Genomic DNA, 71615 nt, shown 5'->3' with positions numbered 1-71615 from the left:
ATAGATTAAATAATTATGCTTTCTTACAATATGGATTTAAGTTAGAAATCTAAGCATTAAACTATTATTTTTTCAAAAACTTTGTAAATTGTGTTTACAGTAATTAGTTCTTTCATGTTTTTAATTGTGCATTTAGGTTGTTTTTTTTTAGACCTGTATTGTAATTAATCCCCCCTTTTTTTTTTAAATTAAAAAAATCCACCCTTTTTGGTTTATTGCTTTTTAATTAGTTCATTGTGAAAAGCATTTTCAACTTGTCTTTGCTCTAACGGTCTGTAGTTCATTCTTATGTGAGAACAAAACTGTTAAGAGTTAAAAACTGTTATCACTAAAAGTCTCAAATGTTTTGCCATTGAGACCCTGGGTAGTAAATTCCATGACCTTGTTTTGGTTACAGTTCTAAAATACCCAGTATACATAACCAGATTATGAAAGGCACATTTTACGATGTTGATCTGTTGTCAATATATATTTATAGCACTTTTAGTACAAACTGTGGTCCAATGCATAATCAAACACCTAGCATGCACAATACATAGCCTGCTGTTAGAGTTAGACACTAAGTTAATTATTGTACAATCTTTGTTTTAAGTTGATATTCTTGTATTGGTAATTAATACCATCTGCCGTTTTTGTATGTTGTAATCATATATTTGACTAAAAAACATTGAACATTTTAACTTTTAAATTGAATGTTATTCTATAGCTAGCAAATAATGAGGATGTGTAGTGACAGAACTTAGTTTTTTGTCAGATAGCTAGCTTACCTATGGATGCAAGGGGGTCATCCATTTGTGATCTCCTGAAAGGGGGAAGGGGGGATGTTATATCTTCACCCCTATTAACATGTAAGTGGATGAAAAACCACCACAAACACACAAACAACCCTAGGAGAAAGACCACAAAAATTTAATAGATCTCAAGACTTAACACTAATATACTAATTGAATAACATATCTTGAATATGAGTAGCTTGCTATTCTATTAATAATAAAGTTATTCTTTTTGTTATTAAATATTAAAAGTGGAATCTAGAATTTGTTGATGAAAAAAATGTTTTAAAAGCTTAAATATATGTTGAGAACTTGATTTATTTTAATGATTTTTTCCCAACCATAACCACCAAAAACAATTGCAGATTTTAAAGATCTGGTTTTTGTGTTGAAACAGTTTTTTTTTTTAAATTATTATTTTGTATAGTTTCATGTAGGTTCATGAGATTTGTTTCTGTTGCCCTAAAGATTTGCTAACTGCATAAGTGCTTTTTTTATGACGATATTCAAAAATATTAAAAAATAAATGATCAGTGTCTTATTTTAAATGGGGCCATCATGATCATTTTAAATGAATTAAATGGAAATATAACTGTTGAAATTTAGGAGTTTACAAAATATATGATCATTTTATTTTATCACTATCAAAATATGAAATATTCTGCTTCAATAATTTCATTTAGTTACAATCGAGCTTTCTACATAAGAATAACTTTCAACAAAAATTTTAACTTAAAATTGCTTTTCTCATAGGTGCTGAAGATAATGTTGAGCTATGTAAAAATATGCCACATTTTTCATTTACCAAGCATTGTATTGTCTCCAAGTTTTGTTACAATCTGTTATATTCATGAGTAAACCCTCCCTGGTGAACCACCCCAGAGTTTTCCCTATCACTTGGATCTTCTAGTTTTGCCTCACATTCCACCCCAAAACAAGTTTAACCACTATAGTATAATGGATTGTTAGAGAAACTTACCACAATGGATAAAATATTAATAGGCCACTTTTTGCCCTGGCTATGCAAACTGATGGTGGAAAATATTGACAGAAGCCGGACCCAATGTTCCAGAGCTGCATGCAAAGTGAGTCTAGCTCTGAAAAAGTAGGGGAAAACAGAACAATACTCAGCTCAGAAAATGGATATCATCAACTGGTTTGGAAAAGTCACTTGGGAAATAATCATTCAGATGAAATAGCAGTGTTTTTTTTTATGGGGAATGGGGGTAGGCTTTATTGTAGGGGGTTAAAGGGTCCCACCGAGGCAAGCCAACAAGTTTAGAGCTCTTCTCTCTCCCAATTTTTTTGTTTCAGCCTAAATTTTGTGTTAAATTTTAATGATTATCTTATGTAGTCTCTTTTGTTTAAGTTAAGTATAGACTGCAATCAAAATAGATCAAAGCACTTAAAAATGCCATTGTTTAACATCTTTTTTTAAAATGCTGGTTTTGTCAAAATATTCGCTAAAAAGTGGTTTTGGGTGTATTTCAAATTGCCTCATGATTTATTTATTTCGTTTTTTAAGGAGGAACTATTGTTGTGATTGTTGTGGAATAATTTTGTTGTGATCTCATGCTTTAGTTCAGGGCTGTCCAACTTTTCAACACCCCTGGGCTATATTGAAAGAATAAACTGAGTGAGCAATAACATAGCCCATCTCAAAAGAAATGAAAATTGGACTTTTAGAAAACCTAATGAAAGCCAGGTTTATTCGATGTACCTTCTCAATAGGATTAGTGTTTAATTGAAAATAGCTGCTCTAAATGTACAATGTTCAAGGATAGATTGATTGTTTACTGTAGAGGTAAAGCATCTTTAATTTAAGAAGACCAATGGGTGGACAGTAATACTTGGAATGCTGCCAAGCAAGTCTTTGATATTAGGAGCTTAGTAGTACCAACTATATAGCATCATCTTTAGTAAACTCATCCTTCACTTTGATTACTTGAATTCTATTTTTGTTGTCTTTGCTAACTGGGATCTAACAAAATGTTACTAGTATAGCTGGACAGCCCTAATTTAGACAATAGCAAGCTGTAGATTTCTTTCTAAAATTATTACATTTTTATCAGTTATTACCATAAGTTAGAGTTAAAGTGAAATTATAAGAGTATTTGTTAGGTTGTAAAATATAACTTGAGTTAAGAATGTACTACTGTAATGCCTTTCTTAGTTTAGGTATAACCAGAACAAAGGTTTAGTTTTTCTTCTCTATCAGATGTTGACAAAGTTGTGTGGAAAGTTTAGGGCTGAGTATCCAAGCCATCCTGTTGTATTCGCTATAGCATTGTTTTAACTGGATCCCCTTATTTTCATACCCATGCAGATGGCTGAATGAGAGGCTACTTGTGTAAAACCCTGGGACAATGGGGCTATAAAGTGTATGCCTTTTCACTTGTTTCCCTTTTTTTTATTTAAAATTTCCACCTGCATATTTATTTTTATATATATTTTTCAAATTGTAATTTTTAATTGTAAAATTTTCTTAATATCATCTTGACCTTGGCATCTGTATTGTTAACACAAGATTTTTTTTTTGCCATTTTTAGTCTTTTTTGAAAAATAATTGGCTTAGGTTTGAAAAATTATCTGCTTTTTTTTTAATACAAGAAATGAGGTATTTTTCTCCATTTATTTTTATCAGTAGAAAAAGAGGCATGCTCAACAGCTGATCACAATAGAAATGCTCAAAATATTTCAATATTTCTGAAAAATTCTTTGATATAATTGCATGATTGTGAAAACACTACCAAAAAATTCTGATCCAGTATATGCAATACAAAACATTTTATTTTAGAACTCTTGGGAGCTCAATGTTTTACAGTAATTTCATTGAGCATTCTACGCTTCTATACTACAGACACATAATACTAACACTTTTGTTCACAACCCTTGAAATAAATTTGTGGTGACATTTTATTTCATGAAGTATGTGTGATTGTTTTATTTTCTTTCTTTTTTTCTAACTACAATTATATCTAGCTACTAGTCATCAAAGGCCCTGTACTTTGGATTTGCCTTATGCCAAACAAAAGTCCTGTTGACAAACTACATTTTGAATTTATTAAGAAAAGATAGTTTCTTAATTCAAATTTTAGACAATTTTGAAAACTGAAACATTGGAACAATAAAATATTTTTGTTTGGCATAAGTTGGCTACTGTTATCCATTTCTCTTGATCTTATCCTATTTTTAGAAAATTTCTATACAGTTTTGCTTGTAATTATTCCCATTTGGAAGTGCCAATATGTATATAGTGTTACAGATACATTTTATTTTTCAGCATATCTATATATTTGTTACATTACATTGATATTATACTTTAACATTTTTTATTTCAAATTCTGTTTTGTCTTCTGACAACCTTGGTTCAATTCCTAAAAAGTAGTTGCACTTCTTTGTTTTTTATCCTAAAAGTATTAGGTAGCTCTTTATTTGGGAACTAAATTCTGCTGACTATTTCATTCAATTTTTATAGTTCTCAATTCTTTGTATACTTAAAAAGTTTTATTTAAAATCTTTTTTTACTTTAATTTTTTTTTAAACTTTCATTGTTTTGGTTGTTTTTTTTTTAATTTTGTTTTTTTTTCCCCCTTCCTCAACAAAGTAGTTCAGGATAAAACACCAGTCACAAAATAAATACACCCTTATTATTAGATTTTGCATCACCGATAATTTTGATGTGAGCTCGTTTTGCTTTGACACTTTGTACCCTGGAACGGTCATAATACAACATGATATCAAAAAAATGAACATTATCAAACATGGAAATATTTTTAAAATAATGCTAATGCAAAAGTTGTTTTTACTAAGGCAACAAAATTCTGATAAACTTTTCATTTGATAATAAGTTTAAATTTCTATATTCTATTTCCTTCCTCACAGAGACTGTAAAATTATCCGTGACCCAGCCACAATGAAATCCAGAGGCTATGGATTTGTCTCTTATGTAAATAAACAGGTACAGAGAAGAAATAATTTTATTATAAATGTGTTTTTAAAAAATTAGTGCGGAAATGATAAACGAGTTCAATAATTGTTATAATTTGTATTTTTAATATTTATGAAGTTCCACTAAAAAACTCTTGTAAACAGCCATTTTTGTCACAGCAGACATTATCTTATTGTATCAGTTTTTAAAAAAAGTGAGTATCTGTTACAGGATGCTGAAGCTGCCATAAACCAGATGAACAATCAGTGGCTTGGTACACGGCCTATAAGAACTAACTGGGCAACAAGAAAGCCACCGGCACCAGTAGTCAAAGAAAGTAAATACTATTATACTCTTTTTTTTTTAAATCACTGAAAATAAAGCTGGGTTACCTCAATTTTTAAACTGTATCTTAAGAGAGTTGTCATTTGTTTCAACCTGTCTTCTCAGATGCCAAACCACTGGTGTATGATGAAGTGTTCAATCAGTCTAGCCAAACTAATTGCACAGTCTACTGTGGTGGTGTAACCACTGGCCTCACAGGTACGTTTCTTGCAGAATTGCTAGAATACTCGACCAATAAAATATTAATGTTGTAATTTAGATGCTTAAATTAGTAAACGCACTGTTATTTAAAAGACATTAAAGTATGCTCGCACTTGTTTCTTAAAAGAAATGATTCTATCTTCAAATAAACAATGTGCATGAGTAATTTTTAAGGCAGGGTTTGAAAAAAAAAAGCTCTTGCATATTTGAGCTATGTAAATGAGAAGTTTAGCTTTTATTTCTCTTGATCTTGAATTGTTTGATTTTTCACTATCTTAGTTTGCTCCGATAAATTATTCTTTTTCTGTAAGTGAAAACAGACGAGAATCAATTGAGTAATTTTACAATCCTGGTGAAAAGAGTGAAATTTTAATGGGGGAGACTGAGAAAGCCAGCTGTATTTAAAAAATGAGATGGAAAAAAGGCAGGACACAGAAAAAAATCAATGATTCTGGAGCTGTGTGTCTTTAGGGATTTGAATACAATTTGATTATATGGCTAAGATGTAGTAGGGAGAGAAGTTAGAAGCCACTATTATTGCTGCTGTGTTTAAAGTATTGTTGAGAGCGCTCACTTATGTTTAGATCAAGATTTTAAAAGTTGTTTGGGGGTTTAATAGAAATTAGGGGGCTGCTGAAGTAAAGAAATGGTATTAAATTTCAACAAAAATTGTTTGTGAAAACTGATGAAAAAAAATTTGGATTTTAAAGATTTTCACATTTGTCTTGCAAATTAGCTTTCCTTAATCAGCTTATTTAATTGAAGGTTTTGTTTTTTCTTCTATTTTCTTCATATATTTTTCAAATTTTGTTTTGTGTAGATTAAACAAATTTCACTTGTTTTTCTTTTTCCAATTTCCTGCATATTTTAGAGGAACTTATGCGAAAAACATTTGCACAGTATGGCACAATTCAGGAAGTGAGAGTTTTCAAAGATAAAGGCTATGCTTTTATAAGGTAAAAAATAGTACAATTTCAGTTTTTGACAGTACTTCGAATAATATTTTTTAAATTATGGTTTGAAAATCCTTTTTAAGTAAGTGCTAAGGCCTGCCATGAAGTTTCATTTCTGTTTTATGATACCACAAAATGTTGACTGTATAAAACCTATTCTCATCTAGATTTAGCACAAAAGAGTCCGCCACACAAGCCATCTGTGGTGTCCATGGTACTATGGTCAGTGACCAACCTGTCAAATGTTCATGGGGGAAAGAGTCGAATGAGTCCAATCCTTCCAGTCAACAGTCCTCTTCTAGCAGTGTAAGCATCAACTTCCCTTCAGTAGGCTTGCTGCTAACTGCTGCACACATAGATTTTCTTGTTTACCGGTGTCCCATGCGTAGCTTGTATTTGTAGCTGTTATTATTGCTTTACAAAATGTTTCAGCCTCCTGTAGTAATGTTACCATCTCAACAGCAGCAGCCCCTCGCAGCCACACCTGCGGCAACCCCGTATGGCCAATTCTACAATATGGGTTATTACCAGGGAGCTCCTTATGCAGCTACTGCACCAACATACCAGGGAACAGTACCTGCTCAGGCCACCCAATACATTCCTGCTGCTCATGGACAATGGCCAGGTTATTCCAGTTATCAGGCTTATGGGTATGTTTACTTGATCTGTTTTATAGTAGCATTTTACTTTTGAATTTGATGATCCATGGAGCTGAGGAAGAAGGGTTTATTAGTTTCCATGACCTCCTCATATGTTGGGTTAGATACTCTAGTTAGATACATCTATCATAGCTGGGTTTACTGCTGGAAGTCCTATGGGCTCTATACCCAGGAGCAAAATGTGGTGTGCTTGACTGTGCCGTCACATTTCAGGGTTAAGTCTCTCTAAAATTTGCTTGAAAATGTTTATTTTTTACTAGTTGTCTATTGTATTTGCTGTTGTTTGTTTTGTTCCAGAAGTATGAACATCCCCATGAGTCAGTATGCTGGGATACAGGTGCAGCCAGGCCAACAGCAACAGTTTAATGGACAAGGCCAGGGAATGGTGGGCTACCCCATGCCGCAGGGTGAGATTGACAGTTTTCCTATACCAGGCTCATAGATCAGTGAAATGGCCACATGTGGTTGTTTGAATCCCATTCACTTTTTTCATGTTATACAAATCCACTGCATAAAACCTTTAGCTATTTCAATTTTTTGCTTTATTCATAGAAACTTTTTTTAAATGTACAAATTACAATTAGTCCAGTTTCTGCTTGTTATAATATTTTTTTCTTATAATTTAATATAAGCCTTAATACAGTTTTACAACAAAAAAAAACTTGAAGTTGTTACAAATTCAAATGAGATTTCCTCCCTTTTATTAATTTAAAAGAAACCTTGAATTTATATAATGTTATCTTATCCCCAATGGATGAAATGTGTGAAGATTGAAGTTTTATTCTACCATTCCATTAAAATTGTACAAGCAGAAACATAAGCCATGGCACCGTTTTAAAAAGTTGATCACATATGTTAATTGTAACTGACATTCAACCACTGATAATGTGGAATTTCAAGCATCTCTGCATTACCTAATGTTATAAGGCTTTCCTTGCCAAATAACCATTTGCATTTAAATAACCTATTTTAAACACGAGGTGATGGCCATCGAATTTAATTATTATTTTTTTTATGTTGTGAAAATCGTCATGAATAGTCTTTCTACTCATTAATTTTCTTACAAAATCTATAATGCATGTTGTAGTTGTTTTTTTTTAAATTAACTGTAAATAAAAATTCTTTGTTAGCTTTTTTATTGTCTAGAATACATTGGGCTTTTAAACATCATTTAGGTGTTTATAAAGATAAACTGCTATATAGCAGTGTTATATATTTTATGCGCTTTATCGAATTAAATTAGGAGGAAAATATTTTATAAATAACCATTTAAAATTTTACAATTATTTATTTCCCCTTTTAATTTTTTAAAATAAAGCTTCAAAGTAATTTTTAACGCTTGTTATTGTAGAAGCTGAGCCATCACTTATTTGTTTCCTTGAGCTATTTTTAAAGTGCACAGACCTCAAATTGTAACATAAGTATTGTATTTTTCTCATCTTGCCCATGGTAAAAGAAAGTATTTCTTGCAGTTGTAGGGTATTAGCCTGGTTTATAGGTCATCATCCACACACTTGTGATCACTTTACATGACAAAACATTCATGTGTCCATAGGCTGGAGGCTGTAAAGTAGTCCATTTTTCACTGAAAAACATCCAGAATTTTGATAGTTTTATAATGTGTATTTGTCTGTATGTAGATGATTCAGAATCCTATGTAGAGGGATGATGACGGACAGTATTTTTTCTGCCATAGGTATGTAAGCTGACTGTGAATTATTTTGTGACACTTGTGGTGAAAGTAAAATAAATTTGGCTTTAAACTCTTACATTAAACAGTTTTATTTGACTCACCAACAATGTGCTCAAAATATCACAAAGTCTGCATGACAATTATCTTGCAGTTTGTGAAAACATGACCCATCCAAGTAACTGCTTGATATCACATTGGCCTGTGTTCTATGGGTGCTGTGTCACTTGTGGTCTCTATGCTTGTCAATCATTATATCAATACCTAGTATTCAATTGCATCTGTGTGAAAGATTTCTTCAATGAAAACAACATTAGTACCGTAGAGTTTTAAAGGCATGGGGTGTAAAAGAAATAGCTTATTCCCCTCAATACATTATCTTACTAATTACTCCTATTACTCTGTGTATATAGATCTCAGCATGTGTTACATATTGGATAGATATTGACTCAGATCACTACCATATATTTACATGCGCTGTCATCTCTTATAACAGTGTTTCCTCTAAGTTTTTCTGAGTTTAACACAATGACTAATCATCTTTATGAGAATTTATTTGTTCTAACTACATCAGCTCAAAGAGATAGTGAGTGTTGTATCTATTCCAGTGGTGTTCTGTAATCTAATGTTGTACTTACGCTCAATATACCTACCTATGTTACTGCACCTCATATTTAACTAACTAAGCAGTTGGTCAAGGTCAAGTTTTATTTCAATGTTTTGAGTATAAAACTTACTGGGTTTTATGTTGTAAAACGAAATTAAAGCTTCCATGTAAGACTCAATTATAGGTAAATATTTGTTAGAACAAGTGCAGCAATCAAACAGACAAGTAGATAACCTTGTTTAAAAGACTGTAAAAGATGATGAGTTGGTGCAATACATTTTGGCCGTTAATTGAATGTACTATGGGTTGACGTGCCCTAATATTGTACCAGTTGATTTATGCTATAACATGAGCAAAGTTTGAACCTATATTAAAAAATTGCTGCCTCACAAAATCAGACACTGATGTCATTTGTTTTTATTCTGAATTTGTTTTACAATTCTGGTCACTTTTTACTAGTACGGCTTTAATGTTCCTTTTTCTTTTACATTTTAAAGTTGCATTTTTTTTTAATTAGAAATTTTTCATTAATTGAATTATTTTTTAAAATGTTAGGTTGCTTTACCTTTTAAAGTTAATATTTCTTTTGTTTAGATGTTTGATAATTTATTTGAATTATTGTTAGCTTCATTTTCAAATGGTTAATTGGCTCTATTACAGTAAGTAGGGTGAGATAGTAATGCAGAGGTGATGTTTTCCAGAGTCCATTTTAAAAAATTGTTTTTGAAGCAAGGCCAAATCACTGATCTAAGCCTGGTATAGGGCTTTTATTTTTTTACTAGATCTATCTTTAAAACTAATGTATTCATAGTTTTCTGCTTTGACTATAATCTGCATGCACGCTTTGTATTATTTAAATGTAGATTCTATTAACTGTTTCAACAACAGTTTCATCAAAGGTGAATCAGTCACTCTTGAATTTTATGGAGTTTTATATTTAAATATATCAGATCTTCTGGTCAATTTGATTTTACAAAAAATTAACATGGGCTACCATCAAGAATTTTATATTTTAAAATTTACAATTACACTTAAAGTTAGGGTAAAATGAAACAAATAAAAAGTAAAAGATCTAATAAAACCATGATGTATTGTCCTTGTTTCTACAGGTTTGCTAGATAACAATGTCAAAGATGATAGTACATATGAGTATCTTTGAAGTACGTCATTTTTCATCCATAAACTCCTTTACCTTTAAATCTTTTAAATGATGAAAAGATGGAAATAAGCCTTTATTGAACAGTGCATCCGAAATATAATAAGAAAACTAATTTTTAAAATTTTACAGTTTGTTATCTAGTTCTTTAACAACAACCCAAAACTTAAAACCGAGAACCATGTTCCTAAGAGCTTTTGTATTTCATTTTCAACTTTTAATATCCCTACTAATACGGATCTTCTTAATTTCCAGATTATCTCCCTATTATTGTCCAGTGGTGTGAGTTAATTTCTCAGCATGTTGAGTTGGACCTAATCCCACCATTAATTCCTTCTTTATTTTCAGCATGAAGTCACCTGAAACCATTAAATTTAACTTGTGCTTTCACAATCTGCCTTTCGTTCTTTTATAAATATTTTTAATACAAAATTTTACTTAATGACGATTTTTTTTTTTTAAATTTTGAAATAATTCATTTAAATAAATATAGAATACAAAATGTAATCTGTTAAGTATTGCAATCCATAAAGAGTTGAACTTAAGAAATGGTTCTCTGATAATTAAATCAATGATTTTTTTTTTTTACTATTTGCATTCATTGTTTAGTTCAGATTTTTAAAAAAGTCTGAAGAAGATTGCATTTCTCAAGAGTTTAATTTTGTTCCTTTATTTATAACCGTAACATTGTTGGAGAAAGTTTTTTCCATAATAGTTTTAATATAATATTTCAGTGTATATGCATACAGATTTCGGATGTTTATTTGACTTTTTATTTTCTTCTGTTTGTTTTATTAACCATAGTAGTGAATAGAGTATTTATTACATAGAATTTACAAAACAAAATTCTTGAAATAAAAGTTTTTTAAAGCTGACAATTACAAATCATTCAAAATAGTCAAATGTTCAGAGAAGGCTTGTTTTTGTTTTTTTTTAAGTTTGTTTTTAGTTCAGTTTATTTATTTATTTATTTTTTTTAAATTTTGTTTACCATGTACATAATTTATTCTATAACTGCATGCTATGAGAGGCTAAAAAAAATGTCTTTGCTCTCTCCACAGGCTTTCAGCCGGCCCAGTGACCTTCATCTAAAGTTGTAGACTGATCTAACTAAAGAAGCAAATGAGACATTTCCAAAACATCAACATGTTGCAGATCATTGATGTACATTTTTACATTTTTTTAACTCTGGATCAACAAGCAGTGACCAAGGGATGACATGTTAAGATGCAGGACTGATACACTTGAAACTGCTGCCACCACCATCACCACATCTTGACACATTCAGGTTAACTTTGCCAAGTCTTTGGGGCAGGTTGATCATCTTCCTAGGTTTTTTTTTTCCTCCTCAGAAAAGGCTGCTCATTTATGTTGTTTTTCTTTTTTTTTTTTTTTTTTTTTTTTTTTTTGTATGTATGTGAATGGAACCTAACCTGGACATAGTCAATTTGACCCAGTTAAATGTTGACGATTAGGGGTCAGTTTATGAATGTATGGTCAGCTGTCACGACACTGTTTCTTTCTATGATTATTGTTTCTATCAAGGATGTTTAAATGTGTATTGATGTATATTAATAATAAAAAAAAAGAAAAGACTGATGTAAATGAGGTTGAGTACTGAGAAGGAAAAAAGTACAATTAGAAAACTGAAAGAGTTTGTGCCTACTGATTTGCTTTAGAGGTTCATTCATTGTACTATCCCATGTATGTTCTCTTTTAATGCCAAGTTTTTTTTTTGTACATGAACAGTAAGTTAATGCTCTGTGTATGATTTCAACCATGGTCTAAGACAGAATTTGTTTCATTAATGTGTTTGTCAAGCTGTTAGTCAGTGAGATTGTAACCCTCCCTCCCCTCCAAAAAAAAAGTTTTTTTTTTGTCATTAGTTGAATGTATGCTTTGATGTGGATCTCCTAAAAATAAAGTTAAATAATGTATAATAGGATTTTTTTAGGAGGATTTTGTATAGTATCTTTGTCATGAATATGATTTCCATGTAATTGTTTGATAATAAGATTGTTAGAATTTTCTGTAAAAAGTGACTTTCTACACTGTTATCAGTATTGATGGTGATAAAAGAATTTTATAATGCATTTTTTTTTCTTTAAAAAAAAAATTAGATAAAAATTATCATGTTCAGAATCTAAAAATTTTTAAATTTAATTTAGGATACATAAATTATTTTTAATATGAATGCTTTCTTCTAGTAGAAAAAAAAACATGTTATTTTATTGAGCTGGTCTATTTTCACATTCTCGTGAATGAAAGTCACCTTTGATATGAAAATTCTCAAACTCTGAGCACACTGTCTGTACAAAGTTGTTGGTTTGGGGTGTTGATTCTAATGCAGAGAATTTTTTTTTGTTGGACATTGTGTGTCTTGGATAAAGGGTGTGAGAAATTTGATATGAACATTAATCTGGTTTGTATTTTGATGGTGGAGATTTAAAAAACAAAAAAAAGCAGTTTCATTGATTGTTCTGAGGCAAGGAGATAGAGATGTGCTTACTGGTACTATATGATAGTCATTTCATCTTCTCTTTAGGAAACATTTCATTACAGGGTTGTTCTGTAATCAGCTATTGAATAAAGATAACATAATTTTTATAAATTTTGACACTTGTTTGTTTATACAGTAGGAGCAGTTTGGAAATTTTGTAAAACTTGGGTCTATACAGTAGCAAGAATATTGAAAATATAAGGAGAAAAACTTCTTGATGATGTGAGCCAAATTTTGAAAGAAAAGATAGGATGAGCTCTAATAAACTGGTTTCCAAGTCTCTATCAGAAATATCTTCAGATATTGAGTATTTAAGCATCATTTTTTAAATATAAATTATATTGATTTGCACAATAGAACAAATATATTGCCCTAGAAGATGGTTATGTATAAATCAAACGGCATGCAAACAACCTGTGTTTATTTATTACTACACTTTCAAAATGTGAAGTGGCAGTCATTTTAATGGCTTTTCATAATCACTAGATAAATTACTACCCAATTTTATTTCAGTGAGTGCCTCATTTCTATCCTGAAACCACTTTGGAATGAGTTAAATTAATAAAATCAGTTGTTTTGTATAACTAAGTTAACAATTCACTCCTATCCCATCCATTACACATTGTTGTGAAGTTCCCTGCTTTGCAAATAAATCATCTCTAAACTTTTTTCAATAAATTATTAATGCAAGTTTATTATTTTAAAAGAAAACCTTTATATAAGTTTGCTAAAAGTATTAATTGCTTATAGTTTTAATTTTTAAAATGTGAAGCTCAATGTATTATACGCCATTTATAGTTAATGCATATCTATAGGAAAAGTTTAAAACCGATTTTTTTTCAAGAGGGAAAAAGTAACTTTGCTTATAGGAAAATAAAGGCAGTGTAGTTTTCATAAGCATGTAGTTGTTGAGCTGAAATAGAAAAAAAAAATGTGCAAGGTAGTCAGATAAATTGTTCTTTACTAGTGTTTGGCCCATGCATATTTTGTTGAACTCTGTAAATAGATTTGATGCTACTGAAATGATTTAACTATAATATATGATACTTGTGTGATACTTTATCACAATGCACATTTTCTATCATGATTGGAGCCATCATTTCATTCGTTGTGTACCCATTGTATGACTCATTCAGGCACCAGCTTGATCATGGTGTACCTTCCACCTCATTTAAGTACATGTACTATTACTGGACAGGAGGAATCCACAAAATATGCAGTATATGTCCTATAGTCTGTTGGTCTTGTTCTTCTTTTAGGGACCCTTGTGGCATCGGGGAAAAAATGTATTTCGGGTTAGCTTTAAACAAATATTTTTTTTTAAACTCCAAAGATGTTTACACTTTTGGTGTAGTAATCTGAGTTTTGAAATTTGGAGGAAAAAAAATTGATTCTTTTGCACTTTGGATGCAACTTTGGAGACTTGGTTTTCTAGTATGAGCAAGGGCCCTGTTATGTGAATGTGTGAAATGTCTCTTTTCAACTTTGCATTGAAATGGGATGTCATGTAATTGTAAATAAAAAAGATCATTTTTCAAGACCAGTCGATGTTTACTCTTTTTTTTAAATTATTATTATTCAGTTCCTTTTTTTTTTGTTTGCTTGAGACTAGAGGTCATAGCGTGTTTACATTCTGTGTAGTCTTTTTGCTTAGCCGTGTTCTGGTAGTGTACACTCCACCCCCGTCCCTCCCCAACACCAGTGTGAAGATGGTACCTACTGTGTTGTAGACAGTGAGCGGTCCTGATTCTCAAATCTATGATTACCCAAGTGAGTGGTAATGTTCGATAGACTATTCCTTAGAAAATGGAAGTGTTAAAGTCATGGACACTACCGGCGCTAGTCAATATAGCACTGGTTCTCCCCGCACACAAATGTACTGAATTATTAATGCTGTAGCATTTCGGCTTCTCTAGACAGACACGGTGAACTTGGTGTTTGGAGTTAAATATATTTTCATCGGCCTTCACAATAGTCAACACTATCATCGGCTTTCCCAATATTCAACCCTATTCCGGCCTTCAACATTATCACCGGCCTTCACAAAACTCAACCCTGTCACCAACCTTCACGTCTATCAATAACCTCCAATCCACATATATTATCGCCAACCTTCACATCCATCTGAATGCCCATAATCCACTTATATTATCGCCAACCTTCACATCCATAAGTAGCTCCTAATCCACTTATATCATCGCCAACCTTCACATCCATCAGTAGCCCCTAATCCACTTATCACCAACCTTCACATCCATCAATAGCCTCCAATCCACATATATTATCGCCAACCTTCGCATCCATCAGTAGCCCCTAATCCACATATCACCAACCTTCACATCTATCAATAGCCTCCATTCCACAGACACTTTCACCGGCATCACATCTAGCAATAGCCTCTAATCCACAGATATCACCGGCCTTTACATCTAGCAATAGCCTCCAATCCACAAACAAGACGCCTTATGCTCATTAATAACTTAAAGCTTCGCCGCCCCCGCCTCATGTGCTTGTGGCTAGCTCACTGTTAAGTCTTTGGGACGCCCCGGTGTTTGGCTAAACAAAAACAACAAAAAACACGAGCCTTTAATAAAATTCTACCATAGGCCTAGTGATGTCAAATTCTTGTTTTAGTTAAACAAAAACCACGTGAGTCATAATTTATCGACCGAGAAACTGGTCGCAATAATAAATGTGATTTATTTATTATTTTTTAATTAAAACGTCATTTTCCTAATGAAAATAATAATATAATTAATTATTTTCTGTTTGCGCCTGCTGACTAGTCGGTGACGACCAGGATAAATCAATAAATAAAGAAATAGGGGCCTAATTATATGACCTAGGCTACATAAACTTATTGATCACTGACCCCCTCATGGAAAAAGCCAAGTTGGCGCAGAACGACCGAATTTGATAGTTTGATATTGTGTGCGTTGTGTGAACGAAAATTGTTGAGGGTGCTACAGTTATGGCAGGGGTCGTTTTGCTTAAAAAACGCACAGAAACTATCAGCGCTAATGAAGGCTGGTTTTTTTTGAAAACGTCTTTGAGGGATAAAAACATTATATTAGTTGTTTTTTTTTTTTTGTTTCGAAATAGGTCAATCGAACTTTGTTTTAATTTTGCTTTTATAATAATCAAAAAAAAAAAAAAAAAAGGAAAGAAGCGGTACTAATAACATGCCCTCTGTAATCCTCTTTGTGTGTTCCTCAACGGACTTAGGAAATCTAATTAAATGTTGTCTCCCTTTGTTAAAATTAAGATTAATAAATGGGAAGTAATAAATATCCAGCGATTCATTGCAAAAAATAATAATACAATATCTCCACATGCAATATATAATTAAATCAACCAAATTCACACAAACAAGTATCGTAATAATTATACTTCGGAATGTTAGGTTAGGGTTAGGGATTGTGATTGAGTACATTATTGATATTGATACTGATGGGTTTATACAGAGGCGTAGCGAGGGGGGGGGGGGGGTGCGGACCGCACCGGGTGACACCATTTAGGGGGGTGACACCAAGGCAAAAAATAGTAAAATATATAGAGAAAAATTTGAGGGGGGGGGGGGTGCAAATCGAAATTTGAAATTTTGTCCCCGGGAAGAGTCGCTACGCCTGGGGGGGGGGGGTGACACCATTAAGTGCCGCACCGGGTGACACCCGACCTCGCTACGCCACTGGGTTTATATGTTTGTAATATTCATTAACTGAAATGTATGTGTAGGCTATATCCACTTTAGGGTTTGATCTATCGAACATATCAGAGATTGCCTCAAATTGTAACTTAATTTGAATGATAAAAAATGTGTTAGTGAAAACTGTCCTTTAATATCAGGTCGTGTGGACACTGGATAACCAGTTTCTTTCAGGCATTTCTTCGGGAAAAGGTGGGGGGGGGGCGCACTACTGCCCCCACCCACCCTACGAAACAAAATGTATATAGAAAATATATACTTTTACCAGTGTCCGCCCCCCTCCCCCCCCCTCACCCCGCAGGAAAAAGTCTGAATGAAACATTGTGGATAACACCTGTGTGAAGTGTAGCAAAAGATAGCATATTTAACAGAAACTATTCAATCCCCGAAGTGTACAAGCGTTAGAAAATCAACGTTTTTAGTTTTTAACAACTTTATTAATGGCGTATGTTGGAATGTGTGTGTGTGTGTGTGTGTGTGTGTAAGGAAATCTAATTAAATGTTGTCTCCCTTTGTTAAAATTAAGATTAATAAATGGGAAGTAATAAATATCCAGCGATTCATTGCAAAAAATAATAATACAATATCTCCACATGCAATATATAATTAAATCAACCAAATTCACACAAACAAGTATCGTAATAATTATACTTCGGAATGTTAGGTTAGGGTTAGGGATTGTGATTGAGTACATTATTGATATTGATACTGATGGGTTTATACAGAGGCGTAGCGAGGGGGGGGGGGGGGTGCGGACCGCACCGGGTGACACCATTTAGGGGGGTGACACCAAGGCAAAAAATAGTAAAATATATAGAGAAAAATTTGAGGGGGGGGGGGGTGCAAATCGAAATTTGAAATTTTGTCCCCGGGACATATTAATGGCGTATGTTGGAATGTGTGTGTGTGTGTGTGTGTGTGTGTAAGGAAATCTAATTAAATGTTGTCTCCCTTTGTTAAAATTAAGATTAATAAATGGGAAGTAATAAATATCCAGCGATTCATTGCAAAAAATAATAATACAATATCTCCACATGCAATATATAATTAAATCAACCAAATTCACACAAACAAGTATCGTAATAATTATACTTCGGAATGTTAGGTTAGGGTTAGGGATTGTGATTGAGTACATTATTGATATTGATACTGATGGGTTTATACAGAGGCATAGCGAGGGGGGGGGGGGGGGTGCGGACCGCACCGGGTGACACCATTTAGGGGGGTGACACCAAGGCAAAAAATAGTAAAATATATAGAGAAAAATTTGAGGGGGGGGGGGGTGCAAATCGAAATTTGAAATTTTGTCCCCGGGAAGAGTCGCTACGCCTGGGGGGGGGGTGACACCATTAAGTGCCGCACCGGGTGACACCCGACCTCGCTACGCCACTGGGTTTATATGTTTGTAATATTCATTAACTGAAATGTATGTGTAGGCTATATCCACTTTAGGGTTTGATCTATCGAACATATCAGAGATTGCCTCAAATTGTAACTTAATTTGAATGATAAAAAATGTGTTAGTGAAAACTGTCCTTTAATATCAGGTCGTGTGGACACTGGATACGCTACGCTACTGGTCCAGTCGTTATAGTTATAGCACTAAATATTCCGGGGAAGGGGGGGGGGGTGTGGAGAACTGGACGCCGACGACACTTGTAAAAGTATATATTTTCTATATACATTTTTTTTCGTTGGGGAGGGGTATACATTCTTTAGGCACTGCACCCCCCCCCCCAATGTACTGTTATATGAACGATTTCTTCATTGCACATAACGTAACCGTAGCCACAAAAAACATGACGTATCGAATCGTAAAAACAAACTGATCGTGTAACACGTGTTCAGCCACTCCACTGCTAATTTCAAACTATTTGAATCGATCATTTCTGTTTTTGTGGTGTCATGTTGGCCACTACTCAACCTAGATACGCCCCGAATGGAACACGTAGGCTAGAGATTTCTGGAGCTGAACTCTGTCAGGCCCCATAGGATAAAACTATTTGCTGCAATAGTGTCGTTGACTTCAAGTAATGGAAGGTTCGCTATTCTACGTTTATTTTAGGAAGATTTTCATGCAACAATGCGATGGACCTTTAGATGTTTAATACAGGTTTAACATGCTTGTTATGTAGATACTTTTTTGTCTTGTATCACTATGTCACCATTCATGTAACAGCCCGTCAACTTCAAATGGACATTACTACAAACACATTCAGATTTTAAGCCTGGAGACCAACAACAAAAAAAACAAGAAGAAAAAAACACCAACGTTTTATGAGTTAATAGAAATTGTTTATTTACAAAAGCAGAAACTGTGTCCATCCTTCAGTTTGTAAAACAGTAAATAGAAACTGCTTTTCTTAGAACCCTGTAATTCATACACCCCTACCCAATCTATGTATCAAATATGAACAATATGTCTGAATATAAGGCTGACATGACATCTGAACGTTTTAACCTGACTTGGTTACTGATGAGTTGAAAATATTTGTATTTTATAACAAGTTATGTTATGTCATGTCTTTTCTAAAAGTAACAAGATTCAGTTGATGGTTTACAGAGGAATACTGCAAACCTGTTTGACTCATACAGTTTTTTGCTTTTTATTCTTTGCTTTCAACAGGCTACCCCACTGGATTATGTGTGAATCTAGCCACAAGTTATAAAACTCAACTTACATTTAGAATTAACAACTTTTAGAATTAAACATCAAAATTGTTGAGTGTATAATTTCTGAACAGAACTGGGGTAAAAATATGAACAATTTTATCCACACTATGTGAACAAGGTGGGCATCAAGTATTACACACAGACTGCAAGGACAGTTCATAACTATGATAGTTTTTATTTCACATATCTCATCTAAATCTAACAATGACCTAAACATTGTGCAAGAAGGCAAGATATTTGTTTATGAGCTTCATGATAACAACAACTACGCCTCAAGCAATACATTTGAGTATCCTTTATTTCTTATATATAATGTACATTGTAATAAATATCTTGACAGACTGGATTTAACTAGCTTATTCACAAAGATAATGCCTCAGATTGCTGGAGAATGTGAGAGATGAACAAGTATTTTGTGTACATTATGATGTGTTCAGATATCACATTATCAATGAGATTCCATGTAAACCTCCTCAATTTGACATGAAACCAAAACAATTTTTGGGTTATCCCCCCCAAACCCCCTCCCTGGCAACCTGACAAAAAACTGCCAATATTAATCATACATTTTAAAATAATCATGCTAGCAGTAATTAGCACTTCCACATTTACCTAAAAACTTTAATTAGACTACATAAATTATGGCTGGAACAAAGTTGCTTTTTTTTCCCTCCAGATTTCGTTAAGTTATTTCTATCCATTTCACCATATTAATCAAAAGATTGTCTGCTTATCAAAGATTTTTTTTTTTAAAGATAAAAAAAATCAAATTTACAATAACTTGTAAACGTTCTCTGTTTGACAAGTTTGAATATTAAAAGGATACAAAACGAGAGCTACAGCTAAATATAAGAGCTCATTTTCCAGTTAGGTGGGAGAGTAAGTCAGAGTTTGTACAATCATTTGTAGGCTTTTGTAACCTGACAAATCTTTATAGCATAGACAAAACAGAAAAAAGCCATAATTGAAGCATGGATTATAAAATCATCACCAACAAAAATCAACATGCAAAATGACATGTGCGTAACCTAAAGGTGTCTCCACTGACATCTGACAAATGTCATCCGACCAATGACACCTGACCAATGTCATCCCTTTACACTAGGCTTTTAGGACAAAGTATATCAGGACTAGAGGACTTGGACAAGCCAAGGAGTGGAGGACTGTAAAATCTTTAGCAGACCTATAGGTTACACAAATGTCAAGTAAAATAATTCTGGAGTCATTCTATCTAAATTGTTCTGCTTATAACCAACTGACCTACAATGTACAAATGCTTGTAGATTTTCAAATCTGACAAGGTTTCTATAAATTTGAAAGAAAAAAATACCTTAGTAGCTTTATGAGGTGAGACATGTTTTAAGTCAATTAAAAAATAGTTTTTCTCAACAAGTTTAAACAATAGCTTTGCTCAAGTTATCAAGATTCTAACCTTATAATGACATGCCTAAACTTGTATCATTTCTGAAAGATGCAGAATGATACAAATTTTTGGACAAAATGAACCTATATGTAACAATATTGATTTTGACACATTTTTTATACTTTGAGAAAGCCCAATATGGTAAGTAGGAGGAAAATAGTTTCACTCTTCTTTAACAACGTCAAATAAGTTGTCATTACATATTTGGGTGAATGATGCACTTTAAAAAAATTGTATTCCAAAACTCAACATTTTAAAAACTAAAAATAATCTAATAAAGAACAGTCATGTCCACCATATAAAGATACAAAAAAAAAAAAACAACCAATGTACAGAAACTTGTAAATGTTCTTCATTTGACAAGTAAAAAAAAAAAAAAGCAAGCCACATGGATGTTTCTCTATCACTGGGATTTCAGCTGATGGTAAAATAAAGACACTTTAGATTGCATACATTTAGTAACAAAACTGTAATCCCAGGATGTGGCCAAACACTGCTCTTACATTTGTCAGTTAACTATTTCTCTTATTAGGCTTACATTTGTCAGTTAACTATATCTCCCTTATTAGTCTATGACTGAGACCGCTGGCATGTTGACAGGTCAGTTAACTAAATCTCCCTTATTAGTTGTCTATGACTGAGACCGCTGGCATGTTGACAGGTCAGTTAACTAAATCTCCCTTATTAGTTGTCTATGACTGAGACCACTGGCATGTTGACAGGTCAGTTAACTATATCTCCCTTAAAAGTCTATGACTGAGACCAACAGGCATGTTGACAGATATTGATGATTAACAACAACTTGCTCTTCTTTTGATGGTTGTACACAATTTTTTTGGTACTTTGTTTACTCACTTAAAAATTAATTTGCTTTTTCATTATTATACAGCTATTGGTACACATTACTTTCTCAATGGCTTAAAAAAACTGGTACATTAGTGTTAATTTCTAAATGTTGCTTGATCTTTTGTTTTGCAACTAACTTAAAAAAAATATTCTATTACTCCCTTTGATGAAGAGGTAGGACCTGAACTCAGGTTTCTGATAATACATGTGCAACATTGCAAGAAAGAAAATTTCCTGCAAGACATTGAACATCTGATACAGCCATAACAAACCAAATACCCTCTAGCAATCCAACATGAATCATGCTTTTGGCAAATACCCTCTAGCAATGCAACATGACTCATGCTTTTAACAAGATGTTTACTTCACAGAAGTAAAATCCATGACATGTGACGCACATGTTTAAAAGTGGACATTTTCACCTTTCTTACTTTTGATCAGATCAATTTCATCAAACATTAACAGCGCTGAAAAAAGAATAACAAATTTTAGAGAACTAAATCTTAATGAATGTATGAAACTGAAACCTTGGGACCTGAATATCCACCAACTTTATACATGTACATTTCCATTGCGAACATCACTTGTATTTTTAAAAATAGTTTTCAGCCTCACATTATTTGTTGTAATATTTTTTTAAAAAGTATCGCTATGTATTTTAATTACCATATCAACAAAATTTTGACAAATTCTTAACTAAATTTAACCAAAAAATTTATGTTATATTAAAAATGTTTGAGAGTTTTCATATCAATGTACAAATTTACATACCAGATATATACACTTTTTAAAAAATGTAGGCCTTATAAATCTAGAACTATTGTTTTTAACAGCATTGGACAAGCAGCCAAAGACTGGTCATTGGTTGGAGCCAGCTTAGGTTTCTTTTCAATCAACATGATCTCTCATCACAACCTGCTTTAGAAAGATTCAAATCCTACCCACTCTTCAAAACTAACACAATGATAGCCACATCCACCTAAAATTCAACACTCTTCAGTAATAAAATTATGATAGTCATATGTATTAAGAAAACAATAATGATAGTCATATGCACCTACCCATTCTTTAACATAATAATCATATACGCCTAAAGTTCTACCCACTTATCAATAATAACATGATTATTCAGTCATATGCACTCAATTCAACCTATTTTTCAATAAGAACACTATTTATTATGATAATGATAGTCATATTTGCCTAAAATTCTACCCATTCATCAATAATAAGACAATTATATTAATATGCACTAAATTCAACTGATCCTTCAATACTTACAATAACAATGATAACCATATGCACCTAAAATTTATACCAATTTTTCAAGATTGAAAATAACAATGATAGACATATGCACTATAATATTACACATATTGCAATACTAAAATATGCATCTAAATATTTGATAAAACACAACAGAATGCAAATGATTAATGTTAAACAGATAATCAATACATGCCATCAGTATAAATGTTGAGACACATTAAATTTGTATCAAACAGATTCCCTAACCAATGATACATTTCCTTGGAACAATTATCACAGGTTGTTTGATTTAGAGAAAATATCCTAATTAGAAAAATATATTGAACCAAAACTGAACTATTCTTTTTTGTTGTTATATTTATAAGAATCTCTACCTGACACAAGTAACTATTTGATAGTAATGATTAAAATGCTTCAAATGAATGTTGATATCAGATCACAGCACAAACACACAGGAAGATGACTATTTCCTTCACAGCAGACCATTCACTGCCCCCTCCATTCACGCTTAGTTATCTGCGAGGTGTGCTGGAATAAAAAAAGAATAAACAGTTTGGATAACTTAACGCAATTTTGTGTTTTTTAAATACTAGGAGACAAACAAGTAATGTAACTGTTACAAATGTTTATAAACCTGGAGCCTTAATTATAAGCAAAAACACAAATCATTTAATAAAATCGGATTCAAATCAAAGAAAAATTTTATATGTAGGGTAGCTAATAAACAATTTAAAAAAAAGAATTTTAACTAATTTAATCATTGTAATTGGTCGTTTTAATACTTAAACAAAAACCTTTCTGGCTGCGGTGACTGTTTTCATTAAATTATAAGTTAAAATGAAAACAACACTTAATACATTTAATAGATTTTCAAACAGACAATACAGAATGTACAGAGAATACAGAATGTACAGACAATACAGAATGTACAGAGAATACAGAATGTACAGAGAATAGAGAATGTATAAAGAATACAGAATGTACAGAGAATACAGAATGTACAGAGAATACAGAATGTACAGAGAATACAGAATGTACAGAGAATACAGAATGTACAGAGAATAGAGAATGTACAGAGAATACAGAATGTACAGAGAATACAGAATGTACAGAGAATACAGAATGTACAGAGAATACAGAATGTACAGAGAATACAGAATGTACAGAGAATACAGAATGTACAGAGAATACAGAATGTACAGAGAATAGAGAATGTACAGAGAATACAGAATGTACAGAGAATAGAGAATGTACAGACAATACAGAATGTACAGAGAATAGAGAATGTACAGACAATAGAGAATGTACAGAGAATAGAGAATGTACAGACAATACAGAATGTACAGAGAATACAGAATGTACAGAGAATACAGAATGTACAGAGAATAGAGAATGTACAGACAATACAGAATGTACAGAGAATAGAGAATGTTAAGCAAGTTATAGATGAAGAGGTCAGGGAGGTAAGTAGGGAGATTTGACCTAAATACATTTTTGCTGCAGGCTATAAAAAAGATCAACTTTAATCCTTTCAAATCATGAATTTTTAATTTGCACTGAGAAATTCATTGTTCATTACAGCTGACCAGAACAGAGTGTTGCAAAGTGTTTCAAGCAGAGAAGTAAATGTTATAAATTAAGCATTAACATTAACAAATTTCTCAAGCAACAATAACCTACTTAAAAATTATTCTAATTTTGATTTTAAAGTTGCCCATGTCCAAACTCCAGTCTAAATCTGTAATATTTCAGTAGGCTACTTTATGTTAAAATTTCTATTCAGTTAAACTCCCTAAAAGCTCAGAGCTAATGCTTCCCTACTTCAACTTCACAAGATTGTAATTATATAACAAAACATTCAAACAAAAAATGATGTGAAATGAACATATCAAAACTATCAACTTGTATAAGAATAAAGTAAAATTTTTTAGAGGCAGTACCAGGAAACAAGAGGGAACTATTTGTATAATTTAAGAATTTTTAATCAGCTGAAACAATGAGAAAACACACTCCACAGTTGGTGATTCTAATACTACTATGTAGAAGAGAATTTGTCTAATGTTCTATATATTACAAAAGTCAGAAATAAATTAAACTTTATAAGTCTTAAATCATAAATAAAGCTATCAAACCTGATAAACTCCTAATTATTGGTCAATTCACCTTGAAGTAGCTGCTGCAATACGAACAGCAGGCCCAATGTACCTATCTTCAGATGACTGTTGCTTTCTTTTGTGAATAATATACTTGAAGAACTCGTACACTGACCATGATATTGCAGTTGAAGGCATTTGGTAAATGACTCGTGCCTGAAGTCCTCTAAAGAACCCAGATATACCACAAAATTCATATATAGTCCGAAAGGCAGATGCCATGCCATTTATGTAAGTCAAGTGATTTCTGGCACAGTGTTCTTGTGTGTTTAGGAGAGTTTTGCACACATCTAATGGCATTGTTGTGGCAGCAGCCACCGCGCCAGCCAGCGCCCCTGCAGCTATGTGAGAGCCTGGATCATAGGCTCGCTCTTTGTTTAAATAATCTTGAACAACTTCGTAGGTAATGAACTGAATAGCTTGGAAAGGGATGTTCATTGTCAGTTGTGTTGTGTAACTTCTGTAGAAGGCTCCAATTCCCTCTGTCCTCAAGATCTCACGGAAACATATCAAGGTTGACTGGTAGGGACTTCCATAAATCTGCATCCTCTGTTTCACCACTGGAAATTTAATAAAAATGTTTAGCTTATAAAAACAAATACAATATAAGTGGTTTAGTTAAACTTAGTGTGGATTAAGCATTTCATTTTGTTTAAACTGTACAAATTCAAAAGATCTAAATAATTTAAATAACACTAAGAAAAAAATCAAGTTTCATAGCTGAATCTTTGATTGTATATTGTCAAACTTTTCTTTTAGAAGACTGCATAAACTTCGACAGATTCGTTTTCGTCCAACCTGTGGCTCTGCTTATCTTCGTTATATCTAATAAGCTAATCAACATAAAGTTTCATTTTTTCACTATTAAAAAATCGTTAAACTCAGCTGATTTGTTAAGTATAAATAGTTAACCAGTCAGAATGGAGAATATAATTCTATGTGTATTCTATATGTAACCCCACTATTTCTGTTTGGTTTTAACTGGTCTAACTTCGACCAGCACAATACTCTAACTTTCAGGGATGTGACCAGATCAGGAAAAAAAATTAGGAAATTTTCTTCGGAAATAACTCAATATGTTTATCTACTTTTTATGGCAGTTAAGCAGCTTTATACCGCAGTTAAGCAGCTTCATACTGTTACTGTACTAATTAATTGTTTAATGAAGTTAATATTTTAAATACAAGAAGTTTATGTTACTCTAAAACAGGGGTCTCCAAACTTTTCAGTCCAGGGGCCGCATTAACTATAAAATTTCAGTTCGGGGGCCAGTTTCTTAAAGGCATATCTTTGATTTTTCTGCGCAAAGTTCCTCATCATCACCAACAAACAATTTTTCCTTGGACAAAAAGATCTCCGCGGGCCGTAGTTTGGAGACCCCTGCTCTAAAATTACATTGAAAGTCTTGTCTAATTGCAATTTAATGTTTACCTTATAAACAAGTTTTTAAAAATTACAATGTAACAAAAGTAGCAATCAAGTTTTATTTTACCACTAAGCTAATTTAAACTGCACTAATCTAGTGTAGATTCTAGATGTACTCCTGTTTTCAATTTTAAATAGGGACCTAATGCCGTATATTCTTTTAAAGATTGGATTGGTAAAAATATTTGCCTTCAACTGTAAAGACCCTAGATTAAGATTAGTTACAATTTGAAAGTTTTAGGTTCATGTGATGGAAAAATGAAATGGACCAGGTTAGCTAAAATTAGAAAGGGTCTGACGTGTGAACCAAAGTTAATCATTTTGATAGCCAAGCCACATCGATATTTGATTTTTTGGAATTGTTAGGGGTCATCCGCGTTTTTTTTGACGATATTTACCTCCCCTCTCTCCTACAAAAGCCAGACTCCCCCACCCCTATAATGACGTCACACCTCAGCCAACAAATGCCCCCCCCCCCCCCACCCCCCTCGAACTGAATTTTTTTTAACATCGATTTTTTTCTAAAATATTGACTGAGGTCGACCAACATAGGGTATTTTATTCAATTTCTATTACAATGTTTTACAAGTTTTCCAAAACGCGTAATAGCGGCTAAAATGCAGTTGTTTCTAACATTACTTTTTTTTAAAATACAAAAATATGACGTTACACTATCTTACGAGTGTGACGTTATTAATGGAAGACCCCTTATTAAAAATTTAAAAACAGCCTGTATGTATTTTTTCTTCCACAAACAAGACACGGTCGAAGTCACATTGAGTTTAGTATTTTTTTTAATCTGTAAGCCCACGAAACATACGTATTGCAGGAACAGCTATTTGAAATTGACTGTGACGTCATTTTTTTTCAACAAGCGGTACCGAACACGTACTTGGGGTCAAGGTGAGGTCACAAGAGCCACCATTGCTAGGAGGTGGGGCGGGTTAGTCTAGTCCTCGTAGTCACCTTTTGCAAGGATATTAATTTGAGATTGCGAAATAAAATAGAATCAGAGAGAAACTGTAGATTTAGGCGGGTTAAAATACCGTTAGATATATTAGGCTATATCGATATCTAGATTATCAGGCTTAAGAGATGTAAGTTTCATTTGAATAACTGCATTATTTTAGATTACCTTTTCCCGTGTTTTTGATAAATAGTTAACTGAAAATATCAGCGGGAAATTTGGACTAAAAAATTGTGCTTTGAAAATTTCGTAAGGCCGCCGAAATTTCGAATCTTAATCTACATTTAATCTTGATCTAGCACCGTCAGACCTAGCGCAATCGACCAATCGAAAAGAAATGCGCATATTCGAGTGTCCGTTTGACCTAAGTACAGTAGTTGTCGATTTAAATTTAAATACGAATAAGTGGAATGAGCATGTCGGCCCTTTCCGTAGAAGACATTTCCGTTTTTTTCCTAATTTTTAAAACTTCGTAAAAAAATCGACAAAAATCGAAAGTCGGCGGAAAAATTCGGCGAAAATTAAATCAGCGGAGGAAAATCGCAACTGAAACGGAAAAATCAGATTTCCGCTAAAATTCGGAAACGTCACATCCCTGAACTTTGACCACTATTAGCTTATATTTAAATTATTGTTTTATTCAATAGGTCTATGGCTTAACATTGTTATAACAAATATAAAAAACCTTTATAGCAACAAGCTTTTAAATTCACTGAAAATATTAAAATAAAACAAATTAACTCTCTTCAATAAAAAGCTTTGGTCACTCGTGGGATCTTTAACAGTTTAGCCACAAAGAAAACAAACAAATGTTGCAAACTAAATAAAAGCTTGTAAAAAGGTTAGGGCATTACAATAAAAGTGTGCTGACCTATGTAGAAATGATATTTAAGTACAAAAAATAGTGCCGCAACAATAATAATTAGGTCATCTCGTATTGTTTTCAGTTTAGGTCTATTGAAAAAAATGCAAGTTGTGCCTTATATTTGCCAACCAAAAGCGCATGAACAATTAAAATTTATATGGCCTTAAAAAAGGTATAACCACACACACCCCCCCCCCCCCCCCACAATTCAAACGATTAAATACATAACCTATATAATTAATTTCGGCCAATGACAATTATATACTTTTGTTTATAATTTCTTTTGACAAATACTTTTTTTTTACAAAAAATAAATAAAATACCCACACATTAACAAAATGTAAAAACAACATACCATCAGCTGGATTCATTATGGCATCATGGAGAAGTGTTGCAGTGCATCCAGCACAGCCTGTAATAACATTTAGTTTTTTTCATTACAGCATGAAATTTAAAAAAATTGTTGAAGCAATGTTTATAAAAATTTGGCCTCTTTTAGAAAACTAAATGGTTTATCTGACTGAGTCACTAAACTTCTATCTAAAAATTATAGTACATACACAATACTAATATTATAATATGCACATACAAGGTTTAGGAGGAAAGTAAAAATATGATTAGAAATGTACCATGTGCAAAATGATTTCCTTGTTTTCCTCCACTTAAAACTTGCTTCACCTTTTCATAACAAGCAAAGTACAAAGCATGAGCGGGACCAGCCCCGACTGCCATAGCACTAAAACCCCGTACAGTATTGCGTATTCCCTCATGACGAACTATTTTATTCAAGGCATCTACTACACTTCTGTAGTCAGCTTTAGGGTCAGGTACCAAACACTGCATTCTTGTCTGAAAATCAAATGGTCAAATTGTGAAGTTATTTAAGGCATTAAATTAAAATCAAGTGATAAAATACTTCTTTATGCCGAGGTAAAGAAACATGAACTCCAATTGATCCTATGTATAAAGAGGAACTTTAAATACAATTCTAAATTGTAATGTTGGACGGGATAACTTCCAACACAAGTAAGTATTATATATCAGCAAGTTATGCACCATATCGGCTGTTGACTCTGATTTCATTCTGCTAATCTTTCTGGATTTGCTTAAGTAGCTTGTTAATCTAAGAATTAGCTACAAGGCAGCAGTTATTTGATTTTGGAGTTTTCTCTCCTAGAAAAGATGCTGTCCCCATCAACCCAGCCTCATCCTTAGAGACTTCTCAGTTTAGTTGCCACCAGCTTTAAAGCCCTGACCAATTAATAACTGAGTAACAAGACATTTAAAATGGAATCTTTAGCTTCAATTGTAACATGTATGTCCTTGGAAAATACTAAAGGTAATGACTGAAGTAACTTTTGCAGTAATAACCTATTTTTTACAAAAGAAACCCCTTAAGAATATTTATCAGATGTACGGGACGGTAAGTAAAGTATTAATTAATAGGATTTGTTAATTATTCGTGGCTATTACATTCTACTATGATAATAGATCAAGGCTAAAATTACATAGGATAAATTTTTACTCTCTCATATGTAGAGTAAAGAGGAAGAATGTAATCCGACACAATAATCTAAAAAATTTCTCGTGTTTCACTTGCCCAACCACTTGTATGTCAAAAATTATTTTGTTAGGGCAGTCGCTGTCTAGGCACCAGTGTATTTTCACAAGGCTAAAATATCACTTAATACTTTACTTACTACTACAGTACTTAGTCTTAGGTCTACTAATTCAAAAAAATTGTTCAAGGAGTCCACAACGACCAAAACAAGTCTAGAGAGATTCTTTTGGTGGACACTAGTTTGTGGAAGGTTGGATCTCTATAACTATAACTAAGCCCTATATTAAATGACCTAATTTATTTTATAATCTAGCATTTAGAATCAATTTTTATTAACACAGGTGTAGATTTAAAATCTAGATTGAACTATGGGTCAAAAACTGATCTGTCATTAGTCCTTAGATTGGATGATTTTAGATACAGATGGCTGATAATAGACACTTCCATAAAATAGGTGTGTTTGGTTGTTAGCAGTACTGTAATCTCAACTAATTTTATGGTTAGAAATGAGGGTTAAGAGTATGGTAGGACTAGGGTTTGGGTTAGGCAGAGGTCACGTCGGAAGGGGGGCGATCTGTCCAGGATTCAAAGGGTCGATTCTAAATATCCGAAAATAGAAAGCTAGTTAGTTCTATGGACAGCGTTCTACGTTGCTTGTGAGATATGGGAAAAACTATTAACGGTGACTGATGTGTGTGTGTGGTGAGGGGTCCTTTTTTGCTAACGTGAATAAATATATAAATATGGGGGAAGGGGCGCAAAATTGATAGTTAGGGACAGGGTTAGCAACGACATTAGTCATTAGCCAGAAATATGTGCATTCCCCTTTAGATTTTGTTAATTAGGTCAGGATTAATTACAATAATTAGATCATTACTTAATACTTAGGATTCAATCATTAGGGCCTAATCATTAGTGATCACTGAATTACATTACTTTACTACAACACTGACTGATCAGTGATTCACTTACTGTGAACTGTGATAATGCTGACTCACTGTGGTGTAGTACTACTAATCTAGATCTAGCTAGTTAGTACAGATCTAGAATCTAGATCTAGATCTATAGATTCTAGGCCTACTGGTACTGTTGTACTGATAACTGACCAGAATACATCGTGATAGTCTAGGAGTAGGAGTCTAGATTCTAGAAATAAAAGGGCTATAGATCTAGATATTAAGTAGATCGACATTTCGTAGCTAGAAAGCTAGATGTTCTCACCTTTACACAATCTATTGGATACATGACGGAGTGTTCCATAACTCCCGCAGCAGCGCCGGCCAGCATATGTGTCGTCATTGTGGTAGAAACACCAAGTGTTTCATATGGGTTCTCTTCTTCGTCCATTTTCTAACAACTGTATATCGAAAATGTAAATAAAAAGATGAGCAACTGAAGCAGCTGCCGAAACAATTGTAAAAGTCAGATTCTTCTGTCCGAACTAGGCCCTATATAAATTTTTAAGGCCTGGTTTGCAACAGGCAAGGTTTTTTGAACTTTACAACACAGCTATATCCGCCATATTGTGACCTTTCACGTGTTATTCAACACATTTAGCGATCGTGTAGGATCAGTCCATTTCAACGTTTTGGGTAGTGCGACATAATTCACTTTGTCCATTAAAAAATATTCTGAAATAAAAGTAGTTTTTTTTAAAAAATCACCAATTGAATGACACATGAAACATATAAATGCGGTCATTATATAAGTTAAATGTAAAAATAAGACTAAACCAATACAGATTTAGAATTTTATTATAGGCTAGATCTAGTCTCTAGAACCTAATATTTTAAAAAAGGTCACACAAACTTAGGCCGCTATTAGACTAGTATTAGAGCTTGTAAAATAGGCCTTAGGATTTATTGGTCTTATTTAGTCGAAGCTTATATGGGCTGTTTTATTATACTAGTATACTTGTCCTACACATAGGTCTTTAGATCTAGGCCTACAGTCGAGCTATTTTAATATTTTATAGAAAACTAGCGTTCCCGTCCCCGCGCGTTGCCGAGGGGTTAGAAAAAAGTCCGAGGATAGCCCGGAGCAAGTCGCACCCTGCCGGTGCGCGTGCTGACGCGCCTGATTCAATTTAGTGAACGACTATAATACTACTTTTTATCTATATTCTATCACACTTTTTTTAGACGAAGGTATGCGCCATAGCTCAAGGGATAGCCCGGGGCGCCAAATTGCACACTGCCGGTGTGCACACTTTTTGTGAATGACTATAACGTCCCATCTTATCCATAGTCTATCTCACCGTTTAAAACGAACGTGGGCACCATAGCGCTCACGTGAAACGCCGGGGGACTAAATCGCACCCTGCGAAACTGAATTATTTTTTTCCCCGTAGAACCCTTCCCTGGATTGTTCTAATCAACTCCCCAAAGTTTCATGACACTCGGTTGAACGGTGTCGAACCACATACGACTTTTTTTTTTAAATACCATATGTAGAGAAGAATCGAATCTCGTCCTACCGGGGTGCCTGGCGAATTTGAACATGGCGATCGGATGAAAGGTGTAGTAATGCATATATATATATATATATATATATATATATATATATATATATATATATATATATATATATATATATATATATATATATATATAAAATGATAGATAGATAGTGGGGAATCTAAGTATACACTATCAGAGTGAGTTTCTTCCAGGCATCTCTTCGGGGGGGGGGGGGGCAAGTTGGTTTTAGAACGAATATAAGGCCTTTGACAAATAGAATAGGGTAGATATTTACCACTCCTCCCCTTTGTCAAAACATCGTCACAAAAAGCCACCCCCCCCCCTTACAATTACGGGTAAAGGCGTACGTTTCACGAAACTGTCCATCTCGGTAAATGGCCGTAAATTATAGATGAACTATGCTACTAGTGTTGCCTGGGATGCTTTACAAATGGCTTGTCAAAGTGCGCCCTATTTAGTCTGCTGCTAGAGTTGCTGTTGGCGGCCTTGCCAGGCTGTCAGTGTGTTTGTGTGTGTATGTATGTGCCAGAAACAAACCCACTTCTTGTGGGCGTTCAGCACCCAGTGTGTGCAGAACCCTGGCGTCCTTTAAGTGCAGTAAGGGGTCGTTGCAAGTTGGCGTGATGTCGGGAGTGATGTTCAAGTTACTTGGAATACGGTAGAGTGCATGGAGGACACGTAAGGGGTCGTCCATAAATGACGTCACACAGAGTTTCTTCCAGGCATCTCTTCCGAAATTTTTTTACCCCCCCCCCCCGAACGAAATGAAATTTATATAATTTATATAGAAAATATATACTTTTAACAGTGTCCGCCCCCCCGAAAGAAAGTCTACCTCCACCCCGAAAATTTCAAGTGCCCCCACCCCCGGAGAAAAAAGTCTGGAAGAAACACTGACGTCACACTCGTAGGGGGGGGGGGGAGGGAGGGGGTCCGTAATTTTGTGACGGTGTGTGATGAGGGGGAGGGGGGGGGGGTTCAGATGGTGGGACGTCACACTTTTGCATTAAAAAAAGAAATGTTAGAAAACAAATTTTAGCCGTTATTTCGCGTTTTAGAAAACTATTTTAATAAATTGTAATAGGAATTGATCAAAATACTCTATGTTGACAGAGTTCAGACAAGATTTTGGAAAAATATCGATGCTTTAAGAAAAATTCAACAGCAATTTTGAGGGGGGGGGGGGGGTTGTAGGCTAAGATGTGACGTCATTTTAGGGGGGGGGGGTCTGGCTTTTTGTGACGACGTGTGACGGGGGGGGAGGGGGGGGGGGTAAAAATCGTCCAAAAAAGCGTGACGTCATTTATGGATGACCCCTAAGTCTGAAGTCTGCAGGTCGTCCGTCGCTCACGTATAGAGTGAGCGCCCTTTTTAAAGTAGTTTGAGCCCTGATGCGTACATCATGAAAGCCCACTAGATCTACATATTATGCAGGGGCTTCTCGAGCTATGGACTCCCATGTATTTTGCCGGCGAAAGCGTGTTTGATGTAGGAGAACAGAGGCGTAGCGACCCTTCCCGGCGCCCGGGGACATACTTTCAATTTGGCGCCCCCCTCGGGAGCAAATTTTCGATTTGCACCCCCCCTCGAACTTTTCATTTGCACCCCCCCCTCAAACTTTCGATTTGCACCCCCCCTCGAACTTTTCATTTGCACCCCCCCCCTCAAACTTTCGATTTGCACCCCCCCCCTCGAACTTTTCATTTGCACCCCCCCTCAAACTGTCAATTTGGCGCCCCCCCTAAGGTCGGCGCCCGGGGACATATGTCCCCCCCCCCCCGCCCCCCCCCCTCGCTACGCCTCTGTAGGAGAAATAGAAATCGACCCAGAGGCGTAGCGGGAGGGGGGGGGGGGGTGCGGACTGCACCGGGTGACACCATTTCGGGGGGTGACACCAAGGCAAAAAAATGCCAAAATATATAGAGTAAAATGATAACTCCACTTAATTAAGTGATTAATTCGAGTGTTAAATATCGTTTTAAGAGGTGCAAATCGAAAGTTTGAGGGGGGAGGGGTGTGCAAATCGAAAGTTTGAGGGGGGGGGTGTGCAAATCGAAAACTGAAAGTTTGTCCCCGAGAATGGTCGCTACGCCTCTGGGGGGGGGGTGACACCATTAAGTGCCGCATCGGGTGAGACCCGACTTCGCTACGCCACTGACTCGGCCAATGGTTAAATAATACAATCATAAATAACTTTTATTTAATGTAAATAAATTTTAAGACAATTTTCGAGTCCCTTATAAGGTTCACACCCCTGTCCCTCACGCCACCGTATACTTTGGAGTTTGTCCCCGGGCGCCAGGAGGGAGGGGTCGCTACGCCTCTGCCCCCATGTATTATCTCTGTCAATACCCTTCTAACAACAACCTTTCTCGAGAATTCCCATTAGTTGGCGTTGTACGATATAAATGGCAGGTCTATATTATAGTCTATATAGTACTATGGAATACCAGTGACATCGGAAGTGTAAAATAAACGAATTCCATCTTGAAAATTTCCCAAACTATATCCAAATCCTAACCCTAACCGAACACCTGGCAATAACCATATAGCCATTACCCTAAAAGTACGTACTCCCCCTACATCGAATACCTGCATAAGGATCTGATTGATAAATTCAGTTAACTTTTGTATGAGTGTATTTAGTATGTTACTCGTTATTTTAGCCATTTTTCTCCTCTACCCTCTCCGCCGGACAATTTCTGCAAGCGGCTTAACATCGGCTTCAAAAATTTTCAACATTTCCAGGTCTGGTTAGGGGGGGGGGGGGGTCGTCCATTTATGACGTCACGCTTTAAAAATGATTTTTACCTCGCCCTCCCCATCGTGACAGAGTAACAGACTCTCCCTTTCTCCCTTAAGTGACGTTACATTTCTCCCCAAATAGCAATTTTTTTAATGAGTTTTTTTGGACGAACCCTTTATTGGGTATTACACTATTTTTAAAAGCTATTTCGAAGGATGTTATAGACTCGTGGATAGTATAAGTATCACATTTCACACAGACATAAAAGCAGCAGATTTTTAGCCAAGTGGTCAATCTAACTCCCTTCGCTTTAGCCTCTTTAGACGTGTGTGAACATTTCAGTTGGTTGCAGGCATGAAAAAAAAACAATCGGGCGTAAGTAAACAAAGTGCTTCCTGTACAATCCACACAGGGAGGTAGAGTCTATGTTCTCTAGGCTAGCTATGTCATTGCACTCATATCGTGGTCTAAAGCCGAAATATTACCATTTGTTCCATCGTTGGTACTAGGCTGGGATTGGATGGCTATCTACTAGATCTATATATGTCTAGAATTTTTTTAGCAAGAAGTAAATATACATGTTCCGTATAAAATTAATTTGTAGCGGGTTTTTTTTTTTCTAGACATGTATAGAAAGCCTATAGGGGCCTAGCCTATATGTCTTAAGTGTAAACGCGGTGTTAGACAGGAATCCCCAGGGCTAGAGGAAAGTATGCCGGCCAAGGCAATCCTGGACAGTGTTTCTTTTCCACTTTTTTCTCCGAGGGGGGGGGGGGACTTGAAATTACCACCGGAAGAGATGCCTGGAATAAACTCTGCCTTTGATCCTTATATTAAGTTATGTAAGTAAGGAAACGGAGAAAAGTGTGACGGTTGCTATTTTTCGCGGGCGTTATGGCTAAAATGGTTTCATATCGCATCATTAAACTGTGGTAGATCTAGATCTCTTCTACTTAAAAAAAAGCGTTATCATAAATAAAAGTGGGTAGGCCTGGACAGAGGCGTAGCGAGGGGGGGGGGTGCGGACCGCACCGGGTGACACCATTTAGGGGGGGGGGTGACACCAAGGCAAAAATAGCAAAATATATAGAGAAACATTTGAGGGGGGGGTGTGCAAATCGAAAGTTTGAGGGGGGGGTGCAAATCGAAAGTTTGTGTCCACGGGAAGGGTCGCTACGCCTCTGGGGGTGACACCATTAAAGCACCGGGTGATACCCGACCTTACTACGCCACTGGGCCTGGAGATCAAGACAAAACCAAGAAAAAATAACTAGCTGCATTAAAAAAAGGAAAGAAAAACAATTCAGATGTGTTGTCCAAACTGACGTACGCACAAGGACAAAACACTTTAGCCTAGCTTACCCACTGGAGTCCTTGGCTGTAGTTATCACCGGGGGTCATAATATTAGAGTATTTTATTAAACTTCTCAATGTCTCAGTGCATCTATATTAGCTGGACGATATTTCGAGTCCCATTATCCTATTCTACTACATGGTCTTGTCTATTATATCTATAGACTAGAAAGTCTAAATGTGTCATCACAAGACTACCCAGTCACTTCATCCCGCCAGATGAGTCGAAGAGGTGACATAGCCGTAAGAATGCTATAACCCCCCTTTCAAAAATGGATCAACCCAACAAAGTATCAACATGGCGACTTCCATAAGAAAAAGACCAAGAATGAACCGCTATTGTATATTTTTCTTTCGCATTTGACTGATTTGACTCTCTTTATTGTATTGCACATTGTTTTATAGATCTGTTGAACAATGGAGCAAGAAAATTTAGAAGACAGCCCTAAAGATAACGAAGCTATTCAGCAAGTAATTAACAAAGTTAAGTCACAGGGTTTGTTTGATCAATTTAGAAAAGAGTGTCTAGCAGATGTGGATACCAAGGTAAACTTTAACTTGAAAGCTAAACTTTAAATAAATAAATTTATGTTAATATTTAGCACAATTAATTACTTCCATGGTCTACGCTTTTGAAGGTTTTTTTGTGTGTCTTAAATTGACTTAAATCTTCAATTTATTCAGTCCCTCCTACTATTTTAATTTAATTTATTCATTATTCTAGTTAGTAAAACCACTAAATTAACTTTTTTGAAAATTTTCAGCCTGCATATCATAATTTAATTCAGCGTGTTGAAAAGTTTGTTGAACGATTTCTAAACAGCCAGAAATGGACTTCTAGTGCAAACAAAAATCAATTAAGAGAGACCCTACGACGACAACTTAATAAGTATGTTTTGTCTGTTCTTTTGAACATCTGATAAGCAAGTGATTATAAATTATTGCTAACACATATTTAAGTAATATAATTTTAAACATTTCTTATAGTAATGTGAAATTATTTTTCCATTTGAAAAATTCACTTAAAAATCACAAACCTGTTTACATTCTCGGCCACCTGACACTCTATCTAATTAAACATCTGATAAGCAAGTGATTCTAGCCGGAATAAGACACTCATGCGATACGCATGCGCAATGGAGAGAAACTACGACTTGCCTTAGCGGCGATGTTTTCGATGGTACTGCGCATGCGTGTGTTTACAACCGCAGAACCCTAACACCAACCCTAATCCTATCCTTAACCCTATCCCTAACCCTAGCCCTAATCCTATCCCTAACCCTAGCCCTAACCCTTACCCTTACCCTATCCCTAACCCTATCCCAAACCCTAACCCTCATTCTAGCCCTAACCCTAGCCATAGGTCACTGCGCATGCGCAGAGCTATCTTTTGCCGACTAAGTGGAGACGTTGGGGAGAAAAATCTTCTTCCGAGTAGACACTTCGTTATTATTAACACATATTTAAGTAATATAATTTTTAAAATTTCTTATAGTAAGTAACATTAAATTATTTTTCCATTTGAAAAATTCACTTAAAAATCTCACAAACCTGCTTACAATCTCTGCCATCTGCTACCTTATCAAAGTTAACATCTAGTTTTTATAATCTCAGTTGTAGAATATTTGTATAAAATAAATTGACAAAGTAATTCAAACAAAATATTTAACAGTAAATTAAAACTCTTTTAGTTCCAGTATGGTAGAAGTCAGGGTATATAGATAACAATAAATGATAAGGCAGGGTATTGAGGTTTTTTCATAAAGGGATTTTATTTATGTTTAAAATTTCTTAATTTCAGTTCTGGTGTTATGAGTATTGGTGTTGACCGTATTATAGAACAAGTTGTTAATCCAAAAATTTTACAGGTACACTAAAATAATTGTACACATTGTTTATAAACAATAATTATTACATAAGGTTAAATACAGATACTTGAGAAAAACTTATATGAGTACAATTTTCAAAACAGGGTATAAAACCTAAAATAGATGAAGCTGTGTGTGATCATCTTGGTATTGACCTTAAAGCAAGACAGGAAGAACAGCATAGAAGAAAACAGGAACAGCAACAGGTTATGCTGCAGCAGCAGCATCTTCAACAGCAACATTTACAGACTTTGATCAACCAAAATGTTAAAGCTGGTATGGAAATTATATTATCTTATGTGTACAAGTTTTATAGAATTGCTTGCAAAATTCCTATGTAATTTTATTTATACCAAAGATTAACCAAAATGCTAAAGCTGGTACAGAAATTATATGATCTCATGTGTACAAGAATAAGTTTTATAGAATTGCTTGCTAAATTCCTATGTAATTTTATTTATACCAATTAATGTGATTTCTCTTACAGAAGATACTTTTGCACAGGGATCTGGGATATTACCTACACCTGACTTACCTTGGTCGCAAACACCAGGTCACCCCAATTTTCTTGGAGGGATGCCAGGAGGTCCTATGGGTTCAAATCCTGGTGGGCCTTTTAATCCACCTGGCATGGGTTTTGGTGGAATGATGCAACCATTTTCTTTTATGGGTCCTTGGGGACCTGGTTTGCCTGGCATGGAAGGTTTCAACCAGCCCATGATACCTGGACAGCCAATGATCCCTGCATTTTCTCCAGGTGGCGGCAATATGAATTCCAACTCCTCACCATTCAACACTTCACCAAGACCTGGTCAGTCTACACCCAATCAAAACATCCATGACTTCAGCAAGCCACCCCCAGGCCTACCCTCCACACCTTTGCTGAGCTCATCGTCAAGCATAACATCTTCACCTGGTGTTCCTGGTCTTTCACTTCAGTCTAGTCCAGTAGCTCCGCCAGGTGTGATGCCATCCAACGTTGGTCCTTTGATTCGTCCACCCCCTCCAGGATCAGTCCCACCCCCTCCAGGTACAGTCCCAGTTATCACCCCTCCAGGTTTGATTCCACCTATGATTCGCAGTAATGTTCCCACCACGCCAAACATACCTGCTCTCATCTCACACACATTGTCCAAGGTGTCAAAAGACGACCTAACTCCTGAGAAGATTGCTGTGTTCAAAACAGCTGCTGCGTTCATCACAAAAACTGTCAATAACGCTCAAGGAACTCCTGGCGCTGACCTTGCTACCATGTTCTCACCTAGAGTACTAGCTGAAGCCATGATGGCAGAGTCTGGTGCACCTATGACTAAACATGAGCTGAGAGCAGCAAAGCGTAAAGAGAGAATGAAAGAGTTTGAAAGGCTGAAAGCAGAACGTGACAAGGAAGAAGAGAAGAGGAAAGCAGAAGAGAAGGCCCAGGAGGATCCGCTGCCACCCAAGCATAATTTAATGGATGTGTTCCAGGCAGCTGAAGATGTGTCGGATGATGAAGAGTCCTTCAACATGCTTGTTGCTGAAACTGAAGACAAACACAAGGAGGGGATTGTGCTGTCAGAAGATTCTGATAAAGAAGGAGAAGCACAGCCACCAACTAGTCAACCAGGAAAAAGGTATTGTTATTTACTGTCCTTGTTTTAGATTTATAAAATAATAAGCTAAAATGTAAAAAAAAAATGTATAGTCACAATCCATCAATTCAGTGATTGTACACTTTTGGAATATTTTGATGGGTCTACAAAAAATACCAAAATATCAACTGTGATCTTAGACAAGAATGGAAAGCAACATTTTTGTCATAGCTGGCTGTATGTAAAACGTAAACATTAAGCTGCTGAAATAATTCTCGTATAGTATTCCGTGAAGTTCATTTTTGGCTTGCTTCCCAATTTGTCATATAACACTGGAGCTTTATTTCTTTTGCAGTAATCAACTCTTAAATGGGAACCCCTCGTGAGAAAAGAAATTTCGTTATCAAAGCCTGTTAATGAAATTATTTATTTAAAGATGCCGAGTGCTTATGCAGCCTCTAAATAATTGTTTACGATTATCATATTCAATTATTAAAAAGGAATCAGCTGCTGTTTATGCACTTTAAATTTTACATTTTAAATGTTAAATATTCAATTAATTTATGTTTATAGTTGTAAAAAAAATAAAAAAAATTCTTTTTGTGAAAGATAATAGCTTTGCGGACTTGGCAAATTATTCTCTTTTGGTGAAGGGTATACTTTTTTTTTAAAAACGTTGGCCTGTGTTATTATGTAAATATATTTTTACGGCTGTGCTCCGGATTAAGGTAGTTCTTCTATCTAAATGACTTAAGAAGCAATCAACTTTAAATATTAATTAAGAGAGTTTTTTTTTTATCGACCATTTGAATATGTAAATTTTAAGTTATTTATTGCATTTAATTTAACATTACTCAATAAATCATGAAATAATAGAACTATGTGTTTTTGCTTGAAAGTTTATCAAGTTGGCTTTAATGTTTGTCCCTTTGTTTCATTTTTCTTTGTTTCAGCATCTTTTTATCTATCTTTTCATCTTCTTTGAGGTTATAAGTTTTGAGTTAATTTGAAAAATAATTGGAAAAAGAAAAGATTTTAAAATATAAGTTTCTTAAATATTTTGCTGCTGTTCATATTTTAAAAAATGTTAAAGGCAGGTATTACATTAAAAATGATAATCTAATAGTTGTGTAAAGAAAAATGCGGAGATCAACTGGTTAAAGTATTATAATAACCACCCTGTTGAATACACTGAAAATGAAATCAGTATTATTGTCATATATTTAATAAAGTGAATTCTCTTACCTGTTTATTATAAGAAGGTAACACACAAATTTATTTGTATTAACCTACATTGCATTTTTATTTTGTTCATACAAAAAAATACTAGGTAATTATTTGCTTTTATTAAAAAATTTTTTTAAACAGGTACAATTTTGCTTGGGATGTGGACAAAGATCCAGCTGAACTGTCAGATGTCACAGTCAGTTCTATCCACACCAGTGACATTTCATCTTTTGAAGACACCTCATCTAGTGACATTGAAAGTGATGAAGGGAATCTGAGTGATAATGATACAGCAAAAGAGAGTGGGAAAGACGGAAAAGGTAAATTGTTTGTGCATTCTTCTTGATTAGCGATATTCATATTTCAGTAGAGTTAAAGGAATCAGCAATAAAAGCCATACTTTAAACTGCAAACTTTAAAACTAACCCTGAGCTGCCGTTTTTTTAAAATATTTGTTTATAGAAAATAGGGATAAGAACCAACAATTGTTATGGATTGTTTTTCATCCTTTGCTTTATTAAAAAGAATCATAGAAAAAATATTTTGGTATTTTGTCCATTTTGTAGATGGGGATGAAACAGCAGACTCTGAGGCTAAGCGTGAGACAGAGTCTTTGAGTGAAATGGAAGAGAAACCACTTGAAGAGAAACTTGTTATAAATGAGGGTGGCACTGAAACATCTGCTGTAACACAAGAAACCTTAGTAACTCCTGATACTAAACCTGTCTGCCCTGAAGGTTAGAGAATTTTTTTGTTTGTAAACATGTTTACCCTGGCCCATAACCTGATCATTAAACTGTTTTTTGTACATAAGTTGATCAATGTAATATATGTATCTTTGATAGAGTCCAGTGTTAAGTTGAGTAAACTTGGCAAAACACCATCCAAAGAAAAAAGCACAGAAGCTGTAAAACCTCGTAAGCTTATATCATTGTCATACAAGTACAGTGACAGTGAAGAAGATGAGACAAGAGAAGAAAGAAAGGCTAGAATTGTGAGTGAAAAATTTCCTTAAGTTACCAAAACAACAAATAACATTTAAATTTGGGACTGTGTGTTTAAACAATATGAAGCAGCAGCTAAATCTGATAAGCTTCTTGTCCTTAAAAGTATTTTAGGTTATTAACATCATCTATAAAAATACTATCTTTTTACAGGGTGAGAGTTTTTACTTTCTCGTATATACGTAGTATAGAGAAAGTCTTGTAATCGTGCAAAAAAAAAAATCGAGATTTTTACAAATCTCGACGTTTTACACCTCACTGATACGGAAAAACATAATTTTGCAATCTTGTCCGTATGTCTGTGTGTCTGTCTGTGTGTCTGTGTGTCTGTCTGTCCGTGTGTAAACACGATAACTTGAGTACCGTTACAGCTACGTTGATGAAATTTCATATATAAGTATTTTATCGAAATCGTAGATCCGTATCAACTTTTGAGCGATTTCCGATAACCGGAAGTGGTACTTTTCCTACTTTGAATTTTTCAAAAGCCTATAACTTGAGTACTATTTCAGATAGATAAATGAAATTTCACATGTAAGTAAAAGATCTAATTCTCTACCTTCTGTTAAATTTTGAGTAATTTCCGTTGACTGGAAGTAGTAATTTACGCTACTTCCGATTTCTCAAAAAACTAATGTAAATTTTAAAAGTACTAATAATATTGCGCATCATTATGCGCTTTTTTATTTGGCGTTCACTTGGTGTGCAATTAATTTGTCTACAAGATTTTATTCTATTTTTAAAACTTAAAGTATTTAAAATGGATTTAAAATCATGTCTATAGCCCGAGTTCCCATCCCCTGTTATTTTATATAAGAATATTCGAGAAAGTTTAGGGGAGATCACTCCCGGTTTATTTAAAACTATTTTCATAAAAAAGCATTATTGTATTATGTTGAATTTCTTTTAATACCAAGGCAAAGGAAAAGGAAGAGAGATACCTGAAAAGGCAGCAGAGAAGAGCAGAAATGGAAGCAAAAAGGAAGGAGAGGGAGGAAGAGAGAGCCAGGCTGAAAGAAGAGAAAAAGAAACAGAAAGAAAAGTTGCAGTCAGAGGTCCAGGAGGATCCACTGTCCCAGTCAACTGCTGGTAAAATTTACTTTGGCCAGTTTGTCTTGATGTCTTTATCTTTGGTAACACAATAAATGTCAGTCAAATAGAACAATTTGTATGTTGGCCAAAAAATCTGTCGTAATTACTAACATCAGGTTTGTGTGCTAAAAATCTGTCTAAAAATGACAACCCACATACACCCTTCCTCATAAAAAATTAATACATTTTCTTAATTAAACCAAAACTATGCTTATATGTTTGAAAAAAAAAGACTAGATCTAATCTTTAACTTAAGAAATTGCTGTGTGATTAGGCATATAAATATTCAGACTAAAAGCTACTTTAAAAATTGCTCTGCAGATCAATATAGGAGTTAAAATTAACGGATAGATTTTGATTCATAATGAAACATGGTTTTGTATGCTAGAACAGATTTCTTTCAAATATTTGATGTTGCCATCAACATTCTGAAAATGTATAACTAAATAAGCAGAACAGTTGTTGTAGCAAGTTTATTGTACATATATCAATCCTTAGCCTATCCTAAACATAAAAGTAACATTTAGGATAGTATCAGAATTTTAAATTTGCTGATTCTGTGACTTGTTTATTAGTCTCAAATTAAACCAAATAAATACATATTGTATTTACTTTTTAAAACTAATTTTTGCTCTTATATATTTTTTCTTTATATTCACTTTAAAAAAGGGGTACAGTATCCCTTTTTTGGCATTTAGTGGCTTTTATCAAACACCCTACAAGAAATCATATTTTGGGAATGATTAAAGCAAATTAGAGTTAAATAGCCTGGTTTGATTTCTGAGCTCAGATCAATACCTCTAAAACAGAGATTTACCAGATAAAAATTGTGTTTTTGTCTAAAATAGCATAAAATCTTTTTTTAAAGTTTGTGTATTTATAACTGGTTTGTTTATTAATGTTAAGATGCATCAAGCATGGAGGACTTGAACACCAGTACAACATCAATTGCTGACCAGGAGTCTCCCACAAAATCAGCCATCAAGCGCAGAAAGAAAGCTCAAATTAAAGAACAGTTGCACCAACAAAAGGTTGCTAGGAATTTTTTTCATTATGTTGTTGCTTATAAGTAAATAAAAAAAAATGGAATTTTACCATATCAAGTTAATAGAGAAATAACATCCTTTATGGGTTATTAAAAAACAAACGTTAAAAAAGAATCCTTGCTGTTAACCATCCATAGGTGCTGGAAAGAAAAGCTGCTCTTCGTCGCCAGAGAACAAGAAATCGCAGATACACATCTGGAGAATTTACATCTATATTTTCTGAACATAAGACATTGAATCAGAGCTACAATGAGCCAGTTTTAGCATCTCAGGAGATTGTAACTTTTGATGGCAGTTTGGAGGTAGTGGAAATGACAGTGGATCAGGTAATATATTGAATAGGTTTTCAAAACTTCACTAGCAATTTTTAGATAATGGACCTTAAAAATGTAATGATCAATTTTTGTAGTAAATGTGTAAAAATCTTTGATTTTAACAAGACAAAGGAAGCATGGAAGTTACAACAGTAATTTAATTAATTTTTTAATGGGACTTTTCTGTTTGATCCAGAGCCAGTTAAGATTGTGTCCTTGATTTACTATGCTAATATTTGTTTGTTTATTTTCTCTAAACTAAATGTTTTGTTTAAAACCATAAATAATATTAAAACCTTTCCCTGTAACATTGATGCATATTGATTTCCATCTCTAATTTTGAACATGATATTCAGGAATGTGTGGTTGAGACAGTTGGAGAAACTGTAGAGGTAATGGTAGACACAGACAAGGCTGATGACCTGACACTGCAGTGCCCATCACCTTACAGCGACATCTCTGACAGGTCCATGTCCGAGAGGTCAGATGACAAAACTGTGGGGGTGGAGATGGAGCAGGTCTCATCAGATGAAGACCTCAGTTCTGACGAAAACACTGGTTTGACACAAATTTTGTTTTTCTGAATTTATTCATTAAAATATGTTCTTATGTCTATTATTGTAATTTCCAGTATGCATTTACTTTTTATTTGTTGAAAAAAAAAGAGTAAAACTTTGGTTAATTATTTTCCTTTTTTCTGACATAATGAAGCCTTATGTTCTTTTGATGAGTTTGTCTGAAGTTAAGCAGGTACATAGTAAAATTCTACCTTCGTTTCCAGGCGATGATAAAGTTCCCTCACCATCTCTTCACTCCTCGGACTCTGATGAAGGACAGATACATGAAAGTGATGAAGTAGCCTCCAAAGTAACAAGCCGATCTAGATCTAGCTGTGCAGAAAGTATAAAAGAAATGATTGAGAAAAGGTACAAATCCCCCACCTTGATATTGTTTTGTTTAAATTCTATAGTCAGGTTAATTATTGTTTAAAGGAATAAGCTCATAACTAATTAAAAAAATATTTAGTATTAGAGCAACCATATGTTTAAAGAGGAATTAAAATATTTTAGTAGGAAATCACCTGATGTGTTAGAGAGTCGTGTTGCAAGAAATCAAAGATATGACATGGATGATTTATACAAGCCTCGCACTAGCCATAGAAGACCTGGCACACCTCCGTTCTCCAGCATTGATGTCAAGTAAGTTGAGAGTTAGTTATAAGTGAAACATGACTGAATTTTGGTAGGTTTTATTTGAGAAAAATTCTATTAGAGAACTAGTCATTACTTCTGTATTGCATACCTAAACTTAAATGTGTATTGAATATTTCTTTTTTAAAAAGGGACAAATCCTCTCCCTTGCTGCTACCTTCAGTAATGGCCAGTCCATAATTTTTAAAAGAGTTATACCAGATTTTACAGCAGAATTTAAACTACAATCAGCTAGTGACCGTAACTCTGTTTAGCACCTACTAGTAACTTAAAAAATATATCACCTAAGTAAGCCTTCAATATAATATCTAACTCTAAACAGATGTGCCCTTCACATTAGGGTGAATTTTTGTGATCTGTGGCTTACTGGATCCTCCTGCATATTGTGCAAAAATATTGGGGGAGGGGGGGTGTGCATATTATATGCTAGCTTTAGGTTAAGTAATAATATACATATTGTTATAAATTGACGTGCCAACAAACATAACAAAGTTTAACCTGGTGTTGTAATTATTCTTAGAATTATTCTTAGAATAACACTATTTTTCTGATTAAAAGTTATTAAATTACTAAGTTACCATAATAGACAAAGGTAAAAATTTATATTTTGGTATGAAGGATTTAAATCTATTTTTTTCAGATTTGTTTTATCATTTGGCAAATGAAGTTGTAGAGGATTGCAAATGTGTTAATTTTCACTCCTTTTCATTATTGCTTAAATTGATTTATATAATTTTTATTGTAGAAGAAATACTATCATTAGATAACACTAATTAAATGTCTTAAACAGAATAAAGCAAATAAAGTATATGTGGTGGCTTAATATGAGTAAAAAGAAATTTTATGATACAGTTTTCTAAAAGTTGAAAGAAAAACAATTTTCTCCTCAGAACATTCCTTTAACATGCTATGTTTATTTTCAGATCACAGAAATCTAATTTATCAGATGATGAAAAAGCATCTCAAAACAGCTGTGGGGATGTATCAAAATATTTGTCCCAGACCAGCACTGATACTAACAAGGAAAGTGTTGTGGAGCCTAACGGAGAAGATTCGTGTCATCCTAAGGAACCTGTGGATATGATGGCAGAGCTAGAACTGGAACCAGTGTCCGATGAAGAGTCGTCACTGGACAACCTGGCTCATGCAGATGCTGCCTCAGATGTTGAGAAAGAGGAGGGAGAGGAAAAAGATTCAGACAGTGAAGTAAAAAGTGTGAAGAAAGATTTGAACACAGAAAGTACCAGCACCAAGGTTGTTGCTCCTCCTGTGGAGGATGAAGCCTCTGATGAAGGGGAGATAAAAAGTGACTCTGATGAGGCTGTGAGTGACAGTAATGAGGATAAAGAGAGGTTGGCTTACAAAAAACCCATTGAGCTTGTTGATTTTGGAGAGGCTGAGAAAAGGGCTAGAGGTGCTCGGGGTTACTACCCTGAAGTGAATGACCGGCGAAGTGTTCGGGCTCCAGCAACAACCAGTACGCCACTTGGAATTTATAGAGGGGGATATTCTTCCTGGACAGAGTAAGTTGAATATTTGAAATGTATTTTAAATTAGTAACCTAAACCTTATTTTAACTGTATAATGACACAATTGAAATGTTCTAAATTATTATTTTTAACAAATAACAAGAAAGTAATTATTGTTTTTTAACTCTTTTTTTTTTTAAAATTTAAAATCTAGATCTGGTTCTTATATACCTACTACAACAAGATATCCGGGGTCCCTTGAGATACCTGTCACATCGCATGTAAAATCACCCATTAGTACAGCATATGACGGGGCAGAGTCTGAAGCCAGTTCCCACAGCAGGTCCTCTGTGCGCCTGCGAGATGATGGCCCGCCGCCTTACTCTTTTGAAGCAGTGGCCAAAAAACGACATTCCCCTGGTCTAGACCAAGGTTCTGCATCTGTCTACAAAACCATGTCACCTCCGTCACCAGTCTCACCCCGATCACGCTCATCCTCGTCAGAGAGATCAAAATCATCCTCGTCAAGTTCTGGTTCAATTTCCTGTTCATCGTCCTCATCACGCTCTTCCCATCACAAAAAGAAACGCAAGCATAGAAAAAAGAAGAGAAAGACAAAGGACAAGGCATCATCTATACGCTCATCCTCCTCAGCTCCAAAACTCATGAGCCAGGAGAGGACTTTCTCTCCCCTCAAACCACAAGAACTGATGTCAAAGTTTCTCTCTGAGCCATTAAGAGAGCGGCGCCTATCTTCTGGTCATGAGTCAATATCATCGGATGAGTTACCATATTTTCCTGATGAAGAGCCCCTACCATCACCGCCTCAAGTGAAAAGAAAACAGTCACCTGTTGGTAAATCCCCATCCACTCCATCATCTGGTGCTTCACCTCCCCAGAAGAGAAGGAAGGAATCTCCCAGTAAGGAATCTATATCATCTAGTGAACTTATTTACTCCCCTACTAGACGGAAATCACAAACTAAAACATCAGATGAAAGAAAAGAAGATGAAGATATTGATGATGATGATGACAATGTTTCTATTGAGCGGCCACCAATTTCACCGGGTGGGAGTTCCATTTCTTCAGGAGAACTTCCAGATTATTCAGATCCAGATCATGCTTTCATGCAAGGCTTCTCCCCACATCAGCCCCCTCTTCCATCTGACTTGCCACCACTCCCTCAAGATATTGATCACTTTCAACCCCCTCTTCCTCCATCACCTCCCCCTTTCCTAAATCAGGCACCATTGCCTCCCTTACCAATTAATGATGAAAACTGTCACATATCGACTTCTTGTAATGACGATGAAGAGGAAGGAGAAATAATTGAAGAAACTGATTTTCCCAGCGAAAGCAGTAAACACATTTCCACAGAAAGTGTATCAGAATCTACTAACAGTAAACTAGAAAGGCATCCACCCCAAATAGATCCCAATTTCTCAGCAACAATGAATGAACCAGCTACAGAAGAAATACCACAGTTAATGTCAAACCAGCCATCATCAGAACTGCCAGCACATGTTTCTTCTGATATTGCCACAAGCCAAGACACAACAGATGTCTCAGCACTAGATCAGTCAGATGAGAAAATGCTTGAAAGTCCCAGTACATCCTCAGAAACTCTGCATGCTCATGCTTGCTCACACAAGACCACTAGTGAAACTGCTGTAGAAGTTACTGACAAAATACCAGATGACATTGCTACAGAAACACATCAATTCACAGATAAAAGCATACCAGATCAGATTGTTATAGAAACACATCAGGTCACAGATAAAAGCACGCCAGATGAGATTGCATCAGAAACAGATCAAGTCACAGATAAAAGCACACCAGATCAGATTGTTATAGAAACACATCAGGCCAATGACAAAATCACACCAGATCAGACTTGTGTAGATACATCAGTTAGTGATAATTCTGTGTCTATAAAAGAGGACGAACCTGCCTCTATTATTGTACCCGATTCATCTCACTCAGCAAAGTCCCTTGAGACTTTACAAAGTGACCAGAAAGTTGAATCACAAACCTCTACAGATGCGTTGAAAATACATTCAGAAAACACTGAATTGCAACAGAGTCGCTTACCTGACAATCTTATCAGTATAGAAAAACAGCAAACTAGTACTAATTCAAGTGACATAGCTGAAATAAATCAGACAGAGATTCCAGATTTATCAGGTGTTGACTCACTAAACCAGACAGAGATTCCAGATTTATCAGAGAATCCACCTTCGCTTGCAGAAGAAAGTGTTCAAATAGAGGAGGATAATGCCAGTGATGGAGAGCCCCCACAGCTAATTCAGGAGAAAATAACTCTCTCGCCTAACAAATCTACAGTCAACACATTTGATGAACATTTAATTCAGAGTCCAGTTGTCTTTACTTCAATTTTAGAAAAATCAGACATGAAGCAGATGCAGGGGCCACTGAGTGCTGAAATTGATCTAAAACCTGACTGTTTGCTAGAAAATTTGCAAACAGATATTCAAGGGGAAATGCATTTAAAACCACAAGATCAAATATCAATTTCTGCATGCTCATCAGCAGTAGATGAGCACAATGTGCCTGAAGATCTTGCAAAATCTGATTCATGCACAGTTGTCCAAGACATATCAGATGCTGCACTGCAAAGAATAAGGTCCACCTCAGGTTCATTAGATGATACAGAATTAAGCCCTCCAGCAAAGAAACAAAAGATAACATAGTTGTTCATTCATGGTGGGGTCTGGGACTGTTAAGGGCTATTCTTTGAATTATTGTTGACTAACTTTAATGATTTTTATATGTTTACTTTTATATTGTTAAATTTATGGACATGAAAATGTTTTTTACTGGGTGAAGTTGACAAGTTTCTCTGCTCCTGAGGCTTACATGTCAGGATTTTTTTACGGATTTGCATTGTGGTCTTAGAAAACTTTGCAATATGAAATTCCTCGTATATATAGCTTTATTCAAGCAAGACAATTACATTAATTAAACTTTAGGGCTAACAAACATGGACCACAATTTTAAAAAATTGGGTGTTTGTTATTTTTGCTCAGCTGTTCATTTGTGCCTATATGAGATTGTAGTAATAAGTAATGTGAAATTGTTTATTAATTCTTAATAAACCTAATAGTTGATTACTAAATTGATGATCAATACAACTAAAACAGGGGTAGTTACAGTTCTTTAGTAAACCATTTTAGCACCAGTGTACCTGTCAAATTGTAATGCAAGTATTATCAAAAAGGTAGTGTTCCAAATACTTGTTTTCCCTTATGTATTTATAATTTTCCACGATTGAAAAGCTCAATGCTATAATGTTAATGGTGTAAGAAGGCTGTATGAGAGTGAATTGTGTATCAGAGAATTTGTAACATTAAAGAAATTGAAAACAACCATAAGTCTTTAAATATTTATTACAGCACTTAGAAATATACAGGTTTGACAGTGCAATTTATCTTAAAAACAATTTTATACAATTTTCCCAAAATTTAGGCGAAAGCTGTTTTGTTATGATCAAAACCTGTCAACAATTTCTCATTGCACTTGTCAAAGATGAAAAATGCAGTCTTTATTTACAGAAGTAAATGTATACATGAAAATTTTCCGATTATACATGGTGGTATCACCAATAGCTAATATATTTTATTTTAAAATAATTGCACTATTGAAGAACTTTTTTAGCAAACCTTATCAACACCAACATGATACATATAAAATTTATCCAATTAGCCTAAAACAATTCCAACAAAAATGTATCATGCACTTGATTATAGAACACATGAAATGCATGTTTAAATAGAATATTTAACCTAATAAAAGAAGTATATTCAAGAAGTTAATTTACATTATATGAAAAATCATAACTTTTATTAAAAGCATTTGAGGCAGTTGATTTCAAAGTCTGGAAAAAAACAACTCGATAAATTTAATTTTGTTCTAAAGCCAGTGCTGACAAGAAAACAACAGCATTCAAAACATGAAGAGTAACATACATGAATACATTAATGCTGGTCTAATCAAGTTTTTGGTATTCCGTTTGACTCACAATATTCAACATTCACACATTTAAATTAATTACAATTTTTACAATATTTTAATTGGTTATGTATTATTTCAGAGACAAACTTTCACTGAAATATTTTACAATATGTAAATAACATCAATTTTAGCAGCAAAATAAATTTGCCAAAAATATTTTCAAAAGTCATTGGTATAAAAAGTATAAAACAACTAACTGTAATTGTACAAATATAAAACAAATTCCATCAACAATTCCTATTCTAAATATAAAATGAGTATTTTAATCCTCCAAAAAATCAATAGGATCATTGTACTAACAAATAGGGGAATCTGTAACAACAGTATTTCTGTAATCTGAACATTTTTATTTAAAGCACCTTTACATAAAGAGGTTATTCTATTGTTTATAATATGAACTTATGACAAAAAGAATAAATAATTTTAAAATATTCTCTTTAAATGATAAAGTCTGGGTAAAAAACTGAACCTTATTTTGAAGTAAAATGAGTGCAGATTATCACTTGTTTCTTACTCATTCTATTTTTAAAAAATAATTTAAAGACAAACAAACAAGAACTGTGACTAGCTTTCATCAGGCAAGATGGTAATACACAACCTTTTCTCCGGCCAGCTGTAAGTTTTTGGACACAAAATCTGAAGAAATAAATAGTGTTCTTTTTATTCAATTACTTGATCTAGCATTTAAACATTATTTTTTTTTGCATGCTTATTTCAATATTAAGCTAGTGATTTGATAACAAACCTCATCTGGGTTGGAAAGTTCATCTAGATCATCAATCATGTCATCAATAGCTTCATCTTGAATAAGCACCTGCAAAATACATGGTCTGATTACATGACTAAACCAGGGGTTCTATGCTTAAGTAATAGTTATACAAAAACCCTAACTTGGGAGCATCTCTATTTACCCAGCTCTATATTTGGAATGTAAAAATAGCTGGCTATTATTTCCAGAATAATTTTTTATACAGTGTCTGTAAAATCTGGCTTCTTAAACTGTCCTAATGACTAGTCTGAAAAGTGCTCATTTATTATTAGCTATACTAAGAATCAGATGAGGAAATTCCCCTGTCGATAATTACCTGCAACCAAGTGCCATGGGCAGCAAATGGGTGTTCTTCATCAGTTATTGAACCCACAACAGAAGAGGAGACTAATGTTATTGCTATGTCATTCATTATTCCTTTAAATGTGAAATGGCGACCATGTTTTATACGCCCTCTGGAATAAGATTGAAAGTGAAACAACCTTGTTGCTGAATACGACGATTTAATAATAAAAAGTAAAAAAATATATATGTACAATTCAATGAGAGTTGGGAAGGGCAGATGATGTTGCTAAACATTTAAAGTTTATTTAACTAAAGCAACTTTATTAAAACGTGCAATCTATACCTTAGTGCCAGTGGGAGTAATGAACCAGCTTCAAGATTAAATTTGAGATGAACAGATTCTAAAGATCTTGTCCTGATTAATTCTGTTGGACCTTCTGAACTAACTGTACTGTCAAAAGATTCTTTTCTTGATGTGGACTGAGATCTAAACAAATATCCAGGAGTACAATAACTTGTAAATAATTTTAAAGCAAAAAATGCAATCTAATCAGATGAATTAAAAAAGACTTACTCTTCTTTAACATGGAGGTGTGTACTACTAAGACCTTTTTTTAAGGTGGCTTTTATCTGTTCAGATTCTGAAGAAAAATGTTTTAAGAAAATTATGCACATCTTTTTCAACTGGTTGATGTTCTATATTAGAAATATATTTATAAAATAGTTACACATACCATATTGTGATATTGTCCTTCTGTCTGTTTCAGTGCTTCCCCTTCTTGCATCCTCTCTGTCATTGTCATACTCATCTTTGATCTTTCGGTTCTCTTTATCATCATCACCATCTGAACTGTTGTTGTCATTATCACCTGGTTCATCCCAAGAACACCATGCACTGACTCCACTAAGGTTAGATCCTTCTTGCTCTATGCCCTGGTCTACTCTTTCCTGTTGGAGATATTTACAGCTACCATCTTAAACTGCTGGTTGTGTCAGAAATAACTGTATCAATACCATTTATGCTATCTTATTAAAATAACACTCATTTGAAGTCATAGCAAAACATTAATTAGGAACCATATCCTTAATTATTTCAATGTCATTAATGACTGAACAATTCTGTACCTTTAAATGAGGATCTAGTTCAAAGATTGTTTCTCCCCTTCTCATATCTGTAACTAGCCAGGGTCCTCCTGCTCTGTAAATCATAGTAAAAAACTTAATATTTGATACCTTATTTTAAATCCAAAAACAAAAAGGTGAGTCACAAATAAAAAAAAAAAATTCCAAATAAAGAAAGAAGAAAGTAACTAATACACATATATTTAAACAATACATAAACTAGTTTATTTTTCACATACGAAGGTTTTGATCGTAAAAGTTCAATAATTCCAGGGCCGTTCCAGTGTTGTGCTGCCTTCAACTCTTCTCCACATACTCCAACAATCTAAAGCAAATTATAAGAAAACAAAACACTAACAAACAGCAAACAACACTTTCCTTATGACTAAGTAAGCCAGGTTGTTGATCACTTTGATTTTAACAACAAATGTTATGCTTGCTACATTTTTAAAAATGGAAAGTTGAAAATATTACCTGTATAAAATTAACAACACCCAATATAGATGAAATAGGCTGTAACTGGGAGTCTTCTGTCATAAGCATGTGTTGGATACGGGACTCACTCCCATCAAGAGGCGTGTGCCATGAAACATGATCACCACTACAGAGTACATTTTCTGTAACAAATACAAGGAATAAATAAACAGTTTTAAATCTAGTGTTTAGCACTTTTATAAAAAAATTGTAATGTAACAGTAAGAATTCAAATTAGAAGAGAAAGAACATTTAAACATAATTTCTTACCTGACTGAAAGACATATCGAGCCAGTGCCTGCATCAGTGCTGCTGGCCACGTTGGTGGATTAGCTTCTCCTGGTTCCCGTTTCAGTCTAAATGTTAGTTCAAATCCAAACCCACTAGGACCATCTGCTACGCCTAATCTATTAAGTTAAATTAATGTAATTTACAAAATGTAAGCTATATATAAAGGTAATTGGTTCTTAGCAAATTGGATATAGTTCAAATGACAGTTTACACTACATAGGTAAAAATAAAATACTAACTCATATACTCTACAGTCTCCATGAAGATCTGACAGCCCAAAGCTTATATAATGCCAGTGTGGAGGTATATTGCGGTCAGGATCACCTGGATTGGCATACATACTTATATAATCGAGTGGGTCAGGTCCTCCAAGCCTGTAATTAGAAAAGCAGCGGAAAAAAAAACAATTTTTGTAGTAAAGGGCTATTTATAAATAAACTAAAACACAAAGTTTCCACAATAATTTTGATATGTGTCAGAGTGTGCATTTGTGTGTGTGTGTGTGGGGGGGGGGGGGGGGGGGGAAAGAAGAAAAGGTTGAAAAATGTGTTATTTATTAAAATTAGGGGGACAAGTCAATTAGGTATTAGGCGTTGGGCTAATATAATTAAATTTTTAAGCAATCTTGATATTAACTTTCAGATAATTCCGTAACCTTGGACGACATGGGTTAGGGCGCTAGACTGCTAACTTGAAAGTCTTGAGTTCGAACCAGGGTTCAAGTCAGTGAAACATCCGTGAGTCCACCCAGCTCTGATGAGTACTAACTGACATTAGGGACAGTAAGGACAGTGGGAATAGTGCTGACAATACTATCCTTTCAAAGAAATTGGTTAACTCTACTGCACTTGCCTCAGCCATGGACCACCAGGTTTAACTTTTAGAAGAAAATCTCAGTATATGCTTATGCTGTATTCTGAGTATAACCTGCCTACTCAGGTCCACTATTAATGTATTATATCAAAACTAGGGTAAAATCTTAGTTTAGCGTCGTAAATTCCAACGTAGCTAGTAATGTGCGATGAAGGTAACTAATGAATATTTCTTTCATTTGGCCATATTTATGTCATATTTTACATAACATAACAGATAATTGAATAACAAATCACAATCCAAGACCAAACCAGTCATAAATATCCTGGAATAAACTTTAAACTACCCCGTTCGAGACAACAATGAGTAAATACAAGCAGCGGCCATGTTTTAAAAACAATAAATTGTCTATTCGCATGTCTTTTGTGTTGATTTTGTGGTTTAATATGATTGTCTTGTATTGTTTTAATATATGCCGGGGGTCGTCCATAAATGACGTCACACTCGTAGGGGGGTCCGTAATTTTGTGACGTTGTGTGATGAGGGGGAGGGTGAGGGGTTCAGATGGTGCGACGTCACACTTTTGCATTTTAAAAAAGCAATGTTACAAAACGAATTTTAGACGTTATTTTGCGTTCTAAAAAACTGTTTTAATACATTTTAATAACAATTGATTAAAATACTCTATTTTGACAGAGTTCAGACAAGATTTTGGAAAAATATAGCTGTTTAAAAAAAATTCAACTGCAATTTTGAGGGGGGGGGTTGTAGGCTGAGGTGTGACGTCATTTTAGGGGGGGGTCTGGCTTTTTGTGACGACGTGTGACGGAGGGGTGGGGGGAGGGGGGGGTAAAAATCGTCAAAAAAAGTGTGCATCCAAGACCACAACAATTGTTGGGAGGTCGAACTTTTGAACACTTTATTTGCAGTAAGCAAATCAATATTAGATCGCTCATAAATGACGTCGCTCTTAAGATAGTAATGACAGCGTGCATTATTACAGAGCAAACATATGAACATATTGTTTCAGGTAGAAATTGTGATTTGTGGTGGGGAGAGGTTGAGTAGAACTCAGCGATGTGATCTTGGAGACGGGTCAGGTTTTTTTTGTTGTGAAAACGGGATGGTTGTGGGAGAAAGACCAGCTGTAGAAGTATGACGCGTCATTCATTGGTGATCCATTTTCACAGTGGGGACGAAAGAACTATTAAGAAGGGTCAAGAAATGTAAAAAGCTTGCCGAGTCGCATTTCTTGAACCCTACCTTTTTCATTCCCCCACTTAGCACATCGTCACCGAGTTAACGCTCGCACGTGACGTCATATAGCGGTACCGCCGACCGTTAGGCTAATTTTATAGAAAAAAAAAACAAGCACTGCCTTTTTGACGCTTTTGCGACGTTTAGTTTGATTACATAAGTTGGTGTTCATTAAACAGCCCTAACACATCTATCACTCGTCCATTTAAACGTACGTAGTTATTTCTGCAAGCTTGCTGTCTTGATACTTTCGGCCCTTTAAAAATGTATTAAGCTCACACCGTATAGAACTAGACTACCCATATTAAGCTCCAAAAGAAGCTTGGTGAAAACAGGATGGCCGTCCGATTTTGTAGCTGCTCTGCGCTTTATAAAAACCACAATAAATGATAAGATGACACTTATATTAAAGTAAATAATAGTTCTGAATCTTGATACATTAAAAGTGATATTCGGAAATTAAGAGCCAGACAGTCAACATGATATTTCAATTTAAGTTTAAGTCCAAGAAAATAAATTTCCTCAAACGATGGAACATTACTAAATTTTCGCGCAGTTTAGCGAAATTGAATTTAAGTATTTACGTCATCTTACAAAGCGCGATAGCCTACTGGTGCTCTAACGCGGCCCATGCTAATGGCCGTATTCCTAACGCCCCGCATTAGACGAGGCTTGTTCGTCGGCAGGCATTTGGTGGCAAGCCTTTTTGACGGGGATAATGTGTTGCGGCCGTTTTGCCGAATGTCTTAAACTAGCAGGCTTGCAACATTTGTGATGATTCGTTTTAAGCAAGGTATACGTATACAAATGCTTATTTATTGTTATTTTGATCGAACAAAGCATTAGAGAGGTTCTCCATCAACCATCTAGGTATTTTTCCCCGTTCATCTCCTTTCATGAGACCGACACGTCATAAATTGCAAAGCCGCCTGAGTTGACGTCACAAATCTTCACTCACTCTCGTAGCAAATCATATGTGACATCTTTTATGGACAACCCCATATCACTCACTTGTGTACTTGATATTGACATTTTGACAACAAAGGATAACCAACATGTGTCTGGCAGGTGGAGACTTGCAATCGACCATAATGACAACACGCACTTAAGGGGTGGACTGGCTCATTGTTTTAGATGATGTTTTACGAGGGAAGCTGGTGGATAATACATTTTGTCTCTCTGTATATATAAATGATGACAAACATTTAATGTTGTCAAAATTATGGTTAGAGATCTTAGATAAGGCAGAGTGAAGCGTAATTTTTTACATTATGACTTGTTGTGACATTGACGACAAAAATATGACGGAGGTTGGGGTTTAATTAAGGTAAAGAGAAGTAAAAAAAAATGTCATAAGTTACGATAGAATTACTAATTGATGAAAAGAAAAACCTGAAATGAAAATAGTGAACATTAAAACAATAAGAAAAAACTCACAACTATTTAGTAATAGTAAGATCAAATAAACATTAGCTTTAAAAAAACGTGATTTAATACATGGATACAAGTTGCATCTCACAATGCTTCTAGAATTAATAAAGTTGTTTGTTAGGAAATTCACATTTTAAAAAAATGCTTTGTAATATGGACTATACAACAAGACGATCATATTTAAATACATTTTCATATGAATAGAAATGAAAGGGAAGCTACTCTCAATAACATTTTCTTAAGATGGCTGCTGTTTTTAATAGCAAATTTACTATCTCGAACAGGGTTGATAAAAATTAATTTCAGGAAATTTAAATTGATTTAACCATCAATGGTGATCTATTATTCAATTATCTATAATACTTTATCAAAATATACAAAAATATACTCATATTTAATGACATATTCATTAATTCACTCTCTCCCACATTACTAGTTTTGGCCGAATTTACGACGCTAAACTAAGATTTTACCAAAACTAGATCTACTTCTTAAGCTTGTAAATAAATTGTAAACAACTTTTTTTTTTACAACTGACATCGAGATTCTAGATTCTAGATCTAGATTCATTTACTGTCTACTCTACTCAGCTACTGTGTTGTAACTTGTTTTTGAAGTCTCACTTACTAGATTCTATAGCTAAATTTACACCTGGACAAAGTCCTAAGTTGTCAATTTTGTTAAAGAAAAACAGTAAACTAGGACGAGAAGTTAGCCAAATTTTTTTCCGATTTTTCATTGTGTTTTTTAAAACATTTTTTTTGTCGTATTAAAAATTGTAGATTCTAGCCAATATTAATATTTATCTAGTCTAATGGCTTACCAATACTTGACCAATGCCGTAACCTGAAGAGGATTTGGTTGATCGGGATACAACCGTCGACATGCGGAATATATAGCTTCTAATCCTGGCGGTGTTAAAGGAACATTTCCTGATGAATAACTAGCAGAAATCCTTTCTCTATCATCCATCTTGAAACACTTTCTGAATCTGGTATCTCAGTTCGCTGTTACGACCTATTTACCTACTTAGGACGATATTCGAGTTGCTTTTAATATTCCCATTTAGTTACCTACATTAAACTAGTTTAATGACAAATTATCAAATTAATATCCATAAAATATATAAATATGTAAATTTTTTAAACTAAAAAAAATATGTACATTAAATGAAATAGCAAAATGTTGACGTAATTACCAACTGAGGGAACAGCCAAAACACGAGGAGGCCACCCAAGTAGAAAACGAGTGGGGTCTTGTGATGTGACTGGGGTTGGTCCATAGGCTGTAAAACAAAGTGTGTTAGGCCTAAGCCTAAGCTTTCGTTTTCATCCCCTCCCCTTTGGTTTCCACCTTGTTAGTATCACCGTTCCCATCACTTCCCTTATACTTTAGTTCTCTATAGGCCTTGATGTATAGCCACCGAGTTGTCACGTAGGACTAATTTTTATCTGTTAAAAAATAAAAAAAATAAAAAACAAAATCGCAGATATATAATCAATGTATATGTTGTGGAGCTCGTGTTTCCCCCCTCTATATTTGTTTGAAGACATAAACCATTTGGACTAATAAAATATTTCTCAACCTGTAGGCTTGGTGGGGGGAGGGGGGGGGGGGGGTAGGAAGACCTTTGTGGCGACGTGAGATGAGGGAGGTTAAGAAAGTGTGACGTAACACTTTTACATTTTAAAAGTTATTTTTAAGCTTACTAATAATTTATTTTGCATTCCTAAAGATTTTTATTTTGTAAATTGTAGTGAAAATGAACCAATAAACCTAACTTGCGCCAGCTCATATTTTTTTAGAGAGAAATTGCAACTTAAAAAAAAAAAACTGCAATGCGGGGGAGGGGGTGAGAATGTAGATGATTATTTTTTTGGCGTAAGGGGCGCCTTAAATTTCTGTGACAATGGGAATTTCTGTGACAAACGGGCTTGATTATTATAATAAATTATATGGTAAAAAAAAACAACAAAAAACAATAATTCCTCTCTCTAGTCTAACCCTAATTTATATAAAATATTTTCTCCATGTCCTAAAGTGGTGGGATGTTTTTAGATATAACATATTTTGTTAAAACAGCAAATTGTTGTTAGGGGTCATCCATATATGACGTCACGCTTTTTTTGGACGATTTTTACCTGCCCCCTCCACTCCGTCACACGTCGTCACAAAAAGCCAGACCCCCTAAAATGAAGTCACGCCTCAGCCTTCAACCCCCCTCAAAATTGCAGTTGAATTTTTTAAAAACATCGATATTTTTCTAAAATCTTGTCTGAACTCTGTCAAAATAGAGTATTTTAATCAATTCCTATTACAATTTATTAAATCAGTTTTCTAAAAAGCGAAATAACGTCTAAAATTCGTTTTCTAACATTGCTTTTTTACAATGCAAAAGTGTGACGTCGCACCATCTGATCCCCCCTCCCCCTCATCACACACCGTCACAAAATTACGGACCCCCCTCCCCCCCTACGAGTGTGACGTCATTTATGGACGACCCCTTATACGTAGTTTCTGAAACTATCCTTTGTAGTTTATACTCTATAGGTTTAAAATTTAAATTAACTTGGGCTTTCTAATTCTAAGATGTCATCTACATTTACTTTTAACATATCATTTTAAATGCATTATGGCTGGAATTAATTTTTTATAAGCGAACTACTCGCATTTTTATATTTTTCTAAAAAGTTGGGTGAATGGAACAAATTACAAATGTTTATTTATTACTAGTCTTGCCTACTATGGGCTACTAAAAATAATAAAATCTGGGTAAGTCGGCTTACCCAGAAATCTGTTTCCGGAATACCAATAAGAGAGAAACTAAAGAGTTCCATTTCCAGTGGTTGAAAGGGAGCTTATTTATATATGCCGGAGTACACAAATACTACAAATATAAAATGGATTCCTATGATGTCATTGCAAACCAGCCTGTAGTGATTGATAATGTATGACTATTATATGTTGTTTTATTCATTGTTTTTAAAATAGACATTATTTAAGAATTTGTTTTTTGTGTTTAAATTTTAAAACAATTCTCGAACAGAAACACAGAGTCTGACAACTCAACGGAGCTAGAATCCAAATCTCAAGATGTAGAAGACGAGTTGTCGTTATTTGTATGCAATAAATAAATTACTAATCCACAACCTGTCGCATACTTTGTCGAGCGTTTCGCGTGATCGATTTAGAATTTTGAGCTTTTAGAACTCCGATTTAAAAAATTTAAAAATGTATGATATATCAAGAAATATCAGTAGCTTTGTCATTTGTATCCATTTTCATTCAATGACTTAGATCTATGATTTTATTTTAGTTTTTAGGCCCTCTTCTTCATTGCCATTTGCCATTTATTTTATTTTGATGACTCATTTTTAGGACGTTTACATTATTATTAGGCCCACCTATTCGTTTTTTTTTTGCAATTGCAAAACTCAATATAAACATAAAAATAAAGTATTCATAGGATGATTGAAGATACTGATGTCTGATTGTAGACTCTGCCAAAAATAGATGTGTTGAAGTCACTTGGTGACTTAAGTGTAGTACTGTAGTTGTATTGTAATTTAAAAATTAGGGTTAGTTTTATGCCTTATTGTATTTTAGTTACCTACCAGTAACCTAACACCCCTTTTTAAAGAAGATTCTATTATCAGTAGGCCTATTTATCAGACACTGGTATAAAAAAATCCCTAAGTTTAATTAGCTTGATTTAAAACATAATTGTGTTTATTTTGCCTTAATCTTATTTCATGTTGAAATATGCATATTTAAATAGTAATTAGAAGAAAAGTATAGCTTTCTTCTTCTTTGTTTTACTTGTAATGTTGGGATTTACTCCAACACAATCAAGTATTAAGTGTAATGTGTTATGATTCATATAGTCAGTTGACTCCAATTTCAGACTGCTTTTCTTTCTGGAATTGCTCTCTTAGCCTTTGTCCAACCAACAACAAATACAAAGCAGCAGCTGTATGATTTTGGAATTTTCCCTCCTAGATCACTTGCTGTCCCCAGCTAATCAAATTAAATAATACCCTTTTCCTTAAATCTTGATAATGAAACATTTAACCCCCTTAGGATAACATGACTCCAACATAGACACTAATTTCTTTTTTTTTTTACTATATTACAGCAGTAATCCAAATTTTAAACTGATTAACTTTTTTTAATAAAATTTAGGGATCAGGTGTTATCAAGGCCGGATTTGCAGGTGATCAGGTCCCAAAGTATATATTTCCAAATTAGTAAGTAATCTGTTTAAAAAAAACAGCAATATCTATCATCATACGCCAAAACAGTTTTCTAATTGGCAATAAAACGTACTTTGCTTACATTACGTTGAATTGATTATTCAAATAGTCTTTGCATTTATTAAAAAACAAGTGTATTAGTTCATGTATACAATATTTTGCGTGGCCAGTAGTTACAAACTAGGATTATGCAATAGCTAACTCATATAATTTAAGTTACTAAATGATTTAAAATTTATTTTACTTAATGATAGAAATTACAGTGTCTAAGTTTTCATTGAAAAGCGAACACAATTAAATATGGTTTGTAATTATTTATTCAATGGTAATTTTCAGCATTGGAAGACCGAAACATGTTCGTATCATGGCAGGCGCCCTCGAAGGGGATATGTTTCTTGGACCAGAAGCAGAGGTAAATAAAGTATAAACTTATTGTTAGTGCTAACAGTTAATACTTATGTGAATGAGGGATTCTTTGGTATAAATCTTTTATTAGCATTATGTATTATGTATTATTCCTTGAAATTTTCATACTGATTTAATTTAAAAATCGCTAGCTTGAAATTATCCCTTATTGTCGTGATATTTTTTAATAACATTTATTTTCATATTTTAAAATTAGGAACATAGAGGCCTGTTGTCTATTCGTTACCCAATGGAACATGGCATTGTTAAAGACTGGAATGACATGGAGCAGATATGGCAGTATATTTATTCAAAAGATCAGTTACAAACCATTTCAGAAGAAGTAAGTTTGTTTATTTAAGTTGAGCTGTATTATGATTATGTTAACATAGCTGTATTTAAAAGTATGTTAAATACTACACTTGTAGCTATCTACATATGTATTACAGTTGACTAAAATTTATATGGAAATATATAAACTAACATTTGAGGTTTAGGTTTTTACTTTTTCTAACTTTAAATCCATTTTATCAAATGACAGCATCCTGTTTTATTGACTGAAGCTCCATTAAATCCACAAAGAAACAGAGAAAAAGCTGCAGAGATATTTTTTGAAACATTCAACGTTCCTGCCCTCTTTATTTCAATACAGGCTGTGCTTAGTTTGTAAGTTTGATTTTTTATTTAATTAAACATTTTTTTTGTTTATAAAGTTTCTTGTCAAATCACAGTCATAATATTTTTGTTTGTTTAGATATGCAACTGGGCGTACAACAGGTGTAGTTCTTGATGCAGGAGATGGAGTTACTCATGCTGTACCAATTTATGAGGGCTTTGCTATGCCACATAGCATAATGAGAGTTGATATAGCTGGCAGGGATGTTACAAAATATCTCCGCCTGCTGCTTAGAAAAGAGGGGTTTGATTTCCACACATCTGCTGAATTTGAGGTGGTCAAACAACTGAAAGAGGTGGGAAATAGTATTTAATATAGCAGTTTAAAACAAAAATACTGCATTAATAGTATTATATTTTCACCAGATTTTCAGTATTTGAATTAATACATTTTTAAATTAAACAGAGACTGTGTTATCTGTCAATAAATCCACTGAGAGAAGAAAGCATGGAGACTGAAAAAGTTCTCTATACTCTGCCAGATGGAAATACTGTTGAGGTTATTTTTTTTCTTATCTTTTAATTTAATAAGTATAACTTATTTTGTAATAAATAACTAAATTGTTTTGCACAAAACACATTTAGGAATACAAATATAATAAAAGTTGAATAAATGACTTATTATTTATTTGAATTAGTTAATTAAAATTATACGCATTGTTTTATTTTTACAGGCATTATTTATATATTACAATTTTTCAGATTGGCCCTGCAAGGTTTCGAGCACCAGAACTTCTCTTTAGGCCTGATCTGATAGGAGATGAATGTGAAGGAATTCATGAGGTTTTGTCATGCTCTATTCAAAAGTCTGATTTAGACTTAAGGAAAACTCTATATTCAAATATTGTGCTTAGTGGGGGATCAACTCTGTTTAAAGGTAAGCTGTTGTGTGTTAATAATGTTTGCAATATTTAAAAATCCATTAGATTTTGTGTTTTAAAGGATAACACAAATAATAAAACTTTAAGGTGCAAAGTGTAAAAATGTATCCTGCATTTTAAACAATTTTAATACAGATACAAAAATCTTCAGTAATAGTAATAAATTGTAAATAAAATCTTTACAGGATTTGGTGACAGACTTCTAAGTGAAGTGAAGAAACTTTCCCCAAGAGATGTCAAACTGAGGGTAAGCTAATTTAGCCTATAAGTTAATTTTTTTAGTTAAAAAAATGTCTAAATATGTTTTTTTATCATATTAATTTGTTAAAAAGTTAATTTTACTACTTTGTTTAAAAATAGATATCAGCTCCTCAAGAAAGATTATACTCTACTTGGATAGGGTAAGAAATCCAGTATTTAATTTGAACATTATACTTATTTAAAGTATTATAATTTACATGTTAACAAAATACTCCAGTCTTTCTACTGGTTTATTATTTTTAATCCTTTTTTTACTAGATCTAGGAAACATCTTATACTTTATTTTCAGTGGTTCAATTCTTGCTTCCCTGGACACTTTCCGTAAAATGTGGGTTTCCAAACGAGAGTATCACGAGGAAGGAGTTAAAGCTATTCACAGAAAAACATTTTAATCATTGTAGTTATATTTATTTAAATTACTGTCATTACAATTACATTGAGCTATGAAAGTCTTGGAGATAGTTTATAACTAGGTAATATTGAAACTACTCAAAATTAAGTTTTATATACATTTTTAACAGTAAAACTCTCTTTCAAGATTATTGGTTTTTCATTGTAAGCAATTTTCTTAAAACTAAACCAGTTGAGAACAAAACAAAATATAATTGTTTAATGTGATAGCTGAAGCCATTAGACTCCCTTAGAAATTAACTGCATTTATTTATACATTGATGTTTAATGAAGCTAAATTACAAATCAACCATAGAAATCTATGATGTGACCATGTTTTTCGACTTAACTTGTTTTACTTTTTTTTTTACAACCCATTAATTTTTCTGTTTGATGATCAGGGGTTCACTTTGTTGTCTTTGTCTTTTAAAAATTACCCCCGAATACCCTAAAATCTCATGCTTGTACTCAACTTATTGTGACCACTGTGTTTTCAAGACATTTTGCTAGTTATGTCTTTGTACGTTTTTTTCTATATTATAACAACTTTATGTAAGCAAACTACACATCTGTGTTAATATAAGACCACAATTACCCTATTATTTTGCAGCCAAAATTAAAACAAATTATTGAAACCGTTAGTGTTAAAAATATTAAAAGTTACAACTATATGGCAAAACTATTGTTGTTATACTGAAATTTTATTTTTTAAAAATGTTGCTTAATTCATTTGTGCTTGTAGCGTCTGGTGGTTGAAATGAAAATTCCCCTTTAAATACTTTTCTATGATTTGTAGAAGTAGAAACATAATACAGGTATATTTCTTGCGATAATTGTTTATTGTATAAATGTATAATTTATTTACTTTTTGTCAATGCGATTTGGTAAAAGAATTGAGTTTTTTCATTTCAGCAGTTTCACCATGTATTGTTTTTTACTTTCATAACTGCAAGATCCCTTTTCTTTGTTTTATAAATTCTGGTGCAATACAGGATATTGTTGGATAAGATTATTTTCCTTTATTTTAAGGAATTGTATGAATCAATTCTGTTTGCATAAACTTGACCAACATGAAATGCTAGTCCTACTCTTTTCACACCATCAACTGCTAAAAAACAACATTAATATGTACTAAGAAGATATATTCATACTAAAAACCTTGTTCATTTCAATACGTAATGATTTCCTTATCATTTCCAAATGAAAAAAAAAACGCAGCTTGTGTTTAGCTCTTTAAGTAGTTATCCATAGATTTAGAATAGCTCATTTTTAAAATGATTAAGTCAGTCCTAAACTCGTTGCTGTCTTCCAGGAAATAGACAATTTTTCTAGAAGCATTCATCATACCTGTCTCTACTTATAATTTCATAATGTATAATCATTCTGCTTTAGTTGTAGGCTATGGCATTTTAACTTCTTATTGAGGTTACATGTGAATGCAATTGTATGAATTTTATTTGTTTGTGTGTAATATTTACTTTGTAAATAAAAAGTCCATTAGAGTAAAGTTTCTTTTCAGTTTATTTCGTGTCTTCTAAATTGATAACATTTGTCTATACATTTTTTTGATTTATAATAATTTGCATTGGTCCGTTTGAAATTTAATTTCTGTATTTATATTTTAAAAACTAACACCTACATTTTTTATATTTACTTGTGCTTGCTTTTTTATCACTTTTAGTCTGCTTTTTTTACATAATATTAATATACTGGAATGGATAACATGGTTTCTTTTCTGATTTTAAAAAAGCTATTTATAAGTTCATATCCTGCATCTAATACTATGGTACTAGTTATACCATCCTGACATTCTTTAAAACTGATTTCAGACTTTAAATCAGAATTGCTTTTGAAATGGAAAAACAATTAAAGTGGTATGTTTAAACATGTATTTAGAACATATTCTACCAAAGGATCCTATTAGTTTGACTCATATTAATGTACTGGAAAGCAATTATTTGAATTAAAAATGCAGGACAAGTAATTTTTAAATAATTCAGCTGACAAAAATCTTTTTTTTTTATCATGAAGTAAATTTTTTTTAGGAATATAAATTTTGAATAAAAACTAAATCTAGGAAATGTTAGGTGTCTTAAATAGTGATAGAATGCAAATAGAACAAGTTTGGTTTTGAATAATTGTTTATTCTAGATTAAAACAAAAGTTTTCACACATACTTTAATAAGTTTCATTTTGGCATGCAGTTAGCCTTTTCTTCCAAAAGGACACAATTTTTTTTCCAATGTTTGCTAAATGCTAAAATAATTTTAAATACAGTTAATAGTGCTTTCATCGCACAATAGTATGCAATTTAAAAGCAACGTTCAGAGGGTTTTAAAAACAAAACAGTTAGCAAATGCTTTAATTATTTTTAGTTATTCCTATTGAAGCTTAGTATAGCTTATTTTTTTAGACCATTCATTGTCACTACCAGTTTCCTTGATCCTGAAAATAAACATAAAATGTCAATAGTGAATTTGCTAAAGATGCTTAAAAAGGGCAGTAATAGAATTTAAATTTAAATTACAATACTTTCTTTTAATACAGAATCATTAAATTTAATAACATCATTTTAAAAACTGTCATGTATTTTAATAAATAATTAACGCTTAAACAAGAATCTAAAAATAGGGGAAATTGAAAATAAAGCAGCATATTTATCCTATTGTGTTAAGTTAATCTTTTCATTGTTCCACTGGCAAATAAAAATTTTTTGTTGTGTTATATATTCAACAAGGAAAAGTACTCAACATTTTAAACACACTTGAACAAATACCATAGTTTTTTTTATATCTCTTACCACCATGATCTCTGTGTTCACATAACCAAACACCCTGCCACGTTCCTAAATTGAATTTTCCATCTGTAATTGGAATACTAACACTGCTTCCTAACAGGGCTGCTTTAGCATGAGCTGGCTTTTTTAAAAGGGAAAATACATATTGGGTATAAATATAATTAGTTACAAAATTATTTAGTTGGTCTTCCATATACAATATTTGAAGGAATTTTAACAATTATTTATGGAAGGTAAAAAAGTGGTAAATGAAAATAAAAAAAATTAGTACCATGTCATCTGGGCCTTCTAATGAATGCTTGTAGTTCCAGTTCTAAAAATAACAATTTTAAATATGTGTAAATATTTAAGTACAGTAAACTCAATATTGTGCTTCAGAGTTTAAAGTACCATCTTGAAGAAGAAACAAGTTAATGCAATAAAATACACAAGTTTACCTCTAAAATTATTTTAACATTTCAGTTCAGATTAAAAGTTGAAAATGTAGCCTAAACATGATTAAAAAAAAGCATGTGTGTATTATTGCACTAAATTACAACAGTAATTTTCTGAAGAAGACTATGTTCCAACAGAGAAGTGTTTTTATTTTACCTCAGGTGCAAGCTTATTTAAAACCATTTCCATGTCAGATCTGAAGTAAAAGATTCAATGGCCTATAATTAAAACAAAATTGATATAAAATTTTTTAACTACACGATTAATATATAAACACTTGATAAAAAAACAATAGAAAACGGAAATTCTTTCTTATAGACTGATTTGTCTTGTATTATTTCTATTGAGTTTAAAAGAAATACAAGATTATCGTTTTACACAATATAATAGAACTTGCCAGGCACAACTTAGGATTAATATGTTGCAATTATTACACAAATGCATAAATAGTTTTTCAAGTTATGAATAATTTTGAAAAACAAAACTGAATAAAATGACTATTATAAGTTATGTTAAACTGAAACAAAATAAAAAATGTGCAAATTGATTTACAGTTTAAGTGCCATACAATAGAAGAATAAGTTAACTATAAATTTTAAATACTAACTCAAAACCCCCAATAAGTGACTAGTGATTGTGGAAGGAACCAGAAGGTATGTTAATACTTACAAAACTGTTCGATCATAATTCTGGAACAAAAATTTGATATTAAAACCTTAATTTAAATTCAATATACATGCATGCTAGGTGCTGCATTTTGTTTATATTTTGTTCCTGCTTTAATATTACAATAGGCACAACATACAATGTCAAAGCTGTATAATTTTAATCTCATGGTGGTGAAAATAAGGCAATAATTAAACTACAGACTAACCTCATTTAAAATTATACTTGCTGAAGTATGTTTTACTGAAAAAAGAAAAACAAAGACATTTATCAATGTATTCAGCTTGTAGCATAAAACTTGTCAAGTAAGTAAAAAAAGTTTATATTGGGAAAAAAGTAAACTGACAAGAACAAATATTAGTAATTGAAGTTTGAATGAGTAATTTAAATTAAGCTTATATAAAGTTCAGAGTAAGTTAATACAAGCAAGTATAAAATATGGTATATGTTAGGGTTAAATACTATCATTAAAAAGGCTATCACAAGCTCAGCAAAGCTCAGGTTTAAAGTTTAACAGAAATAAGATGTTTAATTTCTGCTAGCTTTGCAACCTCAAGATTGTGTATTATAGCTGAAGCTCTTTTTCAGTCATCTCTTGAGTATTTATGGTAAGAAATTTAGGTTAGAGTTAAAAATTTCAATAGGTATTACTAGCAATTATAACACACTTATTTTGCCTAATCAAACAAAGAATAAGCAACTACAGCTAAAAGCTATTTCAAGATATAATATTTATATATATGATAATAAAGATATAATAGGCCTATATAATATATAATATAAAAATAACTGGTTATCTATCGATTTAGGTGCGTACAATCAGCCGAGGCTAGTAATGTGCGAAAAAGTTGCCTCATTGTTAAGGCTTTAATAGAAGTATATTGTTATATAAGTAAATGAGCTTGGTAGCATCTGATGAAAACATCGCTACTCTTTATTTTTAACTGAAAAGTTTTAAAACAATTGTTTAAAATAGGTACATTAATGAAATTTTTTGTGGTTTGTTCTTGGTTGGACAAAGGCTATGGAAGCAAATCCAAAAAGAAAAGCAGGCTGAAATTGGAGTCAATGGCCTCAATGGCGCATAACCAGTTGACACATCCTTAATTGTGATGGAGGCGTGGTCGAGTCGGCAAAAAAAGCTCATGGTTGATAAATTCGCAAAAATCTCGAGTTCAAAACCTTTAATGAGCCACTTTTTTTTTCACATTACTAGTTTCGTTAGATTTTACGTACCTAAAACGATAGATTACCAAATGACTCAGACTAATTTATAACTTATTTAATATTTATAGACATAGACCTAAGCCCTAAGCACAATTAATTACTAAATGGACACCAGCGAGTTGACGAGATTCCTTCCGTAATGTTGTTGACACGGAATAAAAATGTGCTTTTTTAGATTTAGGACCATAAAACTAATAAAAGATAAAATTTTATTAAAAACTTAAGCCTAAAATTAATTCAGAAATGTAATATTTTTAGAATCAATGCTATACAAGTTGCAGATCCAGAGAACTTGAAAATAATTTGTTGAGTTTAAGGCTACATTTCTATTTATTTTCATCAAGCCTAAGTTATAACCCGATGTTTCACTTTCGTAAGACAAACATTGATTGGCTGTAAAGGAACTCCGTGATCGATTTCTGACAGCCCCACTTTATAGTTATTTTGTTTACAAAACTTTGCAGATCAAGTTTTTAAATAACTATGCAAATTTAAACACCATGACCTATTTTTTTTATTTTTAGCTTACAATGTGTACAATAAAATGTACGGCGGCCATTGTTTATGTCGCCATTACACGTGAAAACCAAATTGTTTTTGCTTTTTTTAAAATTTTTATTTAGTTACCGAAAATATTAAAAACATCAAATACATCCAATCTTTAGTAAAGTCCGAAAAAAACCAGACAGACAGGATTTTATAACCATATTAATTGTAACTACGCCGTGCAAGATTTTTAAATGAATTTATACACCTCTCAAATACCTATGAGACTTTTCTCGCTGGTGTCCATTAGTAATTATTAATTATCAATTAACAAAATGTAGATTTCTACCTGACCAGATCTATTCCAAGTTATACTAAGAACTTACTTAATACTTTATTACTTAGGCAAGGGAAAGATAACATGAGCCTCACTGAGCACTTGTCTTACGTCTTACTCACTGTGAATATTTGCAACTCCAACTTTAATTTAATAATTTTGCTCATCTCTTCTTTACAGGAGTGCATTATTTCATCTGTTATGTAATGACAGCCACGGGATTTTGAAGGAATAGCAACTTCTCTTTGATACCATACTGTAACACCTTCCCCTCCTGTAGCCATTGTATTCAATAAATGTTTTCTGTTATTCAATGTAGATTTACGAGCACTATTCTAAAATTGATACTGAGGTGTGAATTTATTTTTATATCAACAACACTGAAAAATTATTGAGCCTTATCTTAAAGAGTTTTAGTTTTTTATTATTTAGTTTATTAAAAAAGATACTCAATATATTTTTACGAAACAATACAGAGGAATATTTTTAAATGGCTACTAATAATTTATGTAAAGCAGCAGTATTACATTTATTTCACTAACTAACAAATATATTCGTTAACTTAAACTTTTAGCCTCCTAGATGTAGAGATTCTACATAGAGCTAATACATAAACTTAAAATCTGAGAAATCGTAATAGGTGATACTATTGAAAGTCAGTGCTCATGGTTAGTGTTACCCTTTGCTTTTTATAATGAAAGCTTAACATACAAACAACGGAAATGTAAAAAAAAGGCAGATTTAGTAGAACTAGACAGGACCAACGATTGTGGGTCTAAAGGTCTAAATCCGCGCTTATATGTGTAAGGAGAGTGGGGGGGGGGGGGTAGTGCTTCTTCCAGACTTTTTTCTCTAATTGATATTTTCGGAAGGGGGGGGGGGGGGGCTACATTTTCCGGTGTGGAGGGGGGGGGGGGGGCGGAAGGGGCGGTAGAATTTCTTCCGGGGGGGGGGACAGAAACTCGGGGGGGGGGGCTTTATACCTTAATGGGTCGGACGCTTTTCCCCCAGAATAGATAGACAGGCCAAACAGGTGCGCAATAGGGGTCATCCATAAGTGACGTGACGCTTTTTTTTGGTCAATTTTTACCTCCCCCCCTCCCCTCCGTCACACATCGTCACAAAAAGCCAGACCCCCCCTAAAATGACGTCACACCTCAGTCTACAACCCCCCTCAAATTGCCGGTGAATTTCTATTAAAACATCGGTATTTTTCCAAAATATTGTCTGAACTCTGTCAAAAT

The 71615-nt window shown here is 33.7% G+C and overlaps 6 protein-coding genes across 23 annotated transcripts in view; 3 read left to right on the top strand and 3 right to left on the bottom strand.

Annotated features, from left to right (window-relative positions):
• LOC131958293 (nucleolysin TIAR) overlaps window positions 1–14358 on the top strand; it is a 62625-nt gene extending 48267 nt beyond the window's left edge. For 7 of the 16 annotated variants that reach the window (XM_059323241.1, XM_059323234.1, XM_059323243.1 and 4 more), the window contains 9 exons: window positions 4659–4734; window positions 4936–5041; window positions 5155–5247; window positions 6122–6206; window positions 6371–6509; window positions 6636–6853; window positions 7160–7269; window positions 10269–10319; window positions 11377–14358. In XM_059323241.1, the coding sequence (XP_059179224.1) occupies window positions 4659–4734; window positions 4936–5041; window positions 5155–5247; window positions 6122–6206; window positions 6371–6509; window positions 6636–6853; window positions 7160–7269; window positions 10269–10318 (877 nt within the window). In that variant the 3' untranslated portion in view covers window position 10319; window positions 11377–14358. Of the gene's footprint in view, window positions 1–4658; window positions 4735–4935; window positions 5042–5154; window positions 5248–6121; window positions 6207–6370; window positions 6510–6635; window positions 6854–7159; window positions 7270–8502; window positions 8559–10268; window positions 10320–10570; window positions 10598–11376 lie in introns of all 16 variants that reach the window. The other 9 variants (XR_009389217.1, XR_009389216.1, XM_059323235.1 and 6 more) reach the window with 9 other exon arrangements.
• Window positions 14359–21399: 7041 nt separating this feature from the next.
• On the bottom strand, window positions 21400–36368 carry LOC131958287 (mitoferrin-2). Of its 2 annotated transcripts, none has more exons than XM_059323227.1 (6): window positions 36292–36368; window positions 30925–31334; window positions 28772–28991; window positions 28498–28554; window positions 24865–25445; window positions 21400–23260 (listed from the first exon to the last, which is right to left on the bottom strand). In XM_059323227.1, the coding sequence occupies exons 2-5, from the start codon at window positions 31048–31050 to the stop codon at window positions 24892–24894; spliced, it is 957 nt and encodes a 318-aa protein (XP_059179210.1). In that variant the 5' UTR covers window positions 31051–31334; window positions 36292–36368; the 3' UTR covers window positions 21400–23260; window positions 24865–24891. The 2 variants fall into 2 exon arrangements, with proteins under 2 accessions (XP_059179210.1, XP_059179209.1); XM_059323226.1 differs by having other exon boundaries at window positions 24896–25445.
• A 168-nt stretch (window positions 36369–36536) lies between these two features.
• Window positions 36537–50464, top strand: LOC131958292 (protein split ends). 2 transcript variants are annotated; one of them, XM_059323233.1, is made up of 16 exons: window positions 36537–36828; window positions 37047–37171; window positions 38084–38150; window positions 38255–38426; window positions 38638–39763; window positions 41090–41268; window positions 41515–41685; window positions 41794–41942; window positions 42870–43041; window positions 43951–44075; window positions 44228–44416; window positions 44761–44962; window positions 45186–45330; window positions 45478–45603; window positions 46539–47138; window positions 47299–50464. In XM_059323233.1, the coding sequence occupies exons 1-16, from the start codon at window positions 36700–36702 to the stop codon at window positions 49793–49795; spliced, it is 6174 nt and encodes a 2057-aa protein (XP_059179216.1). In that variant the 5' UTR covers window positions 36537–36699; the 3' UTR covers window positions 49796–50464. The 2 variants fall into 2 exon arrangements, with proteins under 2 accessions (XP_059179216.1, XP_059179215.1); XM_059323232.1 differs by having other exon boundaries at window positions 45475–45603.
• An 18-nt stretch (window positions 50465–50482) lies between these two features.
• Window positions 50483–58574, bottom strand: LOC131958289 (suppressor of fused homolog). Its single transcript, XM_059323228.1, has 12 exons — window positions 58382–58574; window positions 54297–54431; window positions 54037–54173; window positions 53767–53909; window positions 53532–53617; window positions 53296–53368; window positions 52905–53118; window positions 52745–52811; window positions 52514–52657; window positions 52202–52340; window positions 51862–51930; window positions 50483–51752 (listed from the first exon to the last, which is right to left on the bottom strand). Exons 1-12 carry the CDS (start codon window positions 58528–58530, stop codon window positions 51681–51683), a joined length of 1428 nt encoding a protein of 475 aa, XP_059179211.1. The 5' UTR covers window positions 58531–58574; the 3' UTR covers window positions 50483–51680.
• A 1786-nt stretch (window positions 58575–60360) lies between these two features.
• Window positions 60361–65090, top strand: LOC131958290 (beta-centractin). The gene is made up of 11 exons (XM_059323229.1): window positions 60361–60506; window positions 61741–61805; window positions 62148–62223; window positions 62434–62559; window positions 62758–62882; window positions 62971–63187; window positions 63298–63390; window positions 63594–63768; window positions 63958–64019; window positions 64133–64173; window positions 64323–65090. Exons 1-11 carry the CDS (start codon window positions 60459–60461, stop codon window positions 64423–64425), a joined length of 1131 nt encoding a protein of 376 aa, XP_059179212.1. The 5' UTR covers window positions 60361–60458; the 3' UTR covers window positions 64426–65090.
• A 1456-nt stretch (window positions 65091–66546) lies between these two features.
• LOC131958291 (UPF0047 protein YjbQ-like) lies at window positions 66547–70774 on the bottom strand. The gene is given in 8 exon segments (XM_059323230.1): window positions 66547–66868; window positions 67224–67341; window positions 67492–67533; window positions 67812–67851; window positions 68325–68344; window positions 68530–68564; window positions 70494–70527; window positions 70530–70774. Coding segments are annotated over 8 exon segments (459 nt in total). The 5' UTR covers window positions 70656–70774; the 3' UTR covers window positions 66547–66824.
• Between the last annotated feature and the right edge of the window lie 841 nt (window positions 70775–71615).

Source organism: Physella acuta, unplaced genomic scaffold (assembly GCF_028476545.2).
Source record: "Physella acuta isolate Inbredline_101_S28 unplaced genomic scaffold, ASM2847654v3 ptg001311l, whole genome shotgun sequence".
In the NCBI taxonomy this organism is placed as follows: Eukaryota; Metazoa; Mollusca; class Gastropoda; family Physidae; genus Physella; species Physella acuta.
Note: the sequence above shows the minus strand (reverse complement) of the source record. Positions and strands in the feature narration are given on the sequence as shown.

Bases quoted from the DNA above. Each gene is read 5' to 3' on its own strand.
- LOC131958287 (XM_059323226.1), bottom strand. From the start codon at position 31,050: ATGGACGAAGAAGAGAACCCATATGAAACACTTGGTGTTTCTACCACA. The intron at 28,555-28,771 runs GTACATTTCTAA...ATGTTATTACAG, and splicing joins AGGAAATCATTTTGCACATG to GCTGTGCTGGATGCACTGCA. The intron at 25,446-28,497 runs GTATGTTGTTTT...TTAAATTTCCAG, and splicing joins CATAATGAATCCAGCTGATG to TGGTGAAACAGAGGATGCAG.
- LOC131958292 (XM_059323232.1), top strand. From the start codon at position 36,700: ATGGAGCAAGAAAATTTAGAAGACAGCCCTAAAGATAACGAAGCTATT. The intron at 43,042-43,950 runs GTAAAATTTACT...ATTAATGTTAAG, and splicing joins ACTGTCCCAGTCAACTGCTG to ATGCATCAAGCATGGAGGAC. The intron at 44,076-44,227 runs GTTGCTAGGAAT...AACCATCCATAG, and splicing joins AACAGTTGCACCAACAAAAG to GTGCTGGAAAGAAAAGCTGC.
- LOC131958289 (XM_059323228.1), bottom strand. From the start codon at position 58,530: ATGGATGATAGAGAAAGGATTTCTGCTAGTTATTCATCAGGAAATGTT. The intron at 52,812-52,904 runs GTATGTGTAACT...ATTTTTCTTCAG, and splicing joins AAGGACAATATCACAATATG to AATCTGAACAGATAAAAGCC. The intron at 51,931-52,201 runs GTAATTATCGAC...TGTATTTTGCAG, and splicing joins CCCATGGCACTTGGTTGCAG to GTGCTTATTCAAGATGAAGC.
- LOC131958290 (XM_059323229.1), top strand. From the start codon at position 60,459: ATGGATTCCTATGATGTCATTGCAAACCAGCCTGTAGTGATTGATAAT. The intron at 62,224-62,433 runs GTAAATAAAGTA...TTTTAAAATTAG, and splicing joins TTCTTGGACCAGAAGCAGAG to GAACATAGAGGCCTGTTGTC. The intron at 62,560-62,757 runs GTAAGTTTGTTT...ATCAAATGACAG, and splicing joins TACAAACCATTTCAGAAGAA to CATCCTGTTTTATTGACTGA.